The sequence below is a fragment of the Helianthus annuus genome, chromosome 8 (assembly GCF_002127325.2).
Source record: "Helianthus annuus cultivar XRQ/B chromosome 8, HanXRQr2.0-SUNRISE, whole genome shotgun sequence".
NCBI classification, from domain to species: domain Eukaryota; kingdom Viridiplantae; phylum Streptophyta; class Magnoliopsida; order Asterales; family Asteraceae; genus Helianthus; species Helianthus annuus.
This window is the reverse complement of record NC_035440.2, coordinates 30,916,855-30,981,214: the sequence shown is the minus strand read 5'-3', so window position 1 is coordinate 30,981,214 and position 64,360 is coordinate 30,916,855. Positions and strand designations below refer to the sequence as shown.

Sequence of the window (64,360 nt, the reverse complement as noted above, 5' to 3'; positions counted from 1 at the left end):
AACACAACACCAATAACTGACACGAAGATCGTAGTCGGCAATTTCGATCTTCGAGATTTTCGGGTTCTCTCTTCCGGTATCCTGAATCGATTTGTAAATCTGAAATCGATTTATGGTTGGATTCTTCTGTCAGTTCCTTCTTCGTGGCTTTCTGGTACTGAATCCATGTTATACCGAATCGATTATGCTTCTCCTTCTTCAATACTGATTTGATTTTTGGTGAATCAAATTATCTGAATCGATTTCCTCCTGGTTTGCAGATTGCGTTTCGAAGTATACTGAATCGATTTCGTCTTTCGTCTGGCTTCGTGGGTTCTGGTTCTGAATCGATTTATAATTGCTGAATCGATTTGTCGTGTCTGTCGATTTTCTCTGAATCGATTATAATCACGGTTGCCAAACGGATTGAATTGAACAGGATTGAGCCCTAGGCTCTGATACCAATTGTTGGTCCCAATCTATGAACTTGATACGAAAATAAAGATGAAACGGCAAATAGGATAAACAACAAGAATTCAATTGAACCTGATTGAATGTGATTGTACAGAATGATTGAGAGTTACATATACAATTGAAAATCCTAACCCTATTTATACATATCGAAGAGGTACGATCCAATAGACGTGTCCATTGACGAAGTGTCCTTTGATCTTGTGGCTGTGATTGAAGATGAAGAGTTGCGTCCTTTGTCCCTGTGCTTGCCGTCGTCGATCAGAGAAGGGGTACGTCCCCTGGATGTATCGATCCAACATGTAGGTTATTAACTTTCGTTTTGTCGCATCTAGTCCCCACACTTCTATCACTAATCTAATTCTAACATAAACTATCTTTATTATACTAATTACATAACGAATCCTTATACTATAGGATGTGAAGGAGATTATGATTTCAGGCTTGTCATTTTGAGTGATGGTCATGGGCAGTGTGGATTTGGTGCCGTCAACATGAGAAGGTAGGACAAGAGGGGAAGCATTTGTGTTCTCCAATATAGATAGTTTGTGGATGATAGCTTAATGGAAACTTGGAAAGCATATGAGCAAGACCGCTCATGGGTAACAGGTCACTTGAGGATGACGATGCCATGGAAGAATTGAGGGAAGGTGGTGGGGATTTCAGAAGTGAGAGAGGAAGAAGGAGAAGGAGAAGGAGAAGGAGAAGGAGAAGGGAGAGTGATCGAGAGGGATAAGAAAGGAAAGGAAGAAGGGAGATGAAGGGGAAGGGTTGAAGAATTTGAATGAGAAAGGACAACGGGAGAACTCAAAAGGGCTGATACCATGTTTAGTATTGAAAAGTGAATGAATGCATTGAGTGTAGAGGGTACAATGTATATACTGCAAGACTTAATTTACAAATATGGGCCTAACATGATGAGTATTTATACTAAACTACAAGAATATAAAAAAAAAATTAGAACTAACCTGTATTGAAGAACACATGGAACCCTTCTGATATGAACTAACTTTTGTTTTTTATATGGATTCATGTAGGCTTGGAGACTTTACAAAGAAGGCAAATCTCTAGATCTGATAGATGAATGTTTACACGCGTCCTATTCAGCTAGTGAAGTGTCACGATCAGTGCACGTTGGTCTATTGAGTGTTCAACACCGAGTAGAAGATAGACCTAGTACGCCGACTGTGGTTGGGATGTTGAGTGGTGAAGCCTCACTTCCGTTTCCCAAAAAACCTGCTTTCTTTATTCAAGAAAGTAAAATCAACTCCACCTCATTAATTCCTCAACTATCATCAGTTAATGGAGTAACATTAAGTCAAGTAGATGGTAGATAATGAAAACTAATGTTTTGGTCATGCTTCAGGTGTTTTTTATATGCCCAAATTAGTTATATAAAGAAGGTAATATTATTTGGATAAGTGTGTACTTATCAATTTATATTAGTTACATAAACGTGTGTTTGTATGTGTATTTCTTCATTTATTTTCTCAGATTTGCTAATTAAATTTGTCAAATGCAGTTCAAGTCAAGGGATTGTTAGGAAACAAGTGGCAATATGAACAAAAGAAAAAATAGAATCAGGAGAAGGTTTCTCAAATCATTCGCAGTTATAATTTCAATTTAAGTCAACTTAAGTATGCTAAAAAGATCTTTAAAGGACCAAGTACTCTTTAATTGAATCAACATTTATTAGTTCGTAAAATAAAACTAATAATCAGTTGGAAAAAAAAAGTGTTTTAAAAACTAACTTAACAGAATATATAACACATCAACATTAATTTTTTAAGACGTCTATTGACCACTGTATATGTTAACAAATTACATTAGACTGCGGGGTATGGGGCGGGGGTTTGGGCGTGGGTGGGCTGAAAACGCCCAAGCCACCACCCCGGGTGGGCATGGGTTTGGGCGTGGCCCCTTTTTCGTGGGTTTCAAGCCGGGCGTGGGGCGGTCTGGCCAAGCTGACATGGCAGGTTGTGAATGGCCAAACTAGGCTAGCCGTTGGGCTAGCCGTTGGGCTATTTAAAAAAAAAAAAAATTCTTCCTTTATAAATAGTTTACAATATTTTTCATTTTTCTTACACAAAATCAAACACATAAAACACAATCTCGCCATGAGTTCTTCAAGTTATACTAAATCGTCATCATCATCTGACGATGGGGCGGAAATATTTCTACAAACGATCGCGACGGTGCTGAAAGTTATCGTTGAAAACGAAGAGGAGGAGGAAGAGAGTCAACAACCTAAACGCAGAAGAAGGTACATCGCTCGTGAACGGGTTACCGCTAACGATTTGTTGGTAAGCGATTACTTCTCAGCTGAACCTAAGTATTATGAAAAAATGTTTAGGCGCCGTTTTCGTATGAGTAGAAACTTATTTTTAAGGATATCTAGAGATCTTGAGGAGAAGTATGTTTATTTTCAACAAAAACCCGATGTAACCGGGCAATTAGGATTTACTACGTGGCAAAAGGTCACGGCCGCACTTAGGCAGTTAGCGTACGGCAATAGTTCGGACATTATGGATGTCTATTTAAAAATGTCTGCACGTGTAGCTAGAGAAAGTCTTCACAACTTTTGTTCGTGTATTCTAGAACTCTATAGGAAAAGATATTTGAGAAAGCCCTCGTTCAGTGACATGCAACAATTATTGGAACATCACGCAGATTATCATGGGCTACCCGGGATGCTAGGTAGTTTAGATTGTATGAAATGGGCTTGGGAACTTTGTCCTACCCAATGGTAAGGCGCTCACACGAGTGGATTTCACGGGAGTCCAGCCATCATGCTTGAAGCGGTTGCGTCCCAAGATCTTTGGATATGGCATGCGTTCTTCGGTATGCCAGGTTCACATAATGATATTACCATCATAAACCACTCGCCCCTTTTCAATGATCGAATAAATGGTATAGGACCCAAAGGAACTTTCTTTGTAAACGGGGTTGAGTACGTGTATGGGTACTACCTAGTTGATGGGATTTACCCAGAGTGGGGGGTTTTTGTAAAATCATTCACAAAACACGGTATGACAGATCCAAATAGATTAAAGTTTAACAGGGTACAGATGGCTGCACGTAAAGACGTCGAGCGAGCATTCGGTGTTTTGAAGAAAAGGTGGCGAATATTACAATTCGGGTTATGTATGCAATTCGGGTTTATCTGGTCGGGTCAGTTCCATTAGGATTTTTTGTAACAAAAAATTGATTTTCAATTTTATTAGGTTTACACATATTTAACACCCATGCACAGGCTTATAATTGATCAATTATCTTGTACAGCCAAGGCCGTTCCAACCTTTTTGAAGGTTCAAGCCGAAACAAAATTTTGGGGCCCTTTTTCCTACTTTAAATGTTATGAACGATACGTGTTTGGAACCATGCAAATAGCTAACACAATTGTAAGAGAGTGGTTGCAAGTAGGCTTTAAGGTGCAAATCTGGGACCTTTCCGTTTAAGCATTTGGGGTTGCAAGTAGGAGCTAATATGAATTTGACTAAGCATTGGGAACCGGTGTTGAATACGTTCAAAAAAAGACTAGCATTATGGAAAGCTTCTACACTCTCGTTTGGAGGTCGGGTTACACTAGTGAGGTCGGTGTTAAGTTCTCTACCGACCTACTATTTTTCTCTTTACAAGGCCCCAGTCCAAGTAATAAAAAGCTTGGAATGGTTACGTAGAGAATTCATGTGGGGTGCATCTCCGGAGCATGCAAAGATGAATTGGGTGGCGTGGAAGAACGTTATGGCACCAAAAGATTACAGGGGTTTGGGTTTCGGGTCGCTTCGGGCCGCAAATTTAGCGATGTTGGCAAAATGGTGGTGGCGGTTCAAAACAAGTCCGGAAAGTCTATGGCGAAAGGTAATATGAAGCCTTCATCATAATTCAAGAAATTGGAGTTTTATTCCGGTGAAATTGTCCGCTCCGGGTCCATGGAAACAAGTGGTTAACATATCGAAAGAGTTTGCTGAATTAGGTATGGATTTATCGACTTTTTCTTCGCGGTTGTCCGGGTCGAGATAGTAAGATTATGTTTTGGAAAGAAGTATGGTTGGGTGAAGAACCATTATGTACAAAATACCCAAACATCTATTTGCTGGATAGACAAAAATTGGCCACCATCGACGATCGGGTCACGTTGTCAAACTGGAGAGTAGAGCTGAGTTTTAACTGGTCTAGGTAGCCGGTGAACCCGTTGGAATTGGCTGAATTGAGCAGCCTATCTGTAGCAGTGTTTTCCTTCACGTTTAATGTGGGCGTCGATTCATGGGTATGGAATGTTTTCAGAATTGGGGATTGAATATGTATGGAATGGTTGGGTTTCTTTAAAGGTTAACTTTCTCGCATGGCGGGTAACCTTGGATAGCCTGCCCACGGCTATGGATTTGAGGAGAAGAAACGTGTATATTCAGTCGGCGGAATGCAAACAGTGTAATGAAGACAGTGAGACGGCGACCCATCTATTTATTTCATGCAGAATTGCGCAGCAGGTTTGGGAGTTTATTGCAACATGGTGCAAGGTTGGTTCGTTGTTTGCGCTGGAACTAAAAGATCTGGTAGTAATGCAAAATCGATGCCGCGGTTCGAAAACATGGAAAAAGGTGGTACTTTCCTTGATCCAGATTGCACTTTGGGTTTTATGGAAGAACAGGAACGATGTTACATTCAATATAAGCAAACAAACGTGGCGAGGATAAAGGAAGATATAAGAACATATGGTTTTCTTTGGGTCAAAAACAGGGCGAAATGTAGTGCTTTGACATGGGAAGATTGGTGTAATTTCGAAATATCGTGTTTGGGGGCTTAAAGTTTGTATTTTTGCTTTTTGGTGGCTGTGTATCTTTGCCGGGTTAGGTAACAATTTAATAAAAGTTTTCGTTGGTCTTTCCAAAAAAATAAATAAATAATAAGTGATTTAAATTGGTTGAAGTTCCAAAATGTCCTTTGGCCTGGTGTCATAATATATCATTCACTTCAGGTTTACAAGTCAAACTTGGCTATTTAATTTTCATTGACTAAGAAGATTTCATTATTGGAAGAACATAAATATCTCAATCAATGAAAGTTGGCATTATCTTGATCCACAACAGTGCCATCAAGTTGTGAGGAAGGCCAAGATCAAAGAATCTGTGTATAGACACCAATCAAACCAAAATGTTACTCCCTTATACAACCTTCTTCTTTCTAGTGCTAACAACTTGTAGATCATCAGACACCATAGCTGTGCATCAAAACATCTCTGATGGTCAGACCATTGTTTCAGAAAACGCAAAATTTGAGCTTGGTTTCTTTAGCCCAGGCAACTCCAAAAATCGATACCTGGGGATATGGTTTAAGAACACGCCTTCGCAAACAGTTGCATGGGTTGCAAATCGCGAAACTCCACTTATAGACACTTCAGGTGCTATCAAACTAGACAACCAAGGGAACTTGTCACTTGTTAATGGTAGCGGCATAGTCATATGGTCATCCAACTCCTCCGCATCTGGCACAAATACCAATCTCATAGCACAACTCTTGGATTCGGGCAATCTGGTAATTAAGACTGGATATAAATCCAACAATGAAAGTCTTATTTGGCAGAGTTTTGATTACCCTGGGGATACCTACTTAACAGGAATGAAGTTGGGCAAGAACTTCATAACTGGAAGAGAAACATTTCTGACATCGTGGAAGAGTGAAGATGATCCTTCGCCAGGAGAGTATACGTTAAGGTTTTTAATGGTTAAGGGTAAATATCAACAATTCTATATTAGGAGAAGCTCTGCTATTGAAACAAGGATCGGGCCATATAATGGCATATCATTTTCTGGCCGGCCACTAATTACACCCGACGCTATTAATCCAGTATATGTGAGTTATATAGTTGTGAACCAGAACGAGATGTATTTCACTGCTTTATCTAGTAATGATACAACCACAGTCTCGTCAAGAACGGTAGTAACTCCTGGTGGTAAACTTGAGATCTTCCAGCAAAAATTTGCAAACCAAGATTGGATCAAGAGTATCACCTTACCAGTGGATTATTGTGACAACTACAGAGTATGTGGCCCATATGGGAGCTGTAATGCTGCCACGACTCCTTATTGTGGATGCTTAAAAGGATTTGAACGAAACACCTCAGATGATACAAGTGTTTGTCGACAGAGCATAGCCTTAGATTGTGGGCCTGGAGAGGGATTTGAAAAGCTTTCAAGCATGAAATTGCCGGATACGGAGAATGCTGTCTTCAGTGGCAACATGAGCCTGCAAGATTGTGAGGTAGCTTGCAAGAATAATTGTTCGTGCACCGCCTATGCAAATCCAAACATCACTCCAGGTGGGATTGGGTGCTTGCTATGGTTTGGAGGTTTGACTGATGTTCGAGTGTACTCACAAAACGGGCAAGATTTATATGTTAGACTTGCAGCCTCAGAATTGAAGTAAGATAATAACATTACAAAATCAATGTGTTTCATGCTTATTTTTTTGGATAAATATGATCTACAAACTAAAATAAGGCAGCTGGTCGCAACTTTATAAACTTGACAATATATTGTCTCCTTTAACTCTGTAACATCTTTTTGATCTCCATTCCAGGTTCCAAAGAAAGAAACGAGCAGTTATGGTAGTTACTTTGTCAATATCAGCTGTGTTGACTTTGTTGGGCCTTGTATTGGCACTCTACATTAGAAGAAAATGGAAGAAGAGATCAGATGCAGAGAGCAGCAGCCAGATGGGAAGTGCAGACGTTACTTTGTTTAGCTTATCTAACATTTCTAGGGCTACCAATGACTTTGCGGTCGACAACAAGCTGGGGGAAGGTGGATTTGGACCAGTGTACAAGGTAAATTAATGATATGAATTAAATTTTCATATCTGAATAAGTAAATGTTTAAAACCTTTGTATTTACATCCAAACACATATATGTACTATTAACAATGGCAATCTTGAACCACCAGGGCGTGTTGGAAGGACAAGAGATTGCTGTGAAGCGGCTATCAAAGTCCTCTCAACAGGGGCTTGATGAATTTAAGAATGAAGTCATATGCATTGCTAAACTTCAGCATCGGAATCTTGTGAAGCTCTTAGGATATTGCATTCAAGGCAATGAGAAAATGTTAATTTATGAATACATGCCTAACAAAAGCTTAGACAGTTTGTTATTTGGTTGGGCTCTCATTTAATCCTAAAAATACATATTTGTTAAAAATGAAAATTAGATCAAGACATGTAAACTAAGTTGTTGTAAACTGAGCAGATGAATCAAGGAAGTTGTTTCTTGATTGGCCACAACGCTTCCAGATAATTCATGGGATTGCTCGAGGTCTTCTTTATCTTCATCAAGATTCCCGGCTTAAAGTTGTACATAGGGACTTAAAAGCAGGGAACATTTTACTTGATCATCAGATGTGTCCAAAGATATCGGACTTCGGTTTGGCAAGAATGTTTAAAGAAGATGAGAATGAAGCAAATACTAAGAGAGTTGTGGGAACTTTGTAAGTTCTGAATTCAATTGTTCTTTCAATACATTTATATTTCTTGCATGTGTGTATCGATTTGCATGGTCCTAACTTCTATTCAGGGGCTATATATCTCCAGAGTATGCAGTGAACGGAATTTACTCAGTGAAGTCAGATATTTTCAGCTTCGGGGTTTTAGTACTAGAAATTGTGAGCGGGAAGAAAAATAGAGAATTTGTTCATGAAGACAATGAGGATAACCTTCTTGGACATGTAAGTGTGTTGAATATAACCATCGATTGATGAAAAATACTATGCTCCCATGATGCATCTAGTATGTGTATGTTTGTATACACACATATATATCGGGGGAAGATCCACTTAAGAGTGAGTTTTGCTTAAGTAGCCTAAGAAAGACTATGTAGATAACATATGACACTACTTATAAGTAGGATGGAAGAGTATTTTGGTCCTAAAACACAAACCTTCACCCTTTTGTTTTCTTAAACATACACCAAAAAAAATTTAGTACAAAAAAATGTAGCACAAAAATTCAGTAAAAAATGTAGTACAAAAAAATGTAGCACAAAAATCTAGTAAAAATATAGCATAAAGTTATAATACAAAAAATCTAGCACAAAAATGTTATACAACATAAAAATACAACACATTTTTTTGGTTTTTTAGTTGTTATATTTTATATAGCAATAGGGTATTCAAATTAAAGATAAAAAGATACTTGATTTTATGATGCAATTTAAAAAATAATAATGTCGTATAAAAAAGTTACGGATGTTTAAAAATGGGGAAGGGAGTATACACATGTGGAAAAAGAAAGGGTGCTACTTTCTACACCCCCCTATCTACTTTTTTCACCCCCCTCCTCTCACATACTTATAAGTTGGGCCTGCGTGGGACCGACAGTTTTCCTCTCACAAGGGGGGGGGTATAATCAGGAAAAGGGGGGTGTGTGTATAGAATTAGCCAAAAGAAAGTCTATAAATAAGTTTTTCCAAGAATCCTCTTGTGCTCCTCTTTTTCCGACATTTTCATCTTAGAATTATTATTCGAATACAATTTTTTTTGAACGGCGTACGGTTTGGATATCGCTAACCGGTTTAGTAGTTAGTATGTTAGTATCACCAAGTTAGTATTAAAACCCTCTTGCCTGTACTTGAACCAATGACCTCCAAGAAAAGCAAAACTTCCCACCTCCCTCTTAACCACTAGGCCAAGAGATCATTGGTATTCAAATACAATATTAGCATTAAAATTTACAAATGTGTAAATTTATTGTATTTACACATATGTAAAAAATTTATTAAGAGTGATTTTGAGAGAAGATATGAATTATTTAAAGAGTAAACTGCCATTTTGGTCCCTGTAGTTTGGGCACTTTTGCCATTTTAGTCCAAATCTCAAACTTTTTAAATCTGGGTCCCTGTGGTGTCATTTTTATTGCCATTTTAGTCCAAAATTCAAAAACCCCCTTTTTTGACTGTTGCAACATGTCTATTTTGTCCTTTTGTTCAGGGGCATTTTGGTCATTTGTAATTATTATAACATACCCCTCTGTCTCTCTCTTCTCTCATATCTTCATCTTCTTCTTCTCTCTCTCAGATCTTCACAAAACCCAGATGTGGAAAAACAAAATTCTAAATGATGATGATGAACAGGAGAATATTGAGATTGAACAGATCTTCACAAGAACTTCACAACATCATTTAGAATATTGAGATTCATCTTCCCAACAGATCTTCACAAGAGCTTCACAGATCATTCAATAGATCTTCAAAGATCCCTTGTCTCTTTTCCTTCTCTCTCTAACACCAGCTCACCAGCGCTCTCTTCTTCTCTTCTCTCTCTCTAACACCATCACTTCCGGTCACCAATAACCAATCTACTTCTGGTCAATCGCTACCCCTTGTCTCTCTCCCTTCTCTCTCTCTAACACCCGCACTCCTCTGTTTTCATCGGACCACCACGGCAGAATCCCCAATCTTCATATCTCTCGAAACCCAAAATCCAGATCTGTCGCCGGTGGGGTGGTGAAGGTGACGGTGGAGGTCATGGCGGTGGTGGCGATGGGGATAGGTAGTGACAGGGTTAGGGGTAAGAAAGGTGGGAGAACGGGATTCTTGTTGGGTGAATTGACGGGAATGGCCCAAATCAAACAAATGAAACGGTTTTTTAATCGACAATAGGAAGGATGTTATTGATGGTGGTGAGTGTCGACGGTGGTGAGCGATGGGGATAGGTAGTGACAGGGGCGGTGAAGGTGACGGTGGGGGTCATGGCGGTGGTGGCGGAGGTTGTGGTGTTTGGCTGGAGCAGTTTCGATGAGAAAGGGGGTGTTGAGAGAGAGTGCAGATATGATGTTAGTGAAGTGCAGATCTCAAACTTTTTAATGACCAAAATGACGAAAATACCCTTGAGCAAAAGGACAAAACACGGGGGTTTAAATTGGGGAATTTGGCCAAATTTGAAATTTGGACTAAAATGGCAACAAAATTGAAATCACAGGGACCCAGATTTAAAAAAGTTTGAGATTTGGACTAAAATGGCAAAAGTGCCCAAACCACAGGGACCAAATGGCAGTTTACTCTTCTCTTTTTAGTGTTGTATTTTAATTGTAATGAATTTCTATTAAACGATTGATTTTGATTGTGTTTTGCATTTGTTCTTACAATTCTTTCAATATTTAGCGTTCTCGTAATATATATATAGAAACGAGATCAGGAGAAAACACCTCAAAGTGTGAAAATGGTGAAACAATTCTCAGCCACAAGATCTTAGTGGTTTGTGGCTGAGATTGATGCGGTGACATTTTTGTAAATACTAGGGGACTTGGAACTATCCATTGGGGCAAAATAGGAAGATCCCTAACAATGGTGCACATGCTAATCACACGCCATTTCCCCACACTATTTAAACGTCCATAACTTTTTTTAAACGTGATTATTTAAAAAAAATACACAAGTGAAATCCAGTGTTTTCTTGTCTCTCGAATGACTATACTAGTGATATACTTTTCGAAAAAAATGAACCGGTCCTTTATGGTGTTTTCAACTTTGTATTTTTTATGGGTTATTGGATTTTATCACCCCTAACTATTGGATATTTGCCGCTGCCACCCCAACTATCACTTTGACTCCCGTCACCCTCAACTTAACACTTAGTGTGTTCTGTCACCACGTCGTTAACTAATCACTAACTTTTGATCTTGGTACTACACTTTTGGGGGTGTCATAGGGATCTTAGGAAGGTTTTAGGGATCTTAGGACATCCAAAAAGTATAGTAACAAGGTCAAAAGTTAGTGATTAGTTAACGACGTTGTGACAGAACACACTAAGTGTTAAGTTGGGGGTGACGGACGTCAAAGTGATAGTTGAGGGTGGCAGCGGCCAATAGCCAACAGTTGGGGGTGATAAAATCCAATAACCCTATTTTAATGGCATTTTCAACTGGGTTTTTATAGTGTTTTTTCTGAACTAGGTGTTTTTATGGCGTTTTTCAACAAAGTTTTTTATTGCGTTTTTCAACAAGGTTTTTTATGGCGTTTTTCCTGAACTAGATGATTTTATGGCGTTTTCAACCGGGTTTTACATGGTCTTTTTCTAAAGTTGAAATTTTATAGCGTTTTCAACTGGTTATTTTCATGGTGTTTTTTTTGAATTGTGTGTTTTTGTGGCTTTTTTATTTGGACACCCAGTTCACATCATTTTTTTATTTAAAAAATATAGCAATAGTATACTCGTTGAAAATATGATAAAATACTCGATTTTATGGTATATTTTTTTAAATAATCACGTATAAAAAAAGTTACGGGAGTTTAAATAATCCCAAAAAGCATGTGAGTGCCATGTGCATCGATTTTCATTTTTACAATATTACCATTAGTTTAAGTTAGCACCAACGCCACATGTCAACACCAAAATCGTTCTCACCATTTTCACACTTTTAGGGGTTTTCTCTAGATCATGCCCCTATATATATATATATATAGTGCAATGTTCAAATGAGAAGAAAAATTTTGTAAGAATAAAAAAAATAAGTTTTAAACCAATAGAAATGCTCCATTTACTTCATTTAATATGTGCATTTAATGTTATTAATAAGGGCATATAGGTAAATTTCTAATTGTAATTAATTAGTAACTAATTAAACTTGTAACTCACTTTTAAATATACCCTTACAAGATAAAATAATTTTGGGTGAAGGATAATTTTCGACATGTGTAGGATAAATTTTAGTATATGTGTAGGATAAATTCTTAAATGTGTATGATAAATTTAGATATGCATAGGGTAAATTTCGGTAAGCGTAAGATACATGTAGGATAAATTTTGAAATGTGTAGGATAAAATGTTTTTTGCTTTATTAATTAGAGATAACATAATTAATGGGAGGAGTTATAAACTATTTAATGTTTTACTATTTTGCCCTTTCTTCTTTTTCTTCTCACATTAAATTTCTTTTCAAATGAACCTTCCCCTATATATATATATATATATATATATATATATATATTGCGAGAACGCTAAATATTACTTACGAGAACCCACAGAACGAATGAAAAACCATGAAAACTTAGTAAAAAACAATTCAAATTAAGTGTTCATAAATTTATCATACATACTTAAAAAATAGTATTTTAATATCATTATTATTTATTACGAGATAAAGACGGGAAAATAGATAGCCAAGAGACATGTAGCGATGTCACGTATCCCAAATTATTATTTATTATGCATGTATGTGTGTGTGTATATATTGTAAAAGCACCTAATGTTGATAAATGCTGGATGCTGCTAAAGTATGAATCTTCAAGGACTCGTTATGCTATTTGTTGAAAGTTATTGTGTTCTACTTGACAAATTCGGACAACATATGCTTATAAGGAGTCTGAATTTGTGGATGGATACTTGTCAGAACTTATAACTTTCATCTAGGGGGTCCGAATTTGTAGTTCTTGGTATTGTAAGAACTTATAAGTTCTTTAGCTTGTCCGAATTTTATTATTATATCTTTGTCAGTACTTGTAATTCATGCCCCTTGTCCGAATTTGTAGTTCTTGGGGTGTCGGTACTTATTTGTTAAGTACTGACAATTGTTTCAAATTTGTATTGTCCGAACCTAGGGTTGTATATATACTAAATGGGTATATGCAATCTTTGTTGAATGAAATAGTGAATTTTTGGAGAAAAAAAGGGGAGTCTGTTATAAAGGTTGTCTTCCTTCAACGAACACACGAATCGGACTGATCGGACACACACGGGATGTGCGAAAACCACCGCGTGCCTCGTACCGCAACGTAGAGCTTGTACAGAAGGTGTAGAAGATGAGAGAATAGTGAATACACTGAGTATTCACTAACAACAATCACACAACAAAAAGCTAGGGTTTGTTTGCACAAGAAGTTTTCTCCATAAATTCACTGTTTCATTCAATAGAGATTGCATATACCCACTTAGTACATATACAACCCTAGGTTTGGACAATACAAATTAGAAACAACTGTCAGTACTTAACAAATAAGTACTGACACCCCAAGAACTACAAATTTGGACAAGGGGCATGAATTACAAGTACTGACAAAGATAAAATAACAAATTCGGATAAGCTAAAGAATAAGGTCTTACAATACCAAGAACTACAAATTCGGACCCCTAGATGAAAGTTATAAGTTTTGACAAGTATCCATCCACAAATTCGGACTCCTTATAAGCATATGTTGTCAGAATTTGTCAAGTAGAACACAATAACTTTCAACAAATAGCAGAACGAGTCCTTGAAGATTCATACTTCTGCAGCATCCAACATATATCAACATTAGGTGCATTTACAGACTCCACCTTGATATATGCGGGATCTGTAAATCTTCATCGAGTCTTCGAGTAACCCCTTCCCGCATTTATCATCCTGAGGAACATTTACATATATATTGCATATATGTACTACATAGATGTAATAGATACTATACATGTCAGATATGGAGTTTTTTAAGGTGTCTCGTGAAGGGGAGATGTCATGTGTGAGTTTAAATAAGTAATGCAGAACAAAATGAACCTTTTTAGGCCTTTGATTATGGTGGGAAAAAAAGGAATAGAGAGAAAATTACTTTTTGAGTCTCTGTGTTTTAGAGTAACCACTTGAGTCCAAAATCAAAATGTTTAACGCTCTGAGACCCTAAACGCTCTTTTTATAACATTTCGAGTCCAATTTTTAACACCATCCACCCAGTCTGTTAACTACAAGGGCATTTTAATAATTTACACATAGAGTACAACATTTTAATGCATAGAGTATAAAGAACAAGTCTTTAAAGCATACACACGCAAACATCTCTCTCTCTCTCACACACACACACACACCTAACACCATCAACTCCTCCTTTCACCACCACCACCACCACTCAACACCCTCCTCCGGCCACCCCTCCTACCACCAAACCATCAATAACCGCACCAACCAAACCCCACAATGTCCGATTAAACATGACATAAAATACTGTAAAGGAAACAGTTCAACCGAACTCAAATAACTCTTTAACTCCCAAACCCGATATGGAAATTCACTCAAAATAACCCTATAGTCTGCATAAATTTGGCAAACTTGACAAAAAAACAACGTACATCAAAACCCTCAAATAAACCGTCAAATTTCGAATCTCAAATTCTCCGACAACGTCGTTTTCACTCGAAACAGCCCTGAGTTCTAAGACAGTTCACGTGATGTATTGATCATAATTCTATACAACCCTGTAATTGACTCGATTATTATGAGATGTATAGATCGTAATTCTACAGTTCACGTTGTAGTTCTAGTTGCAGCTTTAGGAATGGTGTGACAACAACGCTAGGGTTAGGGATGGTGTCGTGGTGGCGTTAGGGTTTTGCCCGCAGTGGTGATGATGGTGGTGCAACGGTGATGGTGGTGTGGTTGAGAGAGAAATAGATAAGGAAGAGAGGGAGAAAGATGTAGAAGAGAGAGTATTCAATGTGTATGTGAGAGTGTGTGAGATAATATATGTATATATATATATATATATATATATATATATATATATATATATATACAGGGTAGGGATAGTTTACATTAATTCAAAAGTGTAAGAAGTGTTTTAAACCATTAGATCTTTGATCTAATGGTTGAGATCAATAGGGACCAAATTATAAATTGTGTTTTAATTATTTGGACTGATTTGAAAATTGTAGGGGTAATAGTGTCTTTGTATATGTTTCAAATTAGGTAACTTCTCCTAAATTCTAGGGATTCATTCCTGAATTCTAGCGATTCAATTTTAAACTTATTATAAAATTCAGACATTCTAAAAAATCCAGAAAATATGTAATTGCTATAAGAAATATATAACACTATACATCCATCATATAATACTATATAACACCATCTAACACCGTATAACACTATATAACACCATATAACACTATGTAACACTATATAACAATATATAACACTATACATCTATCGTAGACATGCCATCAAAAAAATACTATAACACTATATAAAATCATATAATTCTAAAATAAGACTATATAACACCATATAATACCATATAATACCATATAACACTATATAACTCTGTACATCCATCATATAACACTATATAACACCAAAAAAACACCATATAACAACATATAACACTATGTAACACCATATAATACTATAAAAAAATATATAACACTATACAGTTCTGAACGAGATGACACAAATTCGTAGATTAATTCTTAATTAGCATTCCTATAATTACGGGTGACGGTTATGGAAGGTTAATAATTAATTAAATTCAACAAGAAAATTACTTATTTACCCTTTTGAATTAATTTAGATTTAGGACACTTGTCATCACCACAATATTTCTCACTCTTCTCACACTTTTAGATTAATGTACAAGATCCTCTACATATATATAGAAATGGGTTCAGGAGAAAACAGCTAGAAGTGTGAAAACGGTGAGAATGATTTTCCGCCATAAGATCTTTGTGATTTGTGCCTAAGATGATGCGGTGACATTTTTGTAAATAATGGGAACCTTAGAACTACCAGGAGGGGTAAAATTGGAAGATACAAACAATGGTGCACATGCTAATCACATGCCATTTTCCTCAATCATATTTAAACGCCAATAATTTTTTTTATACGTGATTATTTTTCTAAAAAAATTACACCATAAAGCTTAGCATTTTTTATCTTTCTAGCGAGTATACTATTGATATATTTTTCGAAAAAAATAAACTTGGTTTTTTAATGGCGTTTTGAACTTTGTTTCTTTATCCCGTTTTCAACTAGATTTTTATGGCGTTTCTCTGAAGTGGGTATTTTTATGGCGTTTTTCTGAAGTTGATGTTTTTATGGCGTTTTTTCTGATGTGGGTGTTTTTATGGCGTTTTCAACTGGGTTTTCATGGTTTTTTTTTTTTCTGAACTATGTGTTTTATGGCGTTTTCAACTGGTTACTTTCATGGTGTTTTTCTGAACTGAGTGTTTTTATGGCGTTTTTAACTGAGTTTTTCATGGTATTTTTCTAAACAGGGTGTTTTATAGCGTTTTCAACTGGGTGTTTTATGGCATTTTCAACTGGGTATTTTTATGTCGTTTTTTAAATTGGGTGTTTTATGGCATTTTCAACTGGGTATTTTCATATCATTTTTTTAATTTCAAAAGTATAACAATAGTATACTGATTGGAAAGATAATAAAACACTCGATTTTATGGTGTAGTTTAAAAAAAATAATCACGTATAGAAAAGTTACGAGAGTTTAAAAAAGATGATAGAATATGCATGTCACCTGCATGTGCATGGTTTTGGCATGTGAGTGGCATGCACATGAGTTTTTTGACACTATTACCCTTAGTGTAAGTTAGCATTAACGCCACATGTCAACACCAAAATCGTTCTCACCGTTTTCACACTTTTCGGTGTTTTCTCCCGATCCTGCCCCTATGTGTGTATATGAAAGTATAATGTACAAAAAGGCTTATCCTACATTATCATACGCGACAGAGTTATAACGTGCGTAATTAGTATCCCATGCGTGATTATCACTTTTTTGATCAACATAACTTGCGTAATTAAGCTCCCATGCGTGATTAGGTCAAAAAAATTGATCCCATGCGTGATTAATTGCTCCCATGCGTGATTAACTGGCTCCCATGCGTGATTAACTGATCCATGCGTGATTTTTGGCCTGATCCAAGGGTTACGCGCGTCGCATACATTTTGTACGATAAGCCTTTTTGTATGTTAACCTTTCCCTATATATATATTAATAATAAGCAGGGATATTTCAGTCTTTTAATAAAAACCTATCGGAAAATTCAAATGGAGTTAAAAAATTGGATTCAAAGGGTTACAAAAAGAGCGTTTAGGGACTCATGACGTTAAACATTTTGATTTTAAACTCAAATGGTTAACACCTCAAAAAATAATTTTCTCCGAAATATAATACATGGAGATCACAATTATCCAAAGAAAAATGATTCAAGGTTAAAAAGTGGCCTCTTTGGTTTCTAGTAAGTAAACGGTTCTTATTTGAACCTCTCTCCATGTATGTATATGACAATAAGCCTATATGTGCACTTAGGTGATAATGTATGAGTACAATATGAACAGTAAAACTATAAAACATCCATGGTGTACCTCTGATGTAATCCAACTTTTGTTTATTTATTTCCCTTCATCATAGGCATGGAGACTTTACAAAGAAGGAAGGTGTCTTGATCTTATTGATGAATGTTTATGCCCGTCATATTCTGCTTGTGAAGTGTTGCGATCTGTACATGTTGGCCTATTATGTGTGCAACAACGAGTGGAAGATAGACCGAACACGCCGACTATGGTTGCGATGTTGGGTGGTGAAGGCTCGCTTCCTTCTCCCAAAAAACCTGCTTTTTTCTTTCAAGAAACTGAAGTTAACTCCACCTCAATCCATCCTTTACCGTCTTCAGTTAATGGAGTAACATTAAGTCAAGTAGATGGTAGATGACGTGAAGAAATGTTTTCATCATTATTATGTTCCTAAATTAGCTATATATGTAAAGAATGTTACATCATATGGACAAGTGTATATTTACCAATCCAGATCAAAGACATAAATGTGTAGTTGTATGTGTGTTTCATTTTATTTGATCAAATCTAACGTTTGAGGTTGTCAAATGCACTTCAAGTCAAACCAAACCATTTATCACATTACCTGTACATGCTTAATATGTAAATAAATTATTTATGATGCCACTCCATTTTAAATCCAACCTGATAGATCCATCCAGCTGACCAGTAAGACAACTGGTTCGATGTCCGGTCCGATTCTACAAACACTGTTTGGTGTCATCAACTAAGGCGGTAAAGTGGGGCGGTAAACCTGTTTACCGAGCGGTAACACCGCCTCCAACCCCCTTTACCGCTCGGTGTCATTCATTAATTGGTGAACCTATACCGATCGAGAAAGGAGCGAGTTTTGACCGTTGGAGACATTCAACGGCTATATAGCCGTTTAAAACAATTTTTGTTTTAAATTATATATAACTCTAATTTGTAACATTTGGCTGCGTCAATGGTTGTACCCATTGCTTTAAGTTTTGTTTATGCAGTAAAGGTTGTGCATACGGCTTAAAGTCATGTACCAGTTTTGTTGGTAAGTTTTGTTGGTACATGACCTCAACTTTTCCATAGATACATTGACCCCTGCTTGTAATAATTGGTACATGACCTCAACTTTTCCATAAAAGATGTTTGAAGACTTTAGAGAGAGAAAGTAGAGAGAGAGAGCAGCAAAGAAAAAGGGCTCCGATGGGTTCCGGCCGCCGGTGATGGCAGAGCCATGATGCTTTAGACGGAGCTACAACAGTGGTGGTCTAGGTGGTGTCGGGTTGGAAAAATAAACAACAGTGATGGTGGTGTTAGGTAAAAGGCGGTGGTTCAGTTGACAACTGTGACGACCACAACGGACCCGATTGCAATAATAGTGACCGCGGAGTTTTGAAGGTTTAGGAATCCGGCAAGGCTTCAGTTAATTCCTACGAGTTTTGCAGTAAGCTTCGTTTCGCTTGCATGTTTTATTTTTGTTTAGATCGGCTCCTAACGAATATGATTTGGTGAAACTTGTGATAAGTGTTATTTTCTTGCTCCTCAACGAGAAGCATCTTCTGGCATTCTACTAAATAGTTTACTAATGAAGGATAGGTCCAGCTTCAGCCTCCATTTAGAAACGGAATTTAGCAAAAGATAAATTATTTAGGATAAGGTTAAGGTTTTAGCCTTTTTGTTAAGCGAAAGGGGCCTTTCAAATACTGGTTAACTGTCCTGTTTTACTTCATGAAGTTGCTGTTGAAAAGTTGTTGAGAGAAAGACCAACGAAGATTGTAAATTTTTGTTAAAAGAGGTGGCAAAATGGGTGGGTTGAATAGCCGATCAAAAGAGTATGCTGGTTTGTTTGTTTTTTTATTTGTTAGTACCTTGTAAGCATATACACTAATACACATACAAAAAAAGTAGATTGGAGTTGTATTCTTATTAGGTTGTAAAAATAGTTTTACCTTGGAAGGTAATTTTTATGAGACTAGGTTTGACTTCTGAGATGAAAAAGATTAAATACCGTGTGTTAGTAGATCTAAGAGGATAGAATAGAACGTGGAGATTGGATTGCATGAGGGGACTGTGGAAACAAGATCAAAAGCTATTGATGATAGCTATGTTGGTTGTTGATGGGAGTCAAAGACTTGGTTAACTCAGTCAACCAAGTTAACTCGGTCAACACAGTAAGTCGGGTGAAAACCCTCTCAAACGATAGGAAGCTAGATAGGTAGTGAGAGTGATAACCGGTTTATTTCGATGATTTTCATGATTCTATATCATTATTTGGAAGGATCACAAATTTATTGAAGGATCACAAATTTATTGAAGGATCAAGAGAATTAAAAAACTGTGTATTGAATTCGAGTTTGGGCTATATTCATGGTTCTTAATATGTTGATTGTACACTAAAGCTTCTTTTGGAAGCTTTATATTTCATACAAAGAGAAGAGAGAGACATGAGAGATAGAGATGCAGATTCGTTTGAGAGAGAGAAACGGTGGAAGGACCAACGTTTACGGTGGTTACTAGGCGGCGCACGGCGGCGCTTTTCACTTATGACGCTACACGACTGACACTCAAAGAATCATCGACGAGGAGTGTATTTCGGTGAAGTATGACGAGTCTCCGGCGAAGATCCGGTAAGTCTTCTATTCTGTTGCATGTTACAGTTTCAGTTACATCGGTTCTTGATGTGTCGTTTGAGACTATTCTCGGTGATAAATAATTCCGACAAGAATCCGGTCAAGTTCCAACCAAGCTCCGGTGAACGAAACTCGACCTGCATCTCTTCTTTATTTTTCTATGTGCATATGTAGTCATACGTTTAGTTATGTTGATTATAAATGTTTGGGAATTAGGTCAAGTGGTTGTATTCTTGGGTTGAAATTTGTTGATCAAAGTCAAAATAGTTCTGATTTGGTTGCAAAGATGAAGAATACAGAGCTCAACTTGTGAGTAATGTTAGGCACGGCCAAAGAAGTATAAATAGATTAGAGTCAAGCATTAGTGGAGTGGAAAGAAGTAGAGAGGGTACAAGTAAGAGATACAAAGAGCTACAGATTCCATGGTAGTGGCTGATGGATACAGGAGTCGTTGGAAAGGTAGGTGTAGACTTTCCTTTATATCACCAAGCAAAGGCTTTTTGTGATAATAAACTTGAGTTACAATATATTATGCTTTATAAAGTTAACTACAAATCTTGATTGTAACTTAAGCTATTTATTTTATTAATTAATTAAGTCGACAATTACAGATAAAACTAAGTTCCCTGAATCTTGTGCTATTGTACCAGTTTTGTTAGTATTTTTGTCTAGATAGTTTGGCAGTGGAAAATACATCAGCTCAAGGGGACACGCGTCATTAATCCTCATCGTATGAGAAACCTAAACCATCTTTCTCACAAAGTCTGGGTAGAGGGAGAGATCGAGAGAAAGAGAATCCGACCACACTCCGGCGGCCGGTGGTATCAATGACGACGGTGACGATAGGGGTAAACGGAAATGAAGATGATCGTCTTTTGAGATTTAGGTTGTATGGTTATTTTGTAATAAAGTTGTCATTGTCGTGGCTCTCGTGGTGTTTCGCAGCATGTAAAGCGACTGCCGGTGGCGGAGACGACCTACTGCAGTCGAACATTTGATGGTAAGAGTTTTAGAGTTTTAGGTTATGAATATGATTGTTTCTTTTTTTTTTGGCATACAAATGGTTTGTTGCAAATTTTCGATTTCTTATATATATGTTTTTCTATTTAGATTCGAAGGTAATGCGGTTTATCTGATGTCAATTTTAAGTTTTAACTTTTTCATTTATTTGCTGTTCATTTGACTTTAGTTTAATAGACTTTTTGATTTGGGGGCTAAATCTGATTTATATACCTAACTGAGAGGCTGGGGGATTTCTGTTGATTTGTATTGGGTAGTTGCTAATTAAGTAATTATATAAACTGACAAGTTGGGAGTTTTTTTAAACTATGAATGACTCATTGTTATGTTGGCCATGCATTAGGCTGTAGGTTAAAAAAAGAAATAAACCATTTTTACTATTTTCTTTTGCTGAAACAATATTTGTCCCCCCTATTACTTTCATTTTCCAGTATTCTATCTCTCATCCTTTTCTTTTTTTAAATCTTTTTTTCCTATATGTAGAACATGAAGTTCACTTGCATTGCATCATTAAAGACATATAAACGCCACCAGTGGTACTGCCTCCGACTTGCTCCTTTTAAAAAAAAACTCCCGATGAAGTACTTGGCAATGAGGTACACACAAGTTAACCTTAACCTCTTTTTCTGGCCACTGTAGGCAACTTTGTGTGTATGACAGTGTCACTTTTTTGATTAATATATTTCTGTTTCTTTTTTGCCCGATTTAGACTTGTATTCTTAGAGTTCATCTACACGGTGATGGTTGCAAACACAAAGTGAAGAAACTTATTCAAAGAATTGACGGTATTCTCTCTTTCAGCTGTTCGTTTCATTAAAAAAAGAAAAGAAAGTATGTCTTTGACTTTTGAAGTCAAAGAATACTTTTTGGTTTCAAAATTGAATGTAATTATTGGAATGAAAAAAATGGTACATGTACAAGTAGGTGTTGAATATGGTACAAAAGGGAAGAAGTTCTTGGTGTAGGTATGGGTGGGATATGAAGGTCAAGATTTGTCGGGTTTGACTACACATGTTCAAGATTTGTGACGATGATGAATCTTTAAGTTCGGTTAGCTTAATGAACTAGAGCGGGTAGTTTCATTCATGTGTATAAATGTGATAGCAAGTTTTGTATCATTAATGTGGGCATAATAGAAGAATATTAGTTTGCTTTAGCTTTGCGAAACTGGTTAGAGCGGGTAAACATGCTAAGCTTTAGTCAAACAAGGAGGTATAACATTGAAACCTCCAATGTTTAGAGTTTAAACTTGGTTGATTTGAAAAGGATTGTCAAGACATCGTTTATGATAGGCTCAATCTGTATGCCCCCGCCGCAACGCGGCGGGCCTCTTATCTAGTTTAACTATAAATACCAAACATAAATTCATACCCAAACACATTCAAATTCATATCCAAACCACACCAAAAAAATACCAAACATTTACCCAATCATTCCAAAACAAAATGGCGGATGAAATCCCGTTGTTTTTTCCACCCGATAGTAGCGACGAATCATCCGATAGTAGCATTCTTTTTTTTTCCAAAATCTAATCGAAGAAGCCGAACTTCAAGACACAGGCACATCTAACTGAAGGAGATATATTGAACGTCAATGTGAGGTGCATGAGACACTCATGGCGGATTATTTTGTCGAAGACCCGAAATACAACGAAGATATTTTTTCGGCATAGGTTCTGTATGTCGAAAAGTTTGTTGTGTACACGTGTATTATTTTACAAGACATGATTTTAAAAGACGACGGAAACGCGATAGCACCGGTACACATTCGGAATCCTCCGGTCAAGCCCTTGTCAACTGGGCAACAAAGGCGGACAACTCAGGTGGGTTGCGAATAGCATTCACGACCTACAATGCAAAGCAAACAAATTGTGAAAACAATGAAACCCAAAAAAACACTTCCTTCTCCGCGTCAAGTTCATTTTTTTTTAAATTGAACTATAATTTAGTCACTTAAGTTTTTTTTTTTTTTTTTTAACGGCTGTAGTCACTGATGTTTTAGCTAAGGAAAATGAAACCCAAAAAATGACCAACTAAAAGAACTACAAATTAAATAATAATTATTATTTGTATCGATAATAATTACTAATAATAATTGCTTGAGCTTATTACTAAATTTAATTTAGATAATAAAAAGTTTGTGCTTTTATTTTGATGAAATCCAGTAGGAAACAAATGAATTGACAACCTAGCTAACGAATTATTGGGCTTAGCACTTGATAGTTGGTGATGCCATAAGAAAACCTAATAAATAAATAAAATAATCGTTCGTAGGGACACGAACCTGCACTAAGGGGCTGTTTGTTTACCTCTTAATGAAGCTCTTAATGGTTCAGAATTCTTACTGGTTCAGCACTTAATAGTTTAGACTGTTTGTTTCACGAGCAAATGTCTGAATGGTTCTGACATTTGTTAGACTCTGTATGCCCAATACACATATTAAATTGATGTGGCTAGTACGTTATGATCCAAGTCGGGTCATACCCAATAACAAGCTAAACAAACACTTATAATATTAATTTATGATATGATCAAACAAATAAATATTAACACTTAGAATATTTAGAAATTGGTTTTCTAAATAATTGCATTTGAGAAACTAATAAATTATATGGATAATTTATTTTGAGAGAATATTTTATTTTTGTTATTTAATGAGTTAAATAACATTTTAAAAGTTTGTATAAGTCTTATAACATGTGATATTATAATTTTAAAAAAGTTATAAAATTAAATAAGACTTAAAATGTTAAAAGGAAATTTTTGAATTTTTTTTTTTAAAAACCCACAAGTGGGCTACCTCCCCCTTGGAGTCTTCCCAAGACCAATTTTGGTCCTATAACATTACATGCATTTGTCATACTAGATACTAGATGACTCATGATTGGATGTTTGAGGTGGCTAATTCTCTCATCTTTTTATAACAATTTTGTGTGACAAAATAAAGAGATCCAAGATCTTTTTTCAAGTGGAAGACTTGAAAAACTCTCTCAAAAAAATCGGCCATGTATGGTTGATCAAGAGGGGATTTTTCAAGTGCAAGAACTCTCTAAAAATGCTCCATATTTTCGGCCATGTATGGTTGATCAAGAGGGGATTTTTTCAAGTGAGTTTTAAGTGTAAAATTCTAGCTAAACTTAAGGTGTTTGTTGGAAGGCTTGGGGTATACAAGCTTGAGATCTTCTACTCTTGAAGATTACCATTCAAGAAGCATCGTCCTCTTCATGTCTTTTGCTCTTGGAAGGTAGTATTCCATAACACCCTATGGTTATGTTTGATAGCATTCATGTTCGTATATGGATCCGAGTATTGGGTTTCACATATAAATGAATTTTATATCTTATAAATAACATGTTTTAAATAACTTTTCCGCTGCGTCTTGATCTTATATGGATAAAATAACTTTGATAAACATTTGAAAAACCCAACAATGGTATCTAGAGTCGCTTATATAATTTGAAATTTCGGGTTTTTCTTGTTTGGAGAAACCCTATGGTCGAAATTTTAAGCTTGGTTATCCCTTTGTTGTTCAAGATTATTTTCTTACATGCATAAAAGTATCTTGAAAAATTATGTCATTTGGATGATTTGTTTGTTTGGATAAAAACTCACATTTTTTGGTTTTTTCATTCCTGACCGAAAAGTAGGTTTTAAAAAGCGAACCATTTTTACTTCTTGAATTATATATATATGTGGATATATATTTTGGTGTTCATAACCTAGCCATGACCTTATGTTTGAATATTGACGTACATGTTTACATACATATTTATTTACTGTATTTTCACATGCAACGAAATATGTTTTTTATTTATAAAAATGGTTTATAGATTAACATTAAAACACACACAACAAAGGACAAGTGTATCCCGTCATATATGCAGCAAAGTATTGGTAAGAGCCAGATATCGATCCATGGAACACGGGCGTTATAATGTACTAAATCTTTGTCATTAGATTACTAGATAAAAGGATAAGTGAATGGTTGTTTAACGAAGTTATCTAAATTACAACTAAAGCATAAATATACTACTATCTTGTTTCACAAACAACCTAAACATGTTATCTATCAGATATGTCACAAAAGCACTTAATCAATTTTCCAATTTCAAGACAGTTAGTCATCTGCTAGGAGTTTTCTAACGTGATGATTCTTCGGAAAGTTAACACGATAAACACATGTTAACCACCTAAAATCATTCTTTAGCGAGCTATTGATATTCATTCATGTAAATCTTTTTAAGATAGATTAGTCATCCGCTAGGAGTTTTCTAACCTCACTTATCAAAGAAAGCAATACCGATGGTCACAATACAGCCATGAGGATAAGCATTTATGTAGATCATATAACAACATATTTCACCTTTACAAGTCTTGAATACAAATCTACCATGTCAGCAATTTCAGACCAAAACTACTAAACAAGGATCATAAACCGCATGCAAGAACATGTAATCAACACCATATAATTCGTTAGAACTCTTACGTGCAAGAAGGTATTCCTAATCAAAATAAGATATATCTTGGATAAAACCAATACCCCTCTCGAGTTTCATGGTGTAAACAAATTTACAAACAAGTGATTAATCAAGAAATAGTTACCATCCCACTAACCACAGATTCATTATCCAAAATAATCAAACATAATCAAGAACTCAACATCAATGAAATGTTCATTATATAATCATGAAGATTCAAACATGAAAAAGTACTAAAGTTCCATATAAACAAGATTACAACATAAAGATTATTCAAGAAACAAGTGTATTACTACTATTACATAAACTACATTAAACATAAACTAACATCAGCTCAATACTTGCAAAATGATCAGAATACATGTTCAAGAACAAGGAATCGAACCATAAACAAGCAAGGAATTGATGGGTTGGATCGGTTATGCTTCCACTCTGTAGGATCGTTTGCTGACCCGAACGAGTCGTTCAGTGGTTGTCTCTTGCGTTTCAGATGCGGAATAATAAGAAATGCAAGTAGATATAGCTTGTTCTTTATCCTAACTGCTTGTTTTATTGATTTGAAACGTTTTACAGTTCAATCTTCACACCGGCAGAGCTTCGGCGTGGAATCCAACAACAACTACTGAGGTCCGCTCAAACGACTTCTATATATAGGCAGTTGGGTCCGCTTATGTGTCGTATGACCATAAAAGCGGACCAGCTTAGTTCACATAAGCGAACCATACTGTCAAATAAGCGAACCTAAAATCCTATGTCCCTATGAGCGGACCTAGTTCATGAAACACATACAGACTCCTGTTTTCTCGTATTACGTGCCCTATGCTATACATTACGACATAAGACCTGATCCTAGACACCTAGACGAAATCAACAGATGTAGTGCACTAACACACTCGATCTTTAAGCTTCAAATGGATCTGATCAGGACTGCTTCGGAACCCAGAAATCGCCCAGAAACATGAAGAAAAACCCAACACTCGAACCAGTAGCAAATGGCTGTATTTATAGGAGATTTCTTCATCGGCACGGTCGTGCCCATCTCGCACGGTAGTGCGGCAGGTGTTGTCAGGTGACGTCAGTTTCTTCGATCCCGAGCCAGCCAAGTGGACAAGTTGCTGGGTCATCAGATTGGCACGGTAGTGCCGCTGGTGGCACGGCCGTGCCACTCATCAGAAATGTTGGTCAGAAACCTTGGTCAAGCTTTGGCACGGTCATGCCTCGGGTGGCACGGTAGTGCGGCCCGAGAAACAGTTGGCACTCCTGGTTGCACTAGTAGTGCTTCCGAGATCGGAGCAACGACACGGCAGTGCCGCTGTTGGCACGGTCGTGCCACACCTGGCAGTTCATCAGATTTTTGCCATTTTCATCAGAAATGCATCAGATTTTGTCCGTTTTCATCAAAATAATCCTTTATGCTCTGTTTAAGACCTGAAGATATAAAAGTACCGGATTCGGCACCTAAACGTTGTGTTTTCGGTCAAAAATGCTTAAAACGGAAGTGTTTTGGGGTATAAAAACATGTATAATTTAACGTATATCAAACATACCCACACTTGGACTTTGCTTGTCCTCAAGCAAACTTAAAATAAAATACGAAATCAAATCTGAATATTCACAAGATTTACTAATTTGTTTGGAGGTCAAATTGGTTTTCAAAAAGACATCATCAAAGATTTAAAACAAACAAGCTTTGTTTAGATATTTGAAAGGATAACCATAAGGCAATGATTTTACTTTCGAAATGACTTAGCATGCGAATCCTTATATTTCTCAGAATGTTCACACACACTCGGTTAAATTTCTGAATCATATATATAATGTGTATGTAAAACACTCGATGCCTAGTCAATGAATCATGCAATATCATAAGCTTGTCAAAAGATCTAATCTCCACCAATTAATATGTGAAAAGCATAAATCAAGAGGTCTTTGATGGGTTGTAATGATAGGCTAAGGTTAAGGGTATGGAATGGATATTTGAAAGTAGCAAGAAAGATTAAAACTTGGCCAAAAACTTAGTGCTTTATTTTCTAGGATTCTGAACATGTTGCTAAACTATTGTGTAGGTGTTCAGTGTTTATTCTTTTTGTATGTTAACTCTCTATTTTTCTTCCTTGATTGTCTTTCCTTACTTTCATTCGAGAGTTTTGACAAACAGTTTTTTTTTTCCTTTTTTTTTCTTTTAAGTTGAAATGAAACTTATATCTTATGGCCAAATTTTTAACAAAAATAAGGGTGAATGAGAAAAGGTTATATTTTTGGGTAAGTAGGCTTTAAATTTGGGTTTAGAAAAATACGAAAAATAGGTTCGACATGGCGAACTAATGGATAGTGTTGGGTGCAGGATATAAACAAAGAAAAAGGCTGACAAAGGGGTTATCCTAATTGCCTCTATCATTTCTATGTAATTTCACATATTTATGATTTTGAAAAGCATTCAAATGACAAGTTCTAAATTACATAAAACATCCGGCTCACTCATTTTTCCGCAAAAACAAAGAAGCATTTGACAAGAAAGCTGTAAAGGCTCAAAAATATGCTCTCGTAAACGGAAGGAATGGGTATAAATATAAAGATAAACATGCTAGTCTTTCTTCGTTTTATCATGCTTTTTAGTTATCTTTTCCAAAAATCAAACTGGCTTGTTGATTTTTATCAAATTTGATGCTTTCTAAAGAACACAAATTGACCATTTTTGTTTTATTTTTCGAAAATATATACAGAAATGAGAACAATTAAGGACAAACAAAGTTTAAGACCTTTTAAACCCCTCCCCACACTTGAACTTCACATTGTCCCCAATGTGAAATACATATTAGTTAAGCAATTATGAAGAGCTAAACTAATAATGTGAAAAAGGGAAAGAGGTACTCCGTCAGAGTTGGAGTTGACTTGTTTGAGTAGACTTTGTTTGAAGTCGTCTCAACTCTGTGTGCATTTCCTTTTAAATCAGCCAAGTATGTCACTTGCCAAAGCAGTGAACATTACCTTTGATCAAAATGTTAGATAACCAAACCGTATCCATTATTCAAGCAAACAAATAAACTACTTAAAACACTAAACACAGACATAAAGTTTAAAAATAATATCCCAAACGAAGTACTAAAATAAATAACATAAACATTAGTTTCTGAACTGTTTTTCCCTACCTCCTCCTACTCCTCATCAACATCACCATCATGGTGGCGTTTTCCAGATGAACCTGCCCCATAGGTACCTGTATCTCCAAATGGAAACTGTGGAGGGTTGCCGAAGTGGCCTGGATATGCATTTTGTAGTCCTCCAAAGATGTAGGAAAATCCTGCATACATTTCCTCCCTCATGGTGTGCTGAGATGCCCACATAGCTAACTAGTCGGCTCTCATAGCGTCTTGAGTTGCCCTGATAGCATCTTGAGAAACCTGCATATGTTGGAACTGCTGGTACAACTCAGGGTAGGAAGGTATACCTGGAGGCCAGTTTTGTTGGTGTTGATACTGATGCTGGTGGTCGTGCTCTTGATGTTGTGGCTGATCATGTGGTTGTGGCTCTAGCACCTGATGCTCCTCCATGTTGACGTCTTCGTCTTGTGGTGGTAGTGGTAGTGGATCCCATATTTCCCCATTTAGACCCCTCAGTCGCGGGCCATTATTTGTATCTACTACTAGCCCCATCGCTCACAAAGACCTCATATCCACATCTCCTCCTGTGTGAACCATCGTGAGACCGTTGACTACATCATCTGTCATAATACCCAAGTTGTATGCCAACTGAGTCACATATTTACCACCATGGATTTCACTGCTTGTGGTTCTCCCCGCGCTGTGCACAAAGAATTCAGCCATTCTAGCTGCGAGGTTGACATGTACTCCAGTCACTAAGGAATATATGAAAAGAAGATCTGGAGTAGGACAGTTTCCTGCACTGTCCATGCATCCACAGATGGTGTGACTCATGACCTGATGAATGACCCTCAGTACCGGGTCTCGTAGTCGTGAAGCTTTAGCTTTCCTAGCTTCCTAGGGTGGTCCAACTGCTACTTGGGCCCAAAAGTTGGCTCGTTGCTGATCATTATCAAACTTGTAGATATTGGTGAAAAGTTCTGAATTGATGTCTTCAGCTGAGTTTATGCCCAATCTTCTTCCAAGTCTAGCAACTGACCACTTATGCCACTTTCTTCCCAGCCTGAACTGTATTGTCTCCCTGTTTTTAAAGTCGGGATTTTCGCTTCTTGGTTTTTCATAAGTGTAGGAGGCGAAAAATTCCAATGTAAGCTCAAAATAAACAGGTCTTGCAATATTAAACAACCTTGACATCGGATGTGACATCATGTCGGATAGCCTCTGTTCTTGGTTTAGGGCTGTTAGAGTGTCCCAGTTGATCCTTCTCGGGTCACCAATTTGTCCTCGTCTATTCCATAAAGCTTCTAATCTTGCCATACAGGTTTGTTCTTTCGCTTTGTTCTCGTTGAACTGGAGGAATCTGTGATTCATCTGCATACAGGGATACAACTAAATAAGAGCAAAATATAAAAATTTCACTGCCGCCACCGGAACAGGCTGTTTACGAGCTTCTATTTCTGTTTTTGCAGTCGCACGGTCGTGCCACAGGTGGCACTGCTGTGCCATTCCGTGATCGTTCAACATGTTGTTCCCGGAAACTCGTGTCGCACAACCGTGCCAAATTGGCACTGCCGTGCGAATCGGCATCGCAGCTTTGAATCGATGACCGCTTCTTGATTTTTGATCGGCACTGTCATGCCGTTTCAATGGCGTGACCGTGCGACAACAATTATCATCAGAAAATAGTCTAAATCACTGATTTTAACTTGTATCTTTCAAAATTTAACTTGTAATCAGTGGATAGATCTCGAATCAAGCATCAGAATCATCGATTTAACATTAATCACTCAAGAATAAGGGTTCATTTGAACTTATGAAGAAAACCCGAAATTTTTTGGCTTAAACATCAGATCTACATCAGAAACTAAGTTTAATCTACAAAACAAGTTGGAAACATACCTTGGAAGATGATTGAAGCAAAATCTAGGCAAAAATTTGGTGATTTTCGGGTGGAGGCGACCTGGAACTCCCGTGCGGCTGCTAGGGTTTCGTAAAAGTGTTATGTTTTTACTGCAAATTTGTTTAAATACCCCGATTTTTACTGTTGGGTTTTCAAGCCCCACGGTCGTGCGGATTTGGCACGGTCGTGCCAATCCAGATCGTTGTCCTGGTTCGGCCTGTGTTATCGGGTAGCATGGTAGTGCAGCGGTCGCATGGTAGTGCGATCCGATGACTGTCCGATGCATGAGTAAGTGAGCTGTTTTGACTAAGGGTTGCACTACCATGCCGATTTGGCAACACCTGGGCCTCTTTGTGTAACTTTCCACAGTGAGCTCATAACTCTGAATTTTTACCCTATTTTCCCATTTTTGCACTATTTCATATATTCTAACAATAAACTAGCTTCAAAATTCCAAAAATTATGTATCATGCTTGTATGTACCTATTTTTAAAACCGAAAAATTAACGAACTATGAAATAAATATTAAAAACTAATGTATACAAAATTACCCTTAGCGTGTGAAAACACGCTCGCTAAATTTGTCAGCGAGTCGATAGCTAGACTTATTCTCCCCACACTTGTTTTAAGTGTGCGGGATGTGGAGTTCGAGAATTTCCTCCATCGGGTCAACCGGTCCGTTGATGTAATGTTTTAAACGATGATCGTTGACTTTAAATGTTTCCCCGCTTAAATTTTTGATGATGACGGCTCTGTATGGAAATACTTCTTTGATCGTATAAGGACCCGTCCATCGAGATCTTAATTTCCCGGGGAATAAACGCAGTCGCGAGGAGGACAATAAAACAAGATCCCCAACGCGGAAATCTTTATGTTTTCTCAATCTTTTGTCATGAAGCCTCTTGACTCGTTCTTTGTACCTGCTAGAAATTTCATAGGCATGGTTTCTTAGTTCCTCGAGCTCGTGGATTTGCAGAAAACGGGCTTCACCTCCGCTTTTTAAATCCATATTTGCCGTCTTCAAGGCCTAATATGCCCTGTGTTCTAGCTCGACAGGTAGATGACAGGCTTTCCCGTAAACCAACCTAAAGGGTGTGGTCCCGATAGGTGATTGGAATGCTGTTCTAAAAGCCCACAGAGCGTCATCTAGCTTGTCTGACCGATCCTTGCAGTTGTTATTAATAGACCGCTCAAGGATTCTTTTCAAACCCCGATTCGTGACCTCTACTTGCCCGCTCGTTTGAGGATGATATGGCGTAGCCGATCTAAGATGAACACCATAACGGGACAAGGCTCGTTCTAACTGCGCATTACAAAAATGCGTTCCACGGTCACTGATCAGTGCTTTTGGAGCACCAAATCGGGCGAATAAACTTTTTAAGAACCTCACGACTACCCTAGCGTCGCTTGTGGGCAAAGCTTGAGCTTCGGCCCATTTTGAGACATAGTATACAACAACTAGGATATATTTATTACCTCGCGAGGCTGGAAATGGTCCCATGAAGTCGATACCCCATATATCAAAGACTTCACAGACTTGCATTGGATGCTGAGGCATTTCATTGCGTGCGGATGTAGTCGCTGATGCCTTTAAATGACTATGATTGTGAAATCCGATACCATCCAGGCAAGGCGAATGTAGTCGCCGATGCCTTAAGTAGGAAGGAAAGGGTGAAGCCCATAAGGATCAATGCCAAGAGCATTGAATTGAGAAACAGCTTGAATGAAAGGTTGTTAGCCGCTCAGAAGGAAGCTGTGTTGGAAGCTAACTACCCAAATGAAAAACTGGGAGTCACTGCAGAACAGTTATCTTGTGGCAAGGATGGAGTCCTAAGATTGAATGGACGAATATGGGTTCCAATCTATGGAGGACTTAGGGAAGTAATCCTTCAGGAAGCCCATAGTTCCAAGTATTCTGTTCATCCTGGAAGTGACAAGATGTACCAGGATTTAAAGGCACATTATTGGTGGATAGGCTTGAAGAAGTCAATAGCCACTTATGTGGCCAAATGTCTGACATGTGCTCAAGTTAAGGCAGAACACCAGAAGCCGTCAGGTTTGCTGCAACAGCCTGAACTTCCCACCTGGAAGTGGGAGGTTGTGACTATGGATTTTATCACCAAGCTACCAAAGACAAAGCGAGGAAACGATACTATTTGGGTGATAGTGGATAGACTGACGAAGTCAGCCCACTTCCTACCTATTAAGGAAACACATAACTCAGATAAGTTAGCTCAGCTGTACGTGGATGAGATTGTATCTCTCCACGGGGTGCCAGTGTCTATCATTTCTAATAGGGATACAAGGTATACATCGCACTTCTGGAAAAGTTTTCAACAATCCCTAGGCACTCGATTGAATTTCAGCACAACATATCATCCTCAGACGGATGGTCAGAGCGAGCGAACAATTCAAACGCTGGAAGATATATTAAGGGATTGTGTTATTGATCTAAGTGGAAGTTGGGATAATCATCTTCCACTAATCGAGTTTTCGTACAATAATAGCTATCACTCCAGTATCCAAGCTGCACCATTTGAAGCTTTATATGGAAGAAAGTGCAGGACGCCCGTTTGTTGGGCAGAAGTTGGAGATGTCCAACTAACAGGACCTGATATAGTCATGGAGACGACAGACAAGATTGTGCAGATACGAGATCGTCTAAAAGCTGCCAGGGATAGGCAGAAAAGCTACGCAGATAAAAGGCGTAAACCTCTAAAGTTCGAGGTAGGTAACAAGGTGTTACTAAAAGTATCACCCTGTAAGGGAGTGATGCGATTTGGTAAGAAAGGCAAGTTAAGCCCCAGATACATAGGACCATTCGAGATCATCGAATGCGTTGGAACAATGGCTTACAAGTTAAATTTGCCTGAAGAGCTCAATGGTATTCATAATGTATTCCACATCTGCAATCTGAAGAAATGTCTAGCTGATGAATCACTAGTCATGCCCCATACAGATGTGCACATAGATGAGAGCTTGAAATTTGTTGAGAAACCTTTGTCGATAGAAGATCGACAGGTTAAAACGCTTCGGAAGAAGCATGTACCGATTGAAAAGATCAAATGGGATGCCCGAAGAGGTCCCGAGTATACGTGGGAGGTAGAGTCCACAATGAAAGAAAAGTACCCTCAATTGTTTCAGTAAATCTCGAGGTCGATATTTCTTTTAAGGGGGTGAGGATGTAACACCTCGTAAATTCTTACCCAATAAAACAAAGACACGTGTCATGAAGGGCAAACGTGTTATAAACCCGGATCAAGTTAAAGGATGTATGGTAGGATTTGAAAGTGTCGACATGTTAATTAAATACCTCTGAGCGACCTAATTATAAATCCCAAACCTTAATATATTTAATAAGCATCTTATATATATATATATATATATATATATATATATATATATATGTGTATATATATATAAAAATCTGGTTATACTTAATGGTAATTAATTTAAATCTCAAAGAAATGGATTCTGATGTGTGTAAAATGCAACATATAAATTACATCAATTAAGGCATAAAACTTACCCTTTTTAAGTACTAATGTTGGAAAAAGAGTGTTTTTGTCTTCCTTTTGTATTTTCAGGATGAAATGAGCTCAAAATCACAAAAGAAGCAAAAAGACAACTAATTCTACCATAAATACAAGAAAAAGAACAAAAGTAGACTGCCCGGACCCTCAACGGCACCTCCCAAGGCAAAGTAGAGAAAACAGAGTCTGAACACGCCCCGTGTCCAGCAAACACGGGGGCGTGCCCAGGAAGCAGCAGAAAAGACAAACCAGTAGAAGCTTCCATTGCCCACCACGGGGCCGTGTCCAGCGAGCACGGGGGCGTGGTGAAAGTACAGCAGGCGCATTAATTGTAATTGCGAATTACAATTAATGAAGAGAGAGAATGTCAGACGGGCACGGGGCAGTGTCCAGCGGACACGAGGCCGTGTCCAGCCTTCTGTTCAGCCTATAAATAGAGGAGCTTGGTTTCATTCTCTCTCATCCCTTGGCACACCACCTCTCTCACACTTCATCCACCACCCATCACCACCATAACACCATCATCCACCACCATCATCCATTGTCCATCGTAGAGTGTGTGAGTCGTCTCGGGATCCAAGATTGATAGTAAGAGTTCTTGACAATCAAGGCCATGTTTGCCTAAGTCTCTTATATCACTTGGTGAAGACAAGTGTTTAGTATAATACTTTTTATTTTTAATCTTTTGCACTTTTTATTTGGTTTTGTATTAATGACTTTAATAACTAGTTACTTATGTTGAAAGTGATCTTTCCTTATCGTTTGTCCGTGGTGTCTTGGCATTATTTTACTGTCTATATAAAATAAAAGATTTTCACCATTCATATCTCCACGATCTATATGGAGGTATGTTGGCTTCCTAGTCGGGGGTTAAGGGAACGGTTTGGTAAGGGTCTTGCCCTTGTTCAGCGTTTAGAGGTCCTGCTTGGGACCTGGGTCAATTTTAGTAGGATCTCCTTCAATGCCCATAGGTATTGGATGGCGGGGATCCAAACTCTTTGACCCCCTCATAAGTTAACTACTATTAATACTATAACCCGGCTATTTAGGACTGTATCCCTGCTGACTCAGACTACTTAGCCGAGGGTAACGTCACCGCCAAAAGCGGGGCCTACCACAATTTGCATTAATAACTTAATTCATTATCTTTCAATAATCCGACCGTTTAGGATTGTATCCTTGCCGACTCAAACTACTGGGTTGAGGGTAACGTCGCCTTCAAAAGAGGGGCCTACTACAATAACTAAGATAATCTCTTAAACAAGTGCAAAAGTGCGAAAATAATCAAAGGTTATACTAATACACATGTCGGATCCAAGTGATTCATCTTGTTTATCTGTTTTTTATTTTTATTTTTCAGCATTTAGTTAGTTTTTATTTTTCTTAGTTTAAAACATTTTTCTCACTTTTTGATTTGATTAGACGTTGAGGATAAACCGGTACTAAAAGCTCTTGTGTCCTTGGACGACCTCGGTATCTTACCAACACTATACTACGTCCACGATGGGTGCACTTGCCCATATGTGTGTTTAGTGTTAGTGAATATTGTGTTTTATAAATTTAAAACTTGGCTAAAAGTGTAAAAAAGGGGCTTAAATACTCATCAAAAACATATTACACCTAACGCACATCAAGTTTTTGGCGCCGTTGCCGGGGACACAAGGATTTTAAGAAAGCTTAAAATCAACGGCCTAATCAGTTTTTCAAAACCTTTTTAAAACGCGCGCACATTTTTCTGCATTTTAGTTTAGTTTGCATTTACAGTAGCCTGAACACGGGGCCGTGCTCGCTGAACACGCCCCCGTGCTGCATATTTTTAGAGTAGATACCCAGATACAGAGTCTGAACACGGGGCCGTGCTCACTGAACACGCCCCCGTGCTCAACGTGACCAGTAAATTTAATTAAAACGCCCAGATACAGACCCTGAACACGGGGCCGTGTTCACCCAACACGGGGCCGTGTCCAGCTTCTGTTTCCGTCTTTATTTTTGTTTTCTGGTCCCGAGACTCAGTTGTGGTCTGTTGAGTGATTCTTATGGATCAATACTCAAGAGGTTACAACTACACCTATGATGAGGATGATTATAGGGGTAATTATTGCACTAATTGTCGTAACGCACGCTCGGTTCAATATAATACTTCTTATCAACCATCCAATTCATACAACTACTATGAGGAGCCCAGGTACGAGCCATCAACTTCATACACATCCTATGAAGACCAAAGGTATGAACCTCCTCCCTCATACTCATACTCTGATGAACCAAGGTATGAGCCTACATACTCATACTTTGAAGACTCAAGATATGAGCCACCACCTTCATACTCTTATTATGAGGAACCATGGCGTGAACAACCCACCTCATATGAGTACTATGAAGAACAAAGTTTCGACCATTATCCATCATATACTTACAATGAAGAACAATGGTGTGAACCATCTACTTCATATGAGTATTATGAGGAACCAAGGATCGAACAACCGGATTCAAGCTTTGAGGATCCAAATTCTTTTTCTCTCACCGAAGTAACTAATAGGATATTGGAACAACTTAAAACTATCGAACGTTATATAAAAGAATCTCGCGCAAGGGAAGAGGAATCCCGCGCAAGAGAAGAATTAAAAAATAATAATAACGTAGAGGTAGTTGAAAGTGTAAAAATGGAAGAACATGAAAGTGAAAAACCGACACATGAGTTAAACAACGAAAAAGGTGAGTCCGATAATGCTAAAATTCAAGAAGAGTCTAATTTTGAGGAAATTATTCTCTTGTCACCTACTTTCGAAAATCATTGTTTAATAACCCCTCATGCTAAGTTTTTAAAAGAGTTAAACACTAGTGCTAAAATCAAAAACTTAGTAAGTGTTAAGTTAACTAATGATCAAACCTCGCTAATAAAAGAAGATCCTTTTGAAATTAACATTACACCGGTTCCATGTTTCTTTCAAAATTCATTTATTAGTAATATCACCATTGATAAAGATCTTTGTGTTAACATAATGCCTAACTACATTTTTGAAAAATTAAGTGTTAGTGATTTTACTCCACTTCAAATTCCCATTTTTCTATCCGATCGAAAAGTAATGAAATCAATCGGTGTAGTTGAAGATTTTTTGGTTCAAACAAATCAAATGGTAATCCCAACCGACTTCGTCATCCTTGATGACGCCCCCTTAGTCTTGGGAAAACCTTTTGTACAAACTCATAAAGCTTTGAAAAACTGGAAATTCAACAATCTACCTCTTCAATTAGGGGCATTCAAAAGGAGCATAGATCTTGAGCGTTCAATGAAATATCCTTTTGGCAACAATGACCCCCTAATTGAAGATGAAGCTGAACCACCCGATACAACCAACGAAGAAGACCACTTTGTCGAAGAAGAGATAGCCATAGAACAAACCTTTAAGATTCTTAATCTAGATGAGCCACAAAATAAGGTGTCTTCTAAAGACCCACCCGTTGAGCTCAAAGAACTTGCTAAAGGTTTGGAATATGCTTTTCCAGGCAAAGATGGTAGTTTACCTGTAATTATTTCATCTAAATTAAGTAACATAGAAAAAGAAAAATTAGTTAACCTACTTAAAAAACACAAAAACGCGATCGCTTGGAAGCTTGTAGATATTAAAGGAATAAGCCCTTCCATGTGCACGCACAAAATTTTAATGAATGATGACTACAAAACGGTAATCCAACCACAACGAAGAGTGAACCCCAATGTTCAAGAAGTGGTTAAGAATGAAGTCATCAAACTACTCGACGCCGGACTAATCTACCCTATCTCCGATAGTCCGTGGGTAAGTCCCGTTCAAGTAGTCCCAAAGAAAGGAGGTATGACGGTAATAACTAACGAGAAAAATGAATTAATACCAACAAGAACCGTCACAGGATGGAGAGTTTGTATAGATTATAGGCGATTAAATGAAGCGACAAGGAAAGACCACTTCCCTTTGCCCTTCATTGATCAAATGTTAGAAAGATTATCCGGTCATAAATTTTATTGTTTTTTAGATGGTTTTTCAGGTTACTTTCAAATACCGATAGCACCAGAAGACCAAGAAAAAACAACTTTCACATGTCCCTACGGAACTTTTGCATATCGACGCATGCCATTCGGTCTATGTAATGCGCCTGCAACATTCCAACGTTGTATGGTCGCCATTTTCCATGATATGATCGAAAAGACAATGGAAGTCTTCATGGATGACTTTTCCATCTTTGGAGACTCATATGACCAATGCCTCGATAACCTTGAACGAATGCTATCCCGATGTGAGGAAACTAACCTCGCCCTTAACTGGGAAAAATGCCATTTCATGGTGACAGAGGGAATAGTACTCGGTCATAAAATCTCAAGCGAAGGAATGGAAGTTGATCGAGCAAAAATAGAAACTATTTCTCGATTACCTCCTCCATCCTCCGTACGAGCAATCAGAAGTTTCCTAGGACATGCCGGATTTTATAGATGATTTATCAAAGACTTTTCAAAAATTTCAAGGCCTCTAACAAAATTACTTGAAAAAGATGCACCCTTCATCTTTGACAAGGAATGCAATCAAGCATTTCTAACCCTCAAGGAAATGCTAGTCAATGCACCTATCATGATAGCGCCAGATTGGAAATTTCCTTTCGAAATCATGTGTGATGCAAGTGACTTTGCTGTTGGAGCAGTCTTGGGACAAAGAAAAGAAAAGCATTTCCACCCAATTTATTATGCTAGTAAAACTCTTAATGATGCACAAGAAAATTATACAACTACAGAAAAAGAATTACTAGCAGTGGTATTTGCTTTTGATAAATTTCGTTCTTATCTTGTTCTTTCTAAAACAGTAGTCTATACAGACCATGCAGCCATCAGGTACCTCTTCAAGAAGCAAGATGCAAAACCCCGTTTGATCAGATGGATTCTACTCCTCCAAGAATTCGACATCGAAATCAAAGACAAAAGAGGAGCAGAAAACACTGCTGCAGATCATCTCTCGCGCTTAGAAGACCCAGCTTTGGAGACAACCAGAGACGAGCAAATCAACGAGAAATTTCCCACGGAATCCTTGGAAATGATGGAAAGTAGACAAGAACCATGGTATGCCGACTACGCTAATTTCCTAGCTAGCGGTATAGTCACCAAAGGATGGCCACATCATCAAAGAAAGAAATTCTTTGCTGATGTAAAGCATTACTTTTGGGAAGACCCCTATCTTTTCAAAATGTGTGCCGACCAGCTCATCCGAAGGTGTGTCCATGGTAATGAAGCACGAAGAATTCTCCGTCATTGTCATGAAGGTCCATACGGAGGACATCATGGTGCCGCAAGTACCGCACGAAAGGTATTTGACTCGGGATTTTACTGGCCAACCATTTACAAGGATGCACAAAACCTTGTAAAGACATGTGATGCCTGCCAGAGATCAGGTAATATTTCTTCCAAAAACGAAATGCCTCAAAATGGCATTCTCGTCTGTGAAATCTTTGATGTGTGGGGACTCGATTTCATGGGACCTTTCCCACCTTCAAAGGGAAACAAATATATACTTGTGGCAGTCGATTACTTGTCTAAATGGGCGGAGGCCGAGGCTCTTCCAACAAATGATGGAAGAGTAGTGGTAAAATTTCTGAAAAAGCTGTTTTCTCGCTTCGGGACACCAAAGGCTTTAATAAGTGATAGAGGTACCCATTTTTGCAATCATAAACTCGAAAAAATATTAACAAGATATGGGGTCTATCACCGGGTCTCAATGGCATATCACCCTCAAACAAATGGGCAAGCCAAAGTGACTAATCGAGGTTTAAAACGAATACTTGAAAAAACCGTAGGAATAAATAAAAAAGAATGGGCCGACAAATTAGACGACGCTTTATGGGCTTTTCGAACTGCTTATAAAACCACTATAGGCACAACCCCATATAAACTCGTCTATGGAAAAAGTTGTCACTTGCCAGTAGAAATAGCTCACAAAGCCTACTGGGCAATAAAAAACGTAAACTTAGATTTAGAAAGTGCCGGTAAAAATCGATTTTGTCAAATAAATGAATTAGACGAGCTGAGGAATTATGCATATTCTAACTCCGAAATTTATAAGGAAAGAATGAAAAATCTACACGATAAATATATTAAATCCAATGAATTTCGGGTAGGAGATCAAGTTCTATTGTTTAATTCACGACTTCGATTATTTCCTGGTAAGTTAAAATCTAGGTGGTCAGGACCTTTTTCCGTCACCCATGTTTTTCCACACGGTGCAGTAGAAATTAAATGTGACAACCCTCACAAAACCAGGTATCCGTACGACTTAATTAATTATTAATTGTTGCCTAATTACTGTGCTTTACTGAGTTTGCTGATAAACTGCTACTTGATTGTTGGTACTTGTACATATCTGCATCATACTTTGATATTCCTGTCACTACACTACTTATTTATTGAACCTTAGTGACAAACATGATGCACAAAAGCACAGTAGCACTAAACGGATACACAGTGAACATGCTGATATAGCCAGCATCAGGCAAACACTGCCTCTAAAGGCCTGAATGAGCCGGAAATATTTCACTACACCCATAGTGTGTGTAGGGATACAAGGGTTGTATGATTACGTCTCTAGGGATAAGATAAAGAGATTTGGATGTGCCTAAAACGAACCTTAAGCACGAAACACAGCACTTTTACCAATATACTAGCTTCTAGCTAATTAATAAAGTGCCAAAACATGAGGAATTATTCCTGACACCTTGCAGAATAAATTGTGTCGCTAAAAATATTATTTGTGACGCTTAACGGATAACTTAAGCACTTTAACGGATTACTATCCGACCGAACAACCGGACAATACCCGGAACATAAAAATATTGCCAAAATTAATATTGGTATTTTTCTGAGCCAGTTAGGGTCCCTGATTACCCTAACACCCGCTTCCTAATGCATTAAACAACTAACGGGGTTAGACCTCACACTTAATGCACTTAACGTAACTGAACCGTAACTGAACGATTGAAAACGAACCGGATGTCATCACATCCTAAGGAAATCGGCCAACTAGTGGGACCGGGGAGGGTACACATTTGAATATTTAATTAGATTGCACGTTGATCGAGGACGAAATCTCTATAAAAAGCCCCACCCTCTCACACACACAAACACACACACTCCACTTTCACTCTCTCTCCCTCTCCCCTTGCTCCCTCTCGGCCGTGAGCCACCCCACCCCCACATCCATTGTCGGTTCAAGTCTTGCAAGTTCCAAGTATACTCAAGTGTTGGTGGTTACGTACAACGGAGCTCGGAACAAACGGAACGCGGAGGACCTCTACCGTTTGCTATTATCCACTCAGTTTTCGCCATAGATCTTCCCTAGCCCCGAGCTAGAGGTATAACGTTTAAAACTCATTATTAATCGTGTCTAAAGTGGTTAAAAGGATTTTTGATGGTTGAATGTCGATAACCCGCTAAATGAAACTTTAAAGTCTTCAAAAACGTGTATTTCGTTGGATAAAAGCACATAACGCGTGTAAAAGTCGTAGTACTTGAATATGTTGATTAATATGGCCCGATCTACGATGTGGTGGCTCTCATCATCGTTTAACCCGACTTTGTCCGGATCGCGTATCTTGACATACACTTGTTTCTTGTGTACAAGGGTTAAAAGGTGAAACTCCACCACACGGGAAACATGAACTTGTGTAAAAATGTTTTGACATGAAAAATAGTGTCTAAAACAAGCCGATCTACGGATGTACAAGTGGTATATTCGTAGGACCGGGTGTCGAGAAAATCACGTTTTTATAAAAATGGGTAAGATATGAATAAGTATGATTTTCTATAAACTACAAGTGTAGAAACACTTGTACATAAAAGATCCGACAAAATATTGAGTTTTCACAAAAGTTGTCGGGAAGTTGTGAAGAGTGATTGTTTCTAAAAACGGGGTTTTTACAAGACTAAGTTATTATATGAATAGATCCACTAATATAAAGTGATCTACAAAACGACTCTTGGAAAAATTACAAGTTCATGTGGTAATACGACCTCGCAAAATAATCTACAATTTGAAGTGTTAAAACTTGTTTAGCATGTTGGAAAATTGTTTCGGTTGATTTAATAAATTGTTGAGATGTTTTTGTAAAAGAAAATGATACGCTTGAAAGCGTGGCCACCTCCAGTTACAGGGGAAACTCTGGCGAAATTTTCTAAAAATCTAACACTTAGAATATTTACAAGTGTTGGAATTATTTTTGAAGTATTTACAAAATATATTTCGCCATGACTTTATTAAATATTCGGAGGTGGGATTTTCACAAAAATAAACGTGATAAATATTTATTCAATAAATATATTTTTCACAACACTGTTTATGATTATTTTGTGAAAATGTATAAATATTATTTTTAGAGTAAAAATAATATTTACAAACTTTGTCGAACTCAAAATAATACAAACGCTTATACGACAAGCATAAAAGTTACAACGGTAATTTCTATTACCACCTAATCATTAAAACGTAACTTACGCTTTACGCAGAAATATTCATCGACACGTATGTTGTCAACGTATTATTTTGGAAAAGAATTATGTAAAGAAAATATATTATTTTTGAGAAAAATAATTATATTTTGGAATAAGAAATAAAATATATTAAGTGGGACTTAATGAGATAATATGAATACACATGTATTTAAATCCCCCATCCTTGGGAAGGAAAGTAAAATACCAAGTATACACACGAAGCGGTTGTCTAACCGTTTCCCAAAAATATCAACTATGAAGCTAAAGCACGGCCATCCGTCTAATAGAATTAGCACATGTAGGTCGTTGCGCAGCACACGGATATTCGGATTACTGATTTAGTGACGCCTTCACTGTGAGTTCATGTCCCCCTTTTCTCTTAACTGTTTTCAGTTTTATAAACTGCGGGGGTGAAATACATGTTACAATGATTATGGATATGTTATACATGGTATGGTTAGCGTAAGGAGGGTTACTTAGATCATGTGAATGGGTAGGCGGAAACTTGAGGTCATTAATCCTCAGGGTAGGACCGAGGGGCAGGAGCGGTAGATCTATTTGGGTGTAGCGAGCCCAGTCCCAGGTCCAGCAGAACGGACCTTGGGATGACTTTGTTCCCGACGCATAAATTTGCTAGGTTTGAGCCTTCCTACTTGCATTTACACATATCAATGGCCTTGCAAACCATTGGTGATCTCTTTTTCCTTATTTGCTACATACCGGGGTTTTTGATAAAGATAAAGGTTTATTTACTCATTTTCGCATGAACTCGCTCAACATTATTGTTGATTTTTCAACTTACATGTATTTCAGGGAATTAAGGATCTGGCACGGTTTAGCAGGATTTCCCGCTGCATTTAGATTCAGAGTCATCCGGGGTTCAAGGCTCATGGCTCTTTCCTGGACAAGCCATGGCCCCTGAACCGTGTTTATTTTGTTTGCATTATGGTAGTAGTTGTACTGTTTAAGACAAGTAATGGTTGTTGGGTGTTTACCCATCTAGAAAATGTTTGACAGTTTTATTGGATGACTTTGCATGATTTTAAATTCATATAGCTTGTTATGGTTAAGCTATGGTATTAAGAAGTCACACCAAATTAACCACGCTTCCGCAAAGCCAGGGTGTGACAGCTTGGTATCAGAGCTCTGATCATAGCGAACTAGGGTTCATTTTGAGTCTAGACTATGATCACTAGGGCTCTCACGAAAATGTTTTTCTGCATACCACTTAAGTCCAGATCCAAAACTTTTTATAAACAAATGTTGAGCATATTTTATTATTTTAGGCTCAGTCTGGGAGGCTGAGGCTCGGTCTGGGAGGTCGAGGCTCGATCCAATCGATCGAGGTAGTTGTCTAGTGGGACTAGGGAGTCAGTCTGGGGGGCTGGGAAAAGTTGGCTAGTGGGACTAGGAAGGACAGTCTGGGAGGCTGGGAGGCTAGTGGGACTAGGAAGGACAGTCTGGGAGGCTGGGAGGCTAGTGGGACTAGGAGGAATATGTGATTATTATGTGGTAACTTGTGTGATTACCTGATTTGCTGATATTTGTACATACTTGTGATTGTATTACAGACTCATGGATACCTCAGATACAGGAGATTCGGACACTACTGGACCCCGACCCATGGAGTCAGACGAGAGTATGTCATCAGAGCACGAGGTGCACACCTCGGATTATACCAGTACAGACGACGACGACTTTCAGCCATTCGCACTACCTGACGGCGTCAATGAGCCCATCGTTGGTGGTCCTGCTGCGGATCTTCCTCTCGCTGTGATTCCCGCCCCGATTCCTCTTGCATCCTACCCAGCTTATGAGCTTATGCTTGATGCCGAGGCTGGTGACGATATTGATCTTTTCGATGATGAGCTATACGAGGACGAGGATCCTGACCCAGCTCTTTTGCCCGCTGGCGGTCTTTTGATGATCGCCGGTGCTCCTGCCGGAGACTCGCCTGTTCATTCTCCAGCTCCAGACTCCTTTGAGTCTGTGGCATCTGCTCCATCACATGTGGCGAGCACGCAGCTTTTCGTTCATGACTCGGATCCTGACCAGGCGTCATCTGCCGCCCCTATGCCGAGCTTTGTTTTTGAGCATGACGATATCGAGGATTCTGACCCTGTATTTCCTCCTGGATTCGATCCAGACCGTGATATTGAGTTCGTTCATATGGACCAGCCTGTAGAGGACCCCGTTGACCCTGCCGACCCTTTTGATCCTATCGATCCGGACTTTGACTTCGATATGGCGTTTGACGATCCCGAGCCTGCAGTAGCTCCAGAGCAGGCCGCTGCTTTCGATCCCGCACATGAGCATGGTTTGGCACATGCTGATGTTCCTGTTGATCCTATTTTGGCGGGTCAGCCACTTGGCGATGTTCCTGTTGATGATATTCCTTTGTTAGATGCTGACCATGTTGTTGATCCTCTTGTTGACCCTCTGATCGCTGACATTCCAGTTGACCCTCATGTCGATCATATTGATCCTGTTGTTGCTCACGTTGATCCTGCTGTTGCTCACGTTGATCCTGTTTTAGCTCCTGTTGATCCCTTACCTATTGAGCCCGAGCATGCTCTGTTTGCAGAGCACATGGATCCCCCTGACGAGGAGGCTCAGCACGGTTGGATACCGGCTGACGAGGATGTTCCGCCGCTTCCTCCTCACCGCATGGATGCTCACCATCCCGAGTTTTCGTTTCAGATTCCTTCTGTCATACCTCCAGCGGGGCCTGGAGAGGGCTCTTCCGCCCATCCATTTGGCCATGTACCGATGCCATTACCTGTCATGCCTCAGATAGCATCCATCCCATCTTCTGTTGCACCTATCGATCTTACCAGCACGCCATTACTTTGGTCCTCTTCCTCACCCATGCCACCCACAGATCCATACCACCCATTTCATTTGGGCCATACTATTGAGGATCTTTTGATGACATTTGTACACCAGCATGATTCCCATTCTCAGCGTTTGCAGGAGCTCGAGAGAGCTCAGATGCCTCCTTATCCATATCTTGGTCCGTCATCCTCATCTGCTCAGCCATTTCGGTCTTTTCCTCCTGACATTGTTGCTCGACTTTCGATCCTAGAGCAGCAGATTGCATCCGTGATCCGCACCCAGCAGGCCTTGGAGGAGGATTGGCTTCTCTTTCGCCGCCTACATTATCCTCCACCACCACCACCCTTCTAGAGATCATCGACGTTACCAGGGTAGACACTGGTGAGACAGCCGCGATTGTTATGCACAGCTTTTGAAGACCATTTGACCACACAGATTTTTGATACATGTGATGTATTGTTTGTATGTAACACTGATATGATGTATTTTGTACAGGGGTGATGTAACCCCTATGTGATTGATGGATGTACTAACACACTTACTATGCTTATGGTCTTGATATATATGCAATCGCCGCATTCTCATCATATCTGATTTACTTGATTGATTATTTTTATATTTGGACATGGGATGTTGGACATGGGATGTTGTGTGTGATATATTGATAACATGAGATGTTATATGCTATTACTATTACTATATACGTATGATTTCTATGGCCTAATCGACGTACGCAACTTTAGAAAATGGCACCAAGACGTCAACCGCAGCCGATGCCCACGACTCAAGAAGAACTGCAAGGAATCATTGCTGCCGCGATTGCTCAGTATGCTGCATCGCAGGGAGGACCCAGCTGGAGTAGCTCCAATGGCAATGGCAACCAGAATCCCACTCATGGTAACCCTAAGTCTTTACGACGTACCATGATCTAATCGGATTCCTGTAACGATTGCTAATACAGTTCCTATGTTGAAACGAATGTGCAGGGTGCACCTTCAAGCAGTTTCTGGACTGTAAGCCCACAAACTTCGACGGCACGGGCGGTGCTGTTGCCTTCGTTCGTTGGGCAGAGAAGACTGATTCCACCATCCGTATGAGCAAATGTGCGATCGACCAGCAGGTCACTTACATTTCAGGGCTGTTTCTAGATGGAGCCCTATCTTGGTGGAACCTTCAAGTGCAAACTCTAGGCGAAGCTGCCGCCTACACCCTGTCTTGGGCCGAATTGAAAGAGCTTATGCGGAAGAAGTACTGCTCTCGCGCGGAGATTCAAAAGCTTGAAACTGAGTTTTGGCACTTAAAGATGGAAGGGTCGAAGATAGCGGAATATGTTCAGAGATTCCACGATCTGTCTCACGTGGTACCTTATATGGTAACACCCGAGTTTAAGAGGGTTGAGCGCTTCATCTGGGGATTGGCTCCTCAGATAATCAGTATGGTGACTTCTTCCAAACCCGCAACCATCACAGAAGCCATCGATCTGAGTGTGGCTTTAACTGAAGAAGCGATTCGGTTAAACAAGTTCGATGAGATTGAACCCAAGGGAAAGGAGACTCATGTGGAGTCATCTAGTGGCAATAAGCGGAAGTTTTCAAGTTTCAAGCAAAGCACCGGGACGGTGGTCAAGAAGGGAGAAGCGAATGCACCAGCTCAAGATTCAGTTGGTGGTGGAAAGAAGAGCAGGGGATACATGGGTGCACAGCCCAAGTGCAACTCATGTCAAAAACATCACTCCGGTCGTTGTGGGTTGAAAGTTTGTGAAGCATGTGGAAAGGTTGGCCACCTGAAGGAGACTTGTTGGGCAAATGCTGGCCGGGGAGGTCAGGGAGGAAATGGGAATAGGAATACCCGTGGTGGTAATGGGAACCGCCCACAAGGAAATCAAGGAGGAAATGGAAACCGTGCTAACCAAGCAGGCACCGTGAACCGAAACCAGGGAAACCACCAGGCTGGGAACAATGGTGGAAACGGGCAGAGGCCCGGGTGTTTTAATTGTGGAGATCAAGGGCACTTCAAGAGGAACTGTCCGGAATTGACCCAAGCTCGTGGAAGAGTTTTCAACATGGAGGCCAGGGAAGCGCGCCAGGATCCCAATGTTGTTACTGGTACGTTCCCTGTAAACCAACGCTATGCGTCTGTTTTGTTTGATACTGGTGCCGATTATAGCTTCGTATCGCTAGAATTTAAGAACATGCTTGGTTTAGCCGCTAGTAAGTTAGATATTCCTTATTCGATCGAGCTAGCTAATGGGAAGTTAGTAGAAGCCAATGAAATGATTAGAGGTTGTGTAATCGAGTTAGGAGAGCGTGAGTTTGCTCTCGATCTACTACCAGTCCAGTTAGGAAGCTTCGACGTGGTAGTAGGGATGGATTGGTTAGCAAGTAACAAGGCGGAGATTGTTTGTCACGAGAAGATTGTTCGTATTCCGACCGACGATGGTGAGACCATTGTTGTTCATGGAGAGAAGCGTGAGACGCCGTTGCGGATTATCAGCTGTCTGAAAGCAAGAAAGTGTTTGAAGAAAGGGTGTGTTGCTTTTCTAGCACACATCGTGGATAAAAAGGCTGCTGAGCCGAAGATCGAAGACATCCCTGTCGTAAGGGAGTATCCGGAAGTCTTTCCAGAAGACTTGCCTGGCTTGCCGCCTCAGAGGCAAGTGGAATTTCGCATCGACTTAGTTCCAGGCGCCGCGCCTGTGGCTAAGGCACCTTATAGACTTGCCCCGTCTGAGATGCAAGAGCTATCGACGCAACTTCAAGAATTGTTGGATAAGGGTTTTATCCGACCAAGCTTCTCGCCTTGGGGAGCTCCAGTTTTGTTTGTCAAGAAGAAGGATGGTAGTTTCCGTATGTGCATTGACTACAGAGAATTGAACAAGCTGACGATCAAGAATAGGTATCCTTTGCCAAGGATTGATGATCTGTTTGACCAACTTCAAGGTTCAAGTTTCTACTCCAAGATCGATCTTCGATCTGGATATCATCAACTTCGGATACAGGAGGAAAGTATCCCGAAGACAGCCTTCAGAACTCGTTATGGGCACTACGAGTTCCTTGTCATGCCGTTTGGTTTAACAAACGCACCTGCAGTGTTCATGGATTTGATGAACCGAGTTTGTAAGCCGTACCTGGATAAGTTCGTGATTGTGTTCATCGACGACATCTTGATCTACTCAAAGACGAAGGCAGAACACGAGCAACACCTCAGAGCTATCTTAGAGCTACTGAAGAAGGAGCAGTTGTATGCCAAATTTTCTAAGTGTGAGTTTTGGCTGAGAGACGTGCAATTCCTTGGGCACGTGGTAAATGAAAGTGGAATTCATGTGGATCCAACCAAGATCGAGGCGATCAAGAACTGGGAAGCGCCAAAGACGCCAACCGAGATCCGGCAATTCTTGGGTTTGGCTGGTTATTATCGAAGATTTATTGAGGATTTTTCAAAGATCGCTCAGCCATTGACGCTCCTCACGCAAAAGGATAAAAAGTTTGATTGGGGAATCAAACAGGATGAAGCATTTCAGTTGTTGAAGGATAAGCTTTGCAACGCGCCAATCTTAGCTCTACCGGAAGGTACCGACGATTTTGTGGTATACTGCGACGCTTCGCGTCAAGGATTGGGTTGCGTGTTGATGCAACGTCAAAAGGTTATCGCCTACGCATCACGCCAACTGAAGGTACATGAGAAGAACTATACCACGCACGATTTGGAGCTAGGCGCAGTGGTTTTTGCTTTGAAGATTTGGAGACACTACCTTTACGGTACGAAGTGTACGATCTTTACAGATCACAAAAGCCTCCAGCATATATTCAACCAGAAGGAGTTGAATATGAGGCAAAGGCGATGGGTTGAGTTGCTGAACGATTACGACTGCGAGATCAAGTATCATCCGGGGAAGGCGAATGTGGTCGCCGATGCCCTAAGTCGCAAGGAGAGAATCAAGCCCATAAGGGTTAGGGCTATGGAAATGATTATCCAAACCGATCTTTCCTCACGCATTCGAGCAGCGCAAAAAGAAGCTCTCAGGGAGGGAAACCTTGAGAAAGAATATCTCCGTGGGATGGAGAAGATATTGGTTCCAAACAGGGAAGGAACGTTATGTTTTGAGAAAAGGATTTGGGTTCCTTTGTTTGGTGATTTAAGAGAAGTTATTTTTGATGAAGCTCACAAATCACGGTACTCTATCCACCCGGGAGCGGATAAGATGTACCAAGATCTTAAGGATTATTATTGGTGGCCTAGGATGAAAGGCGATGTTGCTATTTATGTGAGCCAATGTTTGACTTGCGCTAAGGTTAAGGCAGAATACCAGAAGCCTTCGGGACTTCTGCAGCAACCGAAAATTCCCCAGTGGAAGTGGGAAGAAATATCCATGGATTTTGTTACAAAGTTGCCAAGAACGCCTAAGGGCCATGACACTATCTGGGTGATAGTGGATCGCTTGACGAAGTCAGCACACTTCTTGCCCATCCGTGAAAAGGATCATACAAGCAAATTGGCTGAAATTTACATGAGAGAGATTGTCACTCGCCATGGAGTACCCCTCTCGATTATTTCTGATAGGGATGGAAGGTTCGTATCGAGGATATGGCAATCCTTCCAGGAAGCTTTTGGTTCGAAGCTGAATATGAGCACCGCGTTTCACCCGCAGACCGACGGCCAAAGTGAGCGGACGATTCAGACATTGGAAGACATGCTGAGAGCATGTGTGATGGATTTAGGCGGTAGCTGGGATAAGCATTTACCCCTGGTTGAGTTTTCATACAACAACAGCTACCACACCAGTATTGGTGCCGCGCCATTCGAAGCTTTATATGGACGCAAGTGCAGGTCGCCGCTCTGTTGGTCTGACGCAGGTGATAGACAACTGGTAGGTCCCGATGTGGTTCAGGAAACTACAGATAAGATCGCGCAAATCCGAGATCGCATTAGCGCGGCTCGTGATCGCCAGAAGACCTATGCAGATCTGAAAAGGAAACCTCAAGAGTTTGAGGTTGGGGATATGGTTTTGTTGAAGGTATCACCCTGGAAGGGTGTAGCACGCTTTGGGAAGCGTGGGAAGTTGAATCCACGCTACATTGGTCCTTTTAAGGTTTTGAAGAAAATTGGAACAGTAGCATACAAGTTGGATCTGCCTGCCGAGCTGAATAACGTTCACGATACATTTCATGTATCCAATCTTAAGAGGAGTCCAACTCAAGTTAACGTTGCCATTCCTACCGACGAGATTCATATTGATGACACGCTCCACTTCGTTGAAGAACCTGTTGAGGTCACGGATTGGAAAGTTAACAAGACCCGCCGGAGCAGTGTCAAGCTCGTCAAAGTTCGCTGGAATGCTAGACATGGTCCTGAATTCACCTGGGAGCGTGAAGACCGAATGAAAGAGAAATACCCCCATTTATTTCCAGAAGACCCGGCTTCTACAAGCAGAATTTAAAATTTCGGGACGAAATTTATTTAACGGGGGGAGAATGTGACAACCCTCACAAAACCAGGTATCCGTACGACTTAATTAATTATTAATTGTTGCCTAATTACTGTGCTTTACTGAGTTTGCTGATAAACTGCTACTTGATTGTTGGTACTTGTACATATCTGCATCATACTTTGATATTCCTGTCACTACACTACTTATTTATTGAACCTTAGTGACAAACATGATGCACAAAAGCACAGTAGCACTAAACGGATACACAGTGAACATGCTGATATAGCCAGCATCAGGCAAACACTGCCTCTAAAGGCCTGAATGAGCCGGAAATATTTCACTACACCCATAGTGTGTGTAGGGATACAAGGGTTGTATGATTACGTCTCTAGGGATAAGATAAAGAGATTTGGATGTGCCTAAAACGAACCTTAAGCACGAAACACAGCACTTTTACCAATATACTAGCTTCTAGCTAATTAATAAAGTGCCAAAACATGAGGAATTATTCCTGACACCTTGCAGAATAAATTGTGTCGCTAAAAATATTATTTGTGACGCTTAACGGATAACTTAAGCACTTTAACGGATTACTATCCGACCGAACAACCGGACAATACCCGGAACATAAAAATATTGCCAAAATTAATATTGGTATTTTTCTGAGCCAGTTAGGGTCCCTGATTACCCTAACACCCGCTTCCTAATGCATTAAACAACTAACGGGGTTAGACCTCACACTTAATGCACTTAACGTAACTGAACCGTAACTGAACGATTGAAAACGAACCGGATGTCATCACATCCTAAGGAAATCGGCCAACTAGTGGGACCGGGGAGGGTACACATTTGAATATTTAATTAGATTGCACGTTGATCGAGGACGAAATCTCTATAAAAAGCCCCACCCTCTCACACACACAAACACACACACTCCACTTTCACTCTCTCTCCCTCTCCCCTTGCTCCCTCTCGGCCGTGAGCCACCCCACCCCCACATCCATTGTCGGTTCAAGTCTTGCAAGTTCCAAGTATACTCAAGTGTTGGTGGTTACGTACAACGGAGCTCGGAACAAACGGAACGCGGAGGACCTCTACCGTTTGCTATTATCCACTCAGTTTTCGCCATAGATCTTCCCTAGCCCCGAGCTAGAGGTATAACGTTTAAAACTCATTATTAATCGTGTCTAAAGTGGTTAAAAGGATTTTTGATGGTTGAATGTCGATAACCCGCTAAATGAAACTTTAAAGTCTTCAAAAACGTGTATTTCGTTGGATAAAAGCACATAACGCGTGTAAAAGTCGTAGTACTTGAATATGTTGATTAATATGGCCCGATCTACGATGTGGTGGCTCTCATCATCGTTTAACCCGACTTTGTCCGGATCGCGTATCTTGACATACACTTGTTTCTTGTGTACAAGGGTTAAAAGGTGAAACTCCACCACACGGGAAACATGAACTTGTGTAAAAATGTTTTGACATGAAAAATAGTGTCTAAAACAAGCCGATCTACGGATGTACAAGTGGTATATTCGTAGGACCGGGTGTCGAGAAAATCACGTTTTTATAAAAATGGGTAAGATATGAATAAGTATGATTTTCTATAAACTACAAGTGTAGAAACACTTGTACATAAAAGATCCGACAAAATATTGAGTTTTCACAAAAGTTGTCGGGAAGTTGTGAAGAGTGATTGTTTCTAAAAACGGGGTTTTTACAAGACTAAGTTATTATATGAATAGATCCACTAATATAAAGTGATCTACAAAACGACTCTTGGAAAAATTACAAGTTCATGTGGTAATACGACCTCGCAAAATAATCTACAATTTGAAGTGTTAAAACTTGTTTAGCATGTTGGAAAATTGTTTCGGTTGATTTAATAAATTGTTGAGATGTTTTTGTAAAAGAAAATGATACGCTTGAAAGCGTGGCCACCTCCAGTTACAGGGGAAACTCTGGCGAAATTTTCTAAAAATCTAACACTTAGAATATTTACAAGTGTTGGAATTATTTTTGAAGTATTTACAAAATATATTTCGCCATGACTTTATTAAATATTCGGAGGTGGGATTTTCACAAAAATAAACGTGATAAATATTTATTCAATAAATATATTTTTCACAACACTGTTTATGATTATTTTGTGAAAATGTATAAATATTATTTTTAGAGTAAAAATAATATTTACAAACTTTGTCGAACTCAAAATAATACAAACGCTTATACGACAAGCATAAAAGTTACAACGGTAATTTCTATTACCACCTAATCATTAAAACGTAACTTACGCTTTACGCAGAAATATTCATCGACACGTATGTTGTCAACGTATTATTTTGGAAAAGAATTATGTAAAGAAAATATATTATTTTTGAGAAAAATAATTATATTTTGGAATAAGAAATAAAATATATTAAGTGGGACTTAATGAGATAATATGAATACACATGTATTTAAATCCCCCATCCTTGGGAAGGAAAGTAAAATACCAAGTATACACACGAAGCGGTTGTCTAACCGTTTCCCAAAAATATCAACTATGAAGCTAAAGCACGGCCATCCGTCTAATAGAATTAGCACATGTAGGTCGTTGCGCAGCACACGGATATTCGGATTACTGATTTAGTGACGCCTTCACTGTGAGTTCATGTCCCCCTTTTCTCTTAACTGTTTTCAGTTTTATAAACTGCGGGGGTGAAATACATGTTACAATGATTATGGATATGTTATACATGGTATGGTTAGCGTAAGGAGGGTTACTTAGATCATGTGAATGGGTAGGCGGAAACTTGAGGTCATTAATCCTCAGGGTAGGACCGAGGGGCAGGAGCGGTAGATCTATTTGGGTGTAGCGAGCCCAGTCCCAGGTCCAGCAGAACGGACCTTGGGATGACTTTGTTCCCGACGCATAAATTTGCTAGGTTTGAGCCTTCCTACTTGCATTTACACATATCAATGGCCTTGCAAACCATTGGTGATCTCTTTTTCCTTATTTGCTACATACCGGGGTTTTTGATAAAGATAAAGGTTTATTTACTCATTTTCGCATGAACTCGCTCAACATTATTGTTGATTTTTCAACTTACATGTATTTCAGGGAATTAAGGATCTGGCACGGTTTAGCAGGATTTCCCGCTGCATTTAGATTCAGAGTCATCCGGGGTTCAAGGCTCATGGCTCTTTCCTGGACAAGCCATGGCCCCTGAACCGTGTTTATTTTGTTTGCATTATGGTAGTAGTTGTACTGTTTAAGACAAGTAATGGTTGTTGGGTGTTTACCCATCTAGAAAATGTTTGACAGTTTTATTGGATGACTTTGCATGATTTTAAATTCATATAGCTTGTTATGGTTAAGCTATGGTATTAAGAAGTCACACCAAATTAACCACGCTTCCGCAAAGCCAGGGTGTGACATTAAAACTCGAAATGGGACACCATTTAAAGTCAATGGCCAACGGCTGAAAATCTACCAAGGATCCATTGAGGATGAGGAAGAGGAGATCTCACTTCAAACGGTTAACGAATAAACTCATACCCGACATGTTACAGGTAAGTGTACGTTTAAAAACCGGTAAATCTTCTAATCATTTTTCGGAAATAAGGGGCATGCACACGAGCACATACAAAAAAAAAAAATTTTTTAAAACTTTGCTCGGCACGGGGCCGTGTCCGCTGGACACGGGGCCGTGTCGAGGCAACTGTCGGGATAAAACCCTCTTTTCCTATCAGTTACACCATTCCACACGCCCCGTTTAGCCGAAAACGCTCTGGTTTGAGGCGATTTTCTGCAGTTTTTCAACGTTACCACCGAATCTAACAACGTCAAGGTATGATTCTATCCTCTTTAGTAGTTAGATTAGTTACTTGCATGTAGTTAAAACATCAAAAATTGGGGAAAAATCTAGGGTTCTTCATGATCCGGATCGAACTCAAAATTTTTGATGAAATTTGTTAGTAGTAGTTTAGATTAGAGTAGTAGAAAGTAAATAAGCATGTATTGTTGATAGATTTGTCCGATTTCCAACTAAAACCCCAAACCCTTGTTCTTGAACCGAAAAACACGAAATTGAAAGGGTAAACGGTTTGTTTTGGGAAAAATGACACTTAGGGTTTCATTTTCGGGGGAAACCGCTACTATTGGGCTAAAAATTTTCAGGTTTTCGAAACCGGGACGAAAAATGGAATTTTTGGGTTACAGACGCCTGGACACGGGGCCGTGTCCGCTGAACACGGGGCCGTGTCCAGCCCACTGTTTGCAGTTTCACTCTGATTTTCCTTGTTTCGTACTAATTTTTTTATGTATTCTTTTCAGATGTCTAAATTCACGAGGTTTAACGCAAGTGAACTGGACGCTAGGGCACGATACGAGGTTCTACAAACAAGATCGGAAGAGTACCCAAGGCGGGCGTGTACCGACTTGCTGACCATGGTGAATCAACTTGACCGCTTCAACAACATTGTGAGGGGTCCACTGCATGTCGCATTGACCACCCGACTACGGTCGGTACATCAATGCACGATGGAGTTCTACAGCACCTTCATTTTCAACTCGAGATATGAACCGTTTGACCATGAGGCGGTCACATTCCGATGTGGAGGGACCACGTTCACAACCTCCATGGCACAGTTTGGATCTATCATAGGGCTATACAGTGATGAGGAAGCGGGGAATGAAGAGAATACTGGGGGATTACGAGACTTGGATGCAACTGAACGCCAAGCCGCATGGGCTCAAATAGGTGAAGGGATCTACAACCCAAGCAGCACCAAAAGCACCAAACTGAGGGACCCACTATACCGCTACATCCACAGGCTCCTCACGTACTCGCTGAACCAACGCCACGACAGTAGTGGCGTTGTTGAGTTAAAAGATTTGGTTGTCCTTCACTGCATCCATAACCAGAAGCCTCTCGATGTTCCGTACCTCCTACTGCGAAACATGCACCTAAATCGCCTTGCTCATGCTCCTACACCAATCTTCTTCGGGGGATGGGTGTACCGTCTTTTCAAGCACTTCACGAATATCCCAAGGTCCTTTGAAAGGAGTCCATGGTCGGGACGGGTCGATTACCACATTTGCCGAGCCATGAACTTGCTTTATGAAGCAGAGGACGGGACGGTGAGCTTTCAAAGGACGCAAGGCTATGCATGGAACCCGCAGGAGGCTCTAGTTCTTCATGCACCACCTCCCCATTTTCAGTACCCACCACAAGGCGATCCGGGTCAATCCTCCTCTCAAGGAGGCGGTTTTCCTAACTTTCAAAGTTTACATGATCTTTTGCAGGAAAACCTTATGTGCACCAGGAACACCTACAACCTCGCCAACAACACATACCACCGGGTTGGAGCTATCGAGCGCAACGTTAACGATATACAAGATGATATCGGTAGCATCCGGGAGTACATGGCGAGGCATGGGGGCGGAGGTGATGGTAGTGATGAAGACATGGAGTAGGAGGCTTGAAGGAACAAGGGGCTGGTTGGTGATGAGCCCACAGGTTTAAGTGCCCTTCTATCTATCAAACAATTCATGGCCTGCGTGCCATTTGTCGAACAATTTACTTTCTCTAACTACTTTTTATCTTTGTTTTATTTTTACTTTATGCTTGGATGATATTTGACGATGGTAATTTAGGATGGTTTGTGCTTGTTTGGTTGGTATTGAGTGATTAAACAGGTGCAATGCAAGGGTTAGAGTGCTAAACATTAGCACTTGCAGCCCCAGGATGGAGAAACCGGGAGAAAAAACCTATTTTTCAGGCTAACAGACTGTCCACACGGGTACGTGTCCAGCCGACACGCCCCCGTGTTCATCTCCCAGAACTGCTGTTTGGCTACTGACCTGCAATTTTTTGCCAGACACGAGGCCGTGTCCAGCCGACACGCCCCCGTGTTCATCTTCTGTAAGTTTTCGTTACTGGCAGTTCACCACGGGGCCGTGTCCAGACTGCCAGTAACATAAACCTTTGCTTTTTAAACCCACTTTTACACATTCTAATCAACCAAAAACTTTATTTTTGGACACATTGAGGACAATGTGTAATTTAAGTGTGGGGGGGGATGCTACAACCTTGAAATTTTGCAAAATCCTAAACACAAGCCTTACACAAAACTTTATTGGAACCGCTAAACACCCTAAATTTTTTTCAAAAAAAACTTTTTCATTTTTTTATTACTTGTCTTAGTTTAAGTTGGGAATAACAAGTTCTAAAAAGGTTATATTTTTACAAGTTTACAACCGATAGCGTCGTGATAACAAAGAACCAACATAAGAAAATTATGAAACGGCATAACAAGTCTAGTTAAAAATTCGATTATATATACTTGATCACATTAAAAACCCATTCCCACAAAAGTGAGTTTTGAGCCTTTATTGAGCATAAAAATATACATATTTAGACTAAATGCTCATTTTTCGTTTCTTGTGTGAATAGCCGCTTGGTTCTTACAAATCTAGAACTTGCCACGACGATGCATTCCCGGTCCTTACCAACTTAAACCCAAGTAAGTAAATGATAGAGGCATTAGGACTAACCAATTTTTCTTTCAAAACCATTATTTTTCATTTTTTATCACCTACCCAAAATCCCCCTAGATAGCCCCTTTGAGCCTAAACCTTTCATTTCATTACCCCAAAAACCCTTTTTACCCACCAAAAACCTTTTTATTTTTTCACCCTTTATTTTAGTAACAAGCTCGGTTTTTCGTAAACTCGCCTTTTTACGTGACGAAAAAAAAAATGTCGAAGTCAAAAACAAACAAAAGCTTGTTTGGAGAAATACTTCAAAATAAAAAGTCGCTAAAAACAAGGTATTTTACGAAAACCGACGCTTTTTACGATTTTCGCCCTTTTTACTAACCACTAACCCAACCACCCACCTTTTACCCAAGCCTAACCCTTCACCCAAAAGTCCTCTTGATATTTACAAAGGTAAAAAGTTAAAAAGGAGGAGGATTGATTGCTTGGCAATCCTATGGAAGGCGTAAGTTCCATGCCGCTCTCGAGTGATTCACTAAAAATATACACCTTCGGCCGAGTGTTGAGTGATCCCCCGTGAGGTATGTGAACTTGTATATAAATGGAATTTTAATAAGGCATGCTATGCCCAAATAAGTAATTTATCTTATGAAACGTTCAAAATAAATCATAACAAATAGGATTGTAAATAAATAAAAATAAAACTTACAAAGACCTTGGATTCCCGACACTCTAGGACAAGCTAAAAAAAAAAAAAAAAAAAACTTCTCTTCTACCTATTCCATTTGGGAGTGTAAGCCACATTTAAAGAGTTTTGCTTGAGGACAAGCAAAAGTTCAAGTGTGGGGGTATTTGATGTGTGTAAAATGCAACATATAAATTACATCAATTAAGGCATAAAACTAACCCTTTTTAAGTACTAATGTTGGAAAAAGAGTGTTTTTGTCTTCCTTTTATATTTTCAGGATGAAATGAGCTCAAAATCACAAAAGAAGCAAAAAGACAACTAATTCTACCATAAATACAAGAAAAGGAACAAAAGTAGACTGCCCGGACCCTCAACGGCACCTCCCAAGGCAAAGTAGAGAAAACAGAGTCTGAACACGCCCCGTGTCCAGCAAACACGGGGGCGTGCCCAGGAAGCAGCAGAAAAGACAAACCAGTAGAAGCTTCCATTGCCCACCACGGGGCCGTGTCCAGCGGGCACGGGGGCGTGGTGAAAGTACAGCAGGCGCATTAATTGTAATTGCGAATTACAACTAATGAAGAGAGAGAATGTCAGACGGGCACGGGGCCGTGTCCAGCGGACACGGGGCCGTGTCCAGCCTTTTGTTCAGCCTATAAATAGAGGAGCTTGGTTTCATTCTCTCTCATCCCTTGGCACACCACCTCTCTCACACTTCATCCACCACCCATCACCACCATAACACCATCATCCACCACCATCATCCATTGTCCATCGTAGAGTGTGTGAGTCGTCTCGGGATCCAAGATTGATAGTAAGAGTTCTTGACAATCAAGGCCATGTTTGCCTAAGTCTCTTACATCACTTGGTGAAGACAAGTGTTTAGTATAATACTTTTTATTTTTAATCTTTTGCACTTTTTATTTGGTTTTGTATTAATGACTTTAATAACTAGTTACTTATGTTGAAGGTGATCTTTCCTTATCGTTTGTCCGTGGTGTCTTGGCATTATTTTACTGTCTATATAAAATAAAAGATTTTCACCATTCATATCTCCACGGTCTATATGGAGGTATGTTGGCTACCTGGTCGGGGGTTAAGGGAACAGTTTGGTAAGGGTCTTGCCCTTGTTCAGCGTTTAGAGGTCCTGCTTGGGACCTGGGTCAATTTTAGTAGGATCTCCTTCAATGCCCATAGGTATTGGATGGCGGGGATCCAAACTCTTTGACCCCCTCATAAGTTAACTACTATTAATACTATAACCCGGCTATTTAGGACTGTATCCCTGCTGACTCAGACTACTTAGCCGAGGGTAACGTCACCGCCAAAAGCGGGGCCTACCACAATTTGCATTAATAACTTAATTCATTATCTTTCAATAATCCGACCCTTTAGGATTGTATCCTTGCTGACTCAAACTACTGGGTTGAGGGTAACGTCGCCTTCAAAAGAGGGGCCTACTACAATAACTAAGATAATCTCTTAAACAAGTGCAAAAGTGCGAAAATAATCAAAGGTTATACTAATACACATGTCGGATCCAAGTGATTCATCTTGTCTATCTGTTTTTTATTTTTATTTTTCAGCATTTAGTTAGTTTTTATTTTTCTTAGTTTAAAACATTTTTCTCACTTTTTGATTTGATTAGACGTTGAGGATAAACCGGTACTAAAAGCTCTTGTGTCCTTGGACGACCTCGGTATCTTACCAACACTATACTACGTCCACGATGGGTGCACTTGCCCATATGTGTGTTTAGTGTTAGTGAATATCGTGTTTTATAAATTTAAAACATGGCTAAAAGTGTAAAAAAGGGGCTTAAATACTCATCAAAAACATATTACACCTAACGCACATCAGATTCTATGAGTGTTTACGACAAATGTCACATTCAAGACCTTTTCAAAAAAATCCAAGAACTTGTAAATGCATGGCATCACATGCAAGGGCATGCAAGACCTGAATACATGGCCCCCACACCACTATTGGAAAAAGGCATAAGAATCGGAGAAATAAAAGTTGCATGGTCAAAGCCTAAGAGTTCACAAAATTTTGTCTTCTGATGAGGGCTTACGGACCGCAAGGAGGCCATCTTACGGTCCGTAAGGTGGCGGAGCTGGGCAGAAATAATTGAAAAGCGGATACGGACCGCAAAGCCAAGGGCTTACGGTCCGCAAGGTTTGTAACTGGGCATCTCAGATCAAGGTCGGTTATGGACCGCAAAGGATATTGCTTACGGTCCGTAAGGCTGTCGCTGGCGGCAGAAAATGGACAGATGCCTGTTCAGCCTGTTACACTGCCTCTCTTGCATGGTTTTCGAAATTCAGGAGCATGGCCAATGGTTTTACATGCATAGGGACACATGGGATGATCAGGGAACTTTTGTAGACTTGTGCGTGATGATCTTGAGCAATTTGGGTTCCTATATAAAGGATTGTTGTTGCAACCATTTCACTTGCTCATTCAAACTCACTTCAAGGACTTCTCTGGAGCTTCTCTGGGCTTCAACAAGTTTCCTTAGGATCCATAATCGTGCTTAGGACCTTTGTAGGTGTCCTTAACCTCTCTTAATTCAGTTTTAGTTAGTTTAATGGTTCAAAGTCAAACCGTCGTAATTAAGGTTTGACTTCGTGATTAATCACTAATGGTCCAGTCATTAGTTAAATTAAAAGTAGCTATAAGTTGGTAATTATGTAGGTAATAAACCCCTAAGAGGGCACCTACTGATTATCACCCTAACTTGGTCAAATGTCGGGTCAAACCTAATAATAAAAAGTCAATAGAAAGCTATTTTGCAAATAATCACATAATTAACAATGTAGAAGCAATGAAACCTGTTTTATTACTTGTATAACTTGATAATTAATGTAAGAACATGTCTAAGCATGTTCAACCCGACAATTTCAACTTTAGGCTCGGTTTGGAACCGAAAGTCGCAAAAGTTGACTTTTGCTTTGACTTTCAGTTCTGACCTGATTTAGAGTATTTTAGAAATGCCTTAGAGCTCTATTAGGACCAGGTTATAGGTTAGTATAACCATCTCTGATTATACAACTTGGTTCCTAATTAATCCGATTCATATGCATGTTTCCGTTATGTGCCTAAATGTTGACTATTATGCCCTTTTAACCTTAAAACGAGATTTTTGAAAATGTGGAAGGACAATAACCTTTGTTACTGATTTGTAAACTTGTCCTAAAAATTTGACATCAGTTTGAGGTCTAGATTAAGAGTTATGGTCAATATCGTAATTAAAAAGCTTTTTATAAATTAAACGGCATAATTAGCGTATAGCCTATCTAAACACAAATTTTTACACAAAACTTTTTATCTACTGATATAAAATAATATTTTGGGATTTTTAATGATTTTTATTTATTTTTAGGCTGAGCATAACATAGGGTTCTAGCTTTGATTCGGTAATTGTCGGTTATACCCTTTTCTTGAATAAAATGAGTTTTACATAACATTTTGATACCAAACCTTTTGCTATTGATTTTATATGATAAATAAAATATTTTAAGCCTTCTGGAATGATAAAAATATCAGCTTTTCTTATAAAACCCGGAAATCTCTTAAAACCACCTTTTTACGCGTTTTAAACGCATAGTATGAGTTAAAACTATTTCAAATATATAAGACTTAACACCTACTGATATTTTTAGTAAATTTTTATATTCTAAAAGTAAGAAAAAGTTTTAAACTCAGATTTCCAGATTTGACCTTTAAAACTTACGTGAAATTACCAAAATGCCCCTTCGGTGCATAGTTTGGTTATAAACAATAAATTTCACATATATGTAATACCCTACTGATATAACCTATTAAATTAAGTATTTTTACTGATTATATCAGACCTGAACCTCAGAGTAATAATTAATCTCTTTTATAACCTTTAAAATGACCAAAATACCCCTACGGGACTAAATTTGAGTTTAAATTCGTTTTGGGCATAATGAAAGATATCTTACTGATATCACAACCTATTTAAGGCATATTAACTTAGGAAACTTGTATATGACTCTTATGTTTACCCGTTATGCATTTTTCGCATTCGGTTCGGTTTATGTAAGTAGTTTGTATAAATTGACCGAAACGTGTCAAACCTTATCATTTTTGTCTCAAAATCCAGAATGTGTTTAGTTTACCCATATTATACAAGTCTTCAAACTTGTCGGGTCCAAATCACATTCTATTCCGGTCTTCGCTTAATCGTGCGTCTGAACCGTATATCTTCCTTTAAAACTAACCGGTCTAAGTTTAGGCTTAATTAAGACCCGTTAGGACTCTAATAGGTTATTAAAAACCTTCGTTCCAGATTAGGAGCCCAGTAAAAGCTACTTGCACTCGCTGATTTTGATATATACTTGCTCAGGTAAATACTTTTAACTTATTTTCCCTTATACGGGCTTGGGGTACGGTATATAAAATACCGCTTGGTCGGGCATTGAATTTTTAATCGTATGAAGGTTAATTTATTGAAATGACCCGTTTAAATTGTTTTGTTTGCTTAAAGCCTTTGGGGGGTTAATGACCATGTCCCGGATATCCTTGGCATCATTCATTGAAATGGCCACGACCTTAGCATGGGGTGTAGGCATACACCTGCCAGTGCATATATAAATAAAAAGGTATAACCGTCGGTTCGAGAATAACTCGCCGCGGGATTATATCGTGTGGTGTGTCTATTAATCTTTAACCCGGTATTCAGCCCAGGCTACTGAACGTATAACAAACATGTAATTCTTTTACAAGTTTATGTATAAATAATCATCCCAAGTTATAAAATATCTTGTGCCTTGTGCATTCAAATCAATTTTCCTAAACTTTTTCAAAATGAGTCAGTTAATTGTATTTACCAGTGTAAACTGACGTATTTTCCAAAAAGGCTAAGTGCAGGTACTAATCGGAATAGGCTGGCCTCTCCTAACATCAATTAAAGAGTCTTGCAAGCTTAGATGCCTTTAAATATGTTGAACAATGTTTCTTTTTATTTTGATCCGCCTGTGGATCTTTTACAACCGTTTGGTAATACTTGATATTACTTTTCATTCGGTTTGTAATATATATATCTTTTGCTTCTGCTGTGCATTTAAATTTTGTTGTTTGACTATGACGATATGAACTACGTCACGATACTCCCCACCGGGCCCACCGGTAATACGTGGAAATATCGAGGTGTGACAGGTTGGTATCAGAGCCAACATTGAGTGAATTAAACACTAGTCTTTTTGTGTTTAATCTCAATGACACAGTTTGCACATTCCTCGATTTTCGAGTCTAGACAAAGAACTTAGGATAAATCATGATTTGTTTTATTTTTGCTCTTTATATATTTCCTTGTTGTTATCTTTGTTTATATAGACAGGGTAAAACATGCCACCAAGATTCAGGAAAGGAAGAGGAAAGGCACCAATCACAGGCCACGACCATGAGGCCGGGCCATCACACAGACGAACCCCATCAGTCACCATGAGCACAAGTCCCCAGGAAGACTGGAGGACGTATCTGGAGCCAGCGAGGCGATCTGTCTCGCTCAGTTCGTCACCCTCGTATCACCACTCCTTTGGGCCACACTCAGAAAACGAGCCCCACAACTCTTATCCTTACTTCATCCCTCTCCAACGTTCAAACTCATACCACTCTTTCAAGGACCCAACACCCTATTTCTAGAGCCGGTTTAACCCGACCAATCAGGTACAAGAACCAGTGGGTTTTAACCCATTGGGACCGGAAGACCATTTTTCTGGAGGTCAAGATATGGATCTTGACGAAGACACCGATCCTGCTGAGCCACCGTCCGGAACCCCTACACACCCCATCGAAATTTCTGATGGGTCATCATTTCATGGATCACCTTATTGTGGTTCAGATAGCTACGAGGCGAGGTTTGCCCAGTATGACTGGGTGTTTACTCCTTCTTACCACTCGTCTCCGCATCAGCAGCAGCAGCAGGATCCTTCCGAGGATTCACGTTTTGTGGCAGTCACTCCGCCACCACCACCACCAGTTCAGTAGCCGCCTTCGGAGCCACCGAGGCGGAGAAGATCAAACGCATGGATGTCCGTGCGAGGGGGAGTCCGTATCAGCACCCCTCAACCTTCGAGTGGCAGCCACTACCCGCCACTTTATGAAGACCCACAGATGGGCGGGCCTTCAAACCCCGTATCTGAGGTGAATTCTGCACCTATCGCGCCGCCACCAATGGGTTATGATAACCCAATTCCTGCATACGCCGGTTCAGCGACGTACAACCCATTTGAGCAG

General features: G+C 39.2%; 1 protein-coding gene and 1 long non-coding RNA gene across 4 annotated transcripts; both read left to right on the top strand.

Annotated features, from left to right (window-relative positions):
- The first annotated feature begins 5,539 nt into the window (after window positions 1-5,539).
- On the top strand, window positions 5,540-18,038 carry LOC110872526 (G-type lectin S-receptor-like serine/threonine-protein kinase At4g27290). Of its 3 annotated transcripts, none has more exons than XM_022121337.2 (6): window positions 5,540-6,872; window positions 7,030-7,276; window positions 7,393-7,600; window positions 7,692-7,929; window positions 8,016-8,166; window positions 17,601-18,038. In XM_022121337.2, exons 1-6 carry the CDS (start codon window positions 5,605-5,607, stop codon window positions 17,898-17,900), a joined length of 2,412 nt encoding a protein of 803 aa, XP_021977029.1. In that variant the 5' UTR covers window positions 5,540-5,604; the 3' UTR covers window positions 17,901-18,038. The 3 variants fall into 3 exon arrangements, with proteins under 3 accessions (XP_021977029.1, XP_021977030.1, XP_035832504.1); XM_022121338.2 differs by having other exon boundaries at window positions 8,033-8,166; window positions 17,601-17,727; XM_035976611.1 differs by lacking the exon at window positions 17,601-18,038 and having other exon boundaries at window positions 8,033-8,226.
- A 583-nt stretch (window positions 18,039-18,621) lies between these two features.
- LOC110872530 lies at window positions 18,622-22,317 on the top strand. Its single transcript, XR_004864969.1, has 3 exons — window positions 18,622-21,130; window positions 21,634-21,746; window positions 21,860-22,317. It is a non-coding gene; the product is annotated as an uncharacterized LOC110872530 (long non-coding RNA).
- The last annotated feature ends 42,043 nt before the right edge of the window (window positions 22,318-64,360 follow it).

Coding starts and splice junctions, on each gene's coding strand:
- LOC110872526 (XM_022121337.2), top strand. CDS start 5,605: ATGTTACTCCCTTATACAACCTTCTTCTTTCTAGTGCTAACAACTTGT. Junction 7,601..7,691: donor CTTAGACAGTTTGTTATTTG/GTTGGGCTCTCA, acceptor TAAACTGAGCAG/ATGAATCAAGGAAGTTGTTT. Junction 8,167..17,600: donor AGGATAACCTTCTTGGACAT/GTAAGTGTGTTG, acceptor CCTTCATCATAG/GCATGGAGACTTTACAAAGA.